This window comes from Cupressus sempervirens, chromosome 5 (genome assembly GCF_028749045.1).
Source record: "Cupressus sempervirens isolate cs-2001-9-10 chromosome 5, ASM2874904v1, whole genome shotgun sequence".
NCBI lineage: Eukaryota > Viridiplantae > Streptophyta > Pinopsida > Cupressales > Cupressaceae > Cupressus > Cupressus sempervirens.
The window spans coordinates 599,201,773-599,273,861 of NC_143122.1; the positions used below are offsets into that span (position 1 = coordinate 599,201,773).

Genomic DNA, 72,089 nt, shown 5'->3' on the forward strand with positions numbered 1-72,089 from the left:
ATTTGTTGAACAAGCTAATTAGGTGAGTATTTCCATTTTCCCAATTTTGACATTATCATGTCTTTAATTTTCTTTTTCTCATTTGCATTCCTAGTTTCATATCCAAGAGATTTAAAGTTTGATATTCTAGGTCTTGCATATATTTCCTTTAATTTTTTTTCAAATGTAGATGGAGGCTTTTTGAAAGTAATTTGCTCAGCTTCCTCTTTACCTAACTTCATTTTGTTCTTGGATCTTGATGTCCTTCTTGTAAACATAGTTGGAGATGATTTGGCACCTATCTTCTTTATAGGCTCTTCTTCCTCAGATTTTGTTTCCTTATCCACTTCATCCTCTATATTTTCTTCTTCCGCATCATCTCCTATTCCTTTTGTTAACAGGAGAGTAGAACGAATATGCTTTAGTTTTTTTGTCATCTTTCATCCTTTGTTAACTACTTGAGAAAGCTTGATTTCATGTTCTATTCTTTCCTTAGCTTCTTCGTAAGTGCTAAAATATTTATTCTTGTGATCCATAATCTCATTCGACAGTGCCTCAATGATATCCTTGGTGTCATCAATGTTAATCTCATAGTTTAGAGGCTTAACCTGCACTACTCTAGGTCTTACTGCTTGAATGTACACTTTGTCATAGTCTACCATGAAACAAATTTCATCTTTGTAATATTCTATAAGTTTCTTTGGTATTCTATATCTATTATTCATCTTTTCCTTGATTGAATCAAAATAGTTTTCCATGATACTAACAACATTTTTACCCATCTCTTCTATATATTCATTAATTTGATATAACACTGGTACATCCTTTCTTCATATGGTTGAACCTTTGGAAGGGAAGAATTTTTGTACATAGAAGAATAAATAGGTTAAGAGTGAACCAAACTTACACAGGTTATTTTTGGAAGTTCTAATGCTCTCCATGTTCTTGTTGAATTGATTCAACATCAAATCAGAAAGGTTCAATGACATGTTTTTCTTCACAACTTTGAACACCAAATCAACTGTCTCAGATGACATATTATTGAGATAACTGGACTTTTAGATCTTGTGAGCAATGATATGAATGAAAAATTTCAACTCCACATAAGTTATATTGCTGATCTTCATTCCTCTTCCATCAGACTCAGCAAGAGTCTTAGTTTCTAGTTCTACCCAACTTATGGTTTTGGTAGTCTTGGCTTTGTTCAACATTGGGAACCCTGTGATTCTATAAATTATTTTCTTTGTTATTTGAATCAGCTCCTTCAACCATAATTTCCCATTATTTACATAGCTTAGGATTAACCTTATCCATTTTACTTGAAAGTCTTCTAGCATATGTAAAATGCATGTTAAACCCTTGGTCTCCAAATGGCGATGCTTGAGTTTCAACACGCCATTCACACATAACTTCTTTATAGTCTCATCCATCTTTAGGATTCCAATTTCTTGTATTGAGCAACAAAAATATGAATAGATTCCATGAATAAGTAATACCTTTGACAAAATCTATGATTAAGCTCTAGTTAAGTCAAGTGCTTCTGCAATTGCTAGACTCACTTTGAAATCCGATTCCTTCCAATTGACTTCTCAAACCAACATTTTAGATCCTTTCCTAACTTTGCTGCTAGAAGTTTCCATGCTTAGTAGAGTTTATGAAAAACAAAAACATTCAACAACAAACACACAAATCACTTGGAAGCATAAAAATTGCTCTTTGCAAGTAGCTATCAAAAGTTCATGGTGAAAAAATGAATTTTATTTCCTTACTTTCCATGAATTTCACTTTTCAAACACCATAAATGCTTGATGCATTTTCTTATTCAGTTCTAGACTATCTTCCACTTAGTTCAACCTTTATGTTTGGTAGAGTCATTCATAGTTCGATAGTCTCAACATTACTTAGTGTCCATAAAATGCTTCAGTGTATCCCAACCTTGCTCGGTAGGGTCTTGTGATCCCACCTCACTCGGAAAGCTCTAGAATTTACATGACCACTTAGTGATCCCTTTTGCATCATAGATGCTAATATGGATCTCTTCTTCTTGCTAGCTAGAACTATTGAGAAATGTATGCTTTAAAATCTTAGTTCCAATTATTCCTCTAGGAATTCAAGTTGAAATGCTTGAGTCACCCAACTCTTGAGTGACATTTGCTTCATGACTTAGACTTGGAATCTTAGATGATTTTGGAATCCATTGCTACTTCATTTTCTTTCTAATATTGTTAGCTCTAGCTTTCTTTTCATCTTCAATTCTCTTAGTGTTCATATAGTTCTTGGCAAGGTGTCTAAATTTTGTACAAATGAAACATCTTCTAGTGGTGTCTCTTTTACTCATGTGATGTTTTACATAGTTTGTAGTGGCATCTACCCCATGTGTTGTAGTCCCATCCAAATATTTCTTTCACAATCTATTCTATAGATTCAATATCTTGGTTTTACATTTAGAAGATTTGTGTCCTTGTTTCTTGCAATTGTGTCCTTTACCTTAAGACTTAGATTTTTCCTTGCATTCACTTGCTCTATGACCATGCTTATTGCAATTGTAACACTTTCCATTAATTTTTTCTTTACCATTACTCCAACATATTGTTGATGTATGACCTAACTTATCATAGTGATTGCAAGTAGGCCTTTTATTCTTTTGACCTCCATGCTTGGATGATTCAACTTCTTCTATCTATCATATTCTTTCTTTGCCTTTTTTTCTATACTGACTTTTCTCATTCAATTGATTCATGCTTTCTTGAGATTTCAATATTCTTTAATTGGTTTTCTTTTTTAGTTTTTAGATCATTTTGTAGTCTTTCATTCTCTAATCTTAGATTCATGAGTTCGTCATTTGCATAGGTGAGCTGATCAATGAAGTCTACTTGCTGAAGGGATAGGTGCTAAATTTCAATGTTCTTTTCTTCTATCTCTTCTTTGGCTTTTTTATTTTCTTCCATGACATCATATAGTCTCACTGATTGGATTTCTTGTTCTTTTTTAAGTTTGTGACTTCTTCTTGAAGATTGGAATTCCTTTCTAGTAGGTGTTTGATTATTTCATAAGCTTCATCTAAGTTCCTTTTTGGACATATATCTTCAACTCTTTCTTCAGTGTTGAGATTGTCATTCATGTGTACTGCAAGATCTTTTCTTCTTTTCAATGATTGAGAGAGTTTTTCCTTTTCCTTCTTTAGTTGTGCAATGGCTAATTCTAAATCCAACTTTTCATTGTCAATAGCCTTATCTAGCTTTTATACCTCCATTGCCTCTGATCTTTGCTCAAGCTATTAAAATTTTCTTCTTTGAGAACCACAATGTTCTAATACCAATTGTTGAAAATATTAGATAGATAGGCCATACTTAGAGGTGAGGGGTGAATTAATATACATTAAAACATTAACTTATTTCACCAATTAATCCTTCATATAATATTCTAATCTAATTGCATGTATGAAAGAATGAAATCAATAAAATATTCATAAGACTTTGACACAAGATATGGTGACCCAAAAACCCTCCAAATAGAAAGTAAAATTGGAGTGGGGATGATACCTACAAGCTTTAGTACTATGATATAAAGTTGGCCAGTTAAGGCTTGTAATTGATCACTTTTGATGATCTACCCTATTAGGAGCAATAAGGATTGTTAGGTCCACCTTATGAAAGGATTTACAAAACACACAATTAAGTATGCACTTAGTTAAGAAATTTGTCAAAAACTATTAAGTCTACCCTATTAAAGGATTTTACTAATACACCTATTAGGATGAACTAGTGGCTGATCTCTAATCTCCAACTTGATTTTCTAGTTGAGATTCCTTGAATAGTAATGATCACCTTGTTGTGATAAATAAATCTTTGTTGTCCCTTATAATACTTGTAGCCTTTTCAATTCACACTTCTACTTGTCATGCTTGCTTCATCAATATTTGGATAGCATACAAATCATTACATATATACCAATCAAAGAAAAAATTCATCAAAGTTGGCTACATTACCATTTTCACCATAATCCATAAAGTTAGCCCAAGTGATGTAACTTAGGTTCTAAAGACAAAATCGATGATGTTTTGATACTTGACAACCAATGTCAATACTTGCATTGGCATACACTCAATAGACCTATAATCTTGGTTTGTACTAATCACTCCCAAGTACCTTGCCTCAGTCAACACTATGTGACTCAGTGAATACTATAAATCTCAGTATATAAACTGAATCTCTTGATTGATACTCCATGGCTCATTCAACACTAACACTATGAGCTTAGTATAAACTAAATCACTTGTTTGACACTCCTTTGCTTGGTCAACACTATATTCACATCACTGATATTGCAAGATTGATAGATACTTGGAGACCATGGGTGACAATATGCAACTTAGTTAATACTGTGAATCTCGGTTAGCATTGTCATTGATGAACTTGGTAGATATTGCTCAGCATGAATTATATAATGATTCTCAAATTTGGTAGCAATTATAGAACTCGATAGTACTTGGTTACTCAGCAATAACTATATTACTCGATATTAATTGGTTAACACAAAAAACTCAGAAGTATATACAGTAGCAGTTTAACCAATTGACTAAGTGTGAGTCACTAATAAACAAAATTTGATCTTAATGTCAACAATGACAACATGTTAACTAAATTTTATACTTATGTCTTTAGAATTTACTTCATCTAAACAATTTGATTGCCATTGTTTGTTGCTACAACATATTTTTCCTCTGCTATACTCTATGAGATATAATATTACTTCTTGCTTAACCAAGAAACCAATCTTCCTCCAAGAAAGAATGCTTCTCAACTGGTGCTCTTTCTTTCAACCATATTTCCTGCCCAATCATCATTAGTATAAGCATATAAAGTGAAATCATTAAATCTATCATACCATAATCTGAAGCCTAATTTTCCCTTCAGATATCTAAATATCCTCTTAACTACTACATAATGTGCTTCTCTAGGGTTAGTTTATAATCTTGCAACAATTCCAACTGCATTTTCTATATATGGCCTTGTGTGAGTCAGATATTGCAATCCTCCAATTGTAGAACTATACTTCTTCTACTCAATAGTAAGTGTCTAATACTTTATAGATAACTTGTGTCCAATTAGCATAGGTGTTCCAACTAGTTTACATGTTTCCAAACCAAAACTTTTCAACAGATCTTTCAAATACTTAGTCTGAGAAATAAAGGTTCCTTCTTTATCCTGCATAGTCCGCAATCCTAGGAAGTATTTCATTTGCCCTATCATGCTCATTTAAAATTCCTTCTTCATTTCTTCTACAAAATTGTCACTTTCACTATCATCTCCTCCAACTATGATATCATGAACAAATATTACCAAAATCAACAATCTATCACCTATTTCTTTGAAGTATAGATTACTATCTACCATACCTTTTCTAAATTCAAGTTTTGTGAAATGTTTGTCCAACCTTGCATACTAGGTTTTAGGTGCTTGTTTTAAGCCATATAATACTTTCTTTAATCTACATACCACGTCCTTGTCATCTATTAATGGAAAAACTTAAGGCTATTCTATGTATACCTCTTCTTCATGTTCTCCATTTAGAAATGTTAACCTAGCATCCATCGGATACACTTTGAATTTCTTATGTGTTGCTTAGGCTAGGAATAATCTAAATACGATAATTCTTGCCACATGAGCATATATTTCTTCATGGTATACTCCTTGTTGTGAGTAATGCTTACATACCAATCTTTCTTTTTTCCTTACAACTTCACCTTGTTCATTAATCTTGTTCCTGAATACCCATTTTGTTCCTATCACATTCTTGTTTACTAGTCTAGGGACTATTTGATCCAATTCTTCTTTCATAGCTAGCTTCCAATAGTCATCTTTGTATGCCTTATCTACATTCTTTGGTTCTACTTGAGATATGAAACATAGTTCTTCATTGATTATACTTCATTTCATCACACCTTTATCTTTTTGGCTGATGATCTACTATGGTGGATGATTCTTTGTCATATTCTTACCAGAAGTAGGAGTTGTTATCTCAACTCTTAGCTTTGTTCTAGGTTTTGAACTTTTTTGTTTCCTTAGCTCACCTTCATTCTTCAAATCATTGTTAGTCTCAAAGAATACTTCATAATTCTTTGGTTTAGTAACAATATTCTCATCATCAGAATTGTAGTCAACTATTCTTTTTTGTATTCTAAATTTCTCATCAACTCTTGCACTTTCAACAATAGTCTTAGTTCTCATATTATAGCATCTATAAGATCTACTTTTCAATGAACAACCAAGAAACATTCCTTCATCACTCTTAGAATCAAATTTACCAACATTATCATCTCTTTTGATATAACATTTTTTGCAAACAATTCTAAAATACTTAACTATAGGTGAGTGGCCAAACCATAGTTCATAAGGGTTCTTGTTTGTGTCTTTCCTAGCCTGCACTTAGTTCATAGTATAAACTTTTGTATTCATAGAAACTCTCGAAAACTCTAGGAGTTAAAAGTTGTCTTTTGATTCCATTAGTTTCACAAAATATGTTAAACTCATTTGAAGAAAACTCTCCTCCTGTATTCGATCTTAAACATTTAATCTTCATAACTAATTCATTGTCAAATCTATTCTTGAATATCTTGAACTTGTCATATGCCTCAGATTTCTCTTTAAGAAATGCAACCCACATCATTCTAGAAAAGTCATCAAAAATAATCATAAAGTACCTTTCAGCATAGAATCCTTTAGTCTTTGGAGGACCACTAAGATCTATGTGTACAATCTCCAACTTTGCTATAGTAGTAAACTTCTTCCTGGGAAAAGAAGTTCTGTTATGCTTTGCCAATACATGTTCCTTGCAAATTGTGTTAGTATGCTTTACAATCTTAGAAAAATCTCTGACTGCAAACATGTTACTAGCTTTCACAATGTTGTAAAAGTTGATATGAAAAAATCTCTTATGCCATAACCAATTGTCATTTACTTTTGCAAAAAAACATGTCATTTTAGTGGGATTCAACTAGAATACATTACCTCTAGATCTATTCTTGTTTTGATTACCTTTCCATCTTTGTCTCTGATCATGTATGTCTTCCCTATGAATTGCAATTGATAACCTTTATCCACTAGTTGTCCAACACTCAAAAGATTGTGTTTTAAACCATCAAAAATGTATACATCCTTAGTGTTAGTTTTATCATCAAGAGTTGTAGATCCAATACCTTTAGCATGGAAAGTTGCAATGCCTCTGTCAAAACTTTTGAAATCAACAAACTTGTTCATATCACTAGTCATATGATGTGAACAACCACTGTCAATTATCCAATCAGATTTATTTTCAACTTGTGATATCAAATCCATTTTCTCTAGAATTTCCTCTTTAATAGCCACAAATCCTATCTCATCATCACTGGCACTTACTACTTCTTCATCAAATTCATCTTCCTTATTGACATAGAAACAATCGTTATCTCTTATAGGTTTGAACTTTCCTTTATACTTTTTCTCTCTTTTAGGACACTTAGATGCATAATGACCAAACTCATTACAAGTCCAACATTAAAAAATTTCTTACCATCTTTTTCTCTTCTTACAAAAAGACCTACTCCTTTTTCTATCTTTTTGTCCTCATCAAATCTACTACTATTAGCAAAATCTCCTCTAGCACTTATGCTCTGTGACATATTAGGTCAAATGTTTAGGGCACTAAAACTTATCTTTGTCCTAGACAATTTTGTAGACCATCTAAAGTCATTCTCAATTGCTTCAATTATGCCAATTAATGTTTGCTTATTGAAATTTTTGGCACAAGGGATTAACAACTATATCATTTGAGTTGCTTTCTTAAATGGTGGTGTTAAACTCTTCAATATCTTCCAAATCACTTCATCATCTTAGTTGGTTCCTCATTGAGATATGATACCTGTAGTAATTTTTGATATTCTACCTACATATGTTCCTATAGATTCATCTTCCATAATTTTAGCATCTTGAAATGCACAAATATATTTTTCTAGCTTGATTTTCTTAGAATGTTCATCACTTTCAAAGCTATTTTATAAATATTTTCAAATCTTATGAGAAGTATCAAATGTTTTTACCTAGTTGTATTCTTCTTCATACAGTGAAAACAATAATGCTTCTCTAGTTCTCATGTTGCACGCGAAAAGTTCTCTTTGTTCCTTAGTACAAGTTTCTAGCCCATCTTTACCAACAATTGTCTTTTCTAATTTTGTCAAGATCCAATATCTTTGACCCATATACAATAGATGTGTCTCCATCTTTTCTTTCTTGATGTCATAATTTGTTCTATCAAACTTTGAACTATCCCTTTTGAATATGCTAGCCATGGATCTCCCAAAGTTGTTAAACTTTATCTTCAAGGACTTCTTGCTTTGATACCAATTGTTAGATTTATAATAGTCCACCAATTGAGGGGGGGGGAGTGAATCAATTATCCAACTAAAACATTTATCAACCTTAATTAATCTTAACCATGTAACTAAAGTAAACAACAACCATAATAAGATGTGCATACACAATTACATCAGATTAGTTAACTAGGTATATCCTTGATTAGGGGGAAAATCATGGTGGGAATGATGCCCACAAAGATATATTGATATATATTCCTTGTTAGAGGATGGAGCCTGTTAGGAGTCTATAAACACATTTAGTATATAAGAGTCCCTATTAAGAGACTTTGAACCCTTGTTAGAAGATTCCAATCCTATTAGGAATTATAGAAGGCCAAAGGACCCACTATGCAAACTTCTAGGGAAAGACCACTGAACTTCACTATCTAACTAATGTCTCAACTATTCCTTGCAAAGTAATTGTGTGTGCTCTGCTTTATCCTCTTTTCTCTTTCCTATCAATTAGATCAATCATTGCCAAACCTTGTAGACTAGGTCACAAAACTCAAATATGACTCTCAAACCACATATCTCAAAATAAAAATTTGGAAATGAAGTTTTCTCCAACTTTTCTCTTCTATACTTATCTTTGCATATCAACCTAATTACTTGGTGTTCATATATTTTCTCCTCTTTTCACTCTTTTCCTTTTTCTCACTTCTATATCAAAGTAAAATATCCTTCCTTTATACTAAATCTATAAAAAAAATCCCTTTAGTCAGCTATTACACCTTCTCAATTAATTATTATAGGACCTCATTAAGAACAAATTTTACTTAGTTATATCATCAATGTGTTACCTTGTAACATGAATAAATTTATGCATGTATAATATTATGACAAACAAGCTTAGCAACATCAGCTCCAGAATGTCATCTACACATCTTTAACCTCGATTCTCAAAATAACAACTTTGCTAAGAGATATAACAAGTTTACCATAACATGCTTCTATAAACTCTATCTCTAAAAAATCTTCACCAAAACTTGAATAACTTCTTCCATACTTAATAATTTTGCACCCAAGGTTAGCTATATATACTAGATACTTAGTAGTATCTCCCATTAAACTCGCTAGTGAAAGTATCCAACTATCTATCTGTACCAACTTAATCTTTAATGTTGTTCTTCTATAAGATGCCACAAAAAATTGGTATGTTGACATCAATGACAAACATAGTCATGAATATAACATATCATTATGATAATGATCTAATAATATTTCTATAATACTCACCCATAGGAATATCATCAGCATTCATGCTTCCAACAAGCTGAGTTTTCCAATTTCTAGATTCAACCTAAATAAAAAAAGAAGAAAATAAAAATGAACAACATTCTCCAAAGATTTTTACATGTCACAAAAAAATTTTTCCTTATCCCATGACCAAAAGTCTCAGTATTACATCACATTCAAAGAAAAGGGAAGCACAAGAATTTTTAAGAAGAGACAAAAGATTTATTGTTCTCTATTATTTTCTGCTGGATTTTTCCACTAATCAAGTCCAATAACCCTAGGAATTAAAGAAGACACTGTTGGTCCTCAAAATTGTAGCCCAAATTTTGAGTAATTTTGAGAAATTGAACCCTACAAACGCATTTTCATGCTTATGTACCCGATTGTACTTGAGAGCCCCATGAGGTGTTTAATGTTTCTAACACCATCCATTCAGCCTATCCATGTGTTCCATGAAGTTAAATTGATATTTTGAGTCATTTCAGAAAGTCTTGTTTTGAGCAATTGTCAAATCTGCATTTTTTTACCTTAGGGTCAAATAGCGATAGGAGGTTGTGTTTTCCATTGAATATCTCACACCCAGAAACACTTCATGACTCGCCACTTTGGGAGTGTTTAGTGTCTATACCTGAGAACCTATGTTCCATATTTTGAGTCATTTCAAGTTCACTTGATTAGGTTTTGAATCCCTCAAAGTTGGTCAGTTACTGTTTTCATGCTTTTGAAATTATTTCTGAATTCTGGGAAGCCTTGTCTGACCCATCATAACTTTTGATTAGTTGATCAAAATGTTGAAATTCCTTTTGCATTGAATTTTAGATGTCAAATACTTGTCATGTTTCAAGTTTCATCTCTTGACGAATCTATTTGATCAGTTTTCAAATGCGATTCCAAATAATTTTTTTATCTTTTTACTGATGTCATAAAGTGCAGATGGTTTGGTACCCCAATTCAAAATGTTATATCTTGAGATATATGACTATTTAGATCAAATAGATTGTACCATTGTGTTGTCCACTAAAAATTCTTTAAGTGTGCTAGTTTTCAAATCTTGACAAATCCATTTCCACACTTTTCCAGGTCAATTCCATTTGCAAAAATCACTTTCTATCATTGTTTCCAGTCATCAATTCTAAGTAGCTCACTTTAACTGATTGCCATTTGTGTCCAATTATTCATCATGATCCCAAATCATGGATACATATTGTCCTCATGACAGAGAATCAATGCTCCAGTTTTCATCTTCCCACATGTCAGTTTGCCCAGTTTTTGAAGCTGATTCCAAATGCAATTTATAGTTTTTTGACATGTTTATCTACAAGTGATTTTAAGAGGTCAATTTTGATAGCAAATATATTTTGATCTTGAGTTCGTCGTGAGATGAGATTTCACAAGGTGCAAGTATGCAGAACAGAGAGTCAGTGTACTAGTTTTCAGAGCCTTATCGGATGTTTAGATCAGTTTTTAAGGCCAATCAATAGACCTTCTAGCATAAAAATCACAGTTGCAAAAAGAGGTGAAATAAGTTTTAAAAGGTTAAAAAATGATGCAGATTGATTAATTCTTCATCAAATCGGTATCAGATGTTCTATGGATCAGTTGGACAGTTCAAATGTTTGAAAATGAAATTTTTTTTAGTCAAGCCCACTTTGGGGCCCAACTACTCCTGTCAAACTGATATGGTGTTTAGAATATTATGATCTGAGGGCATCATTGCAAGTCAATTGGTACAAAAGGATTTATTGAACGTGTGAACTTAAGTTATAATTTTTTTTTCATTTTTAGACCATGGTAAAGAAACTGGAAGGAGAATCTATTTTAGAGCTTGACAAAGAAACATATTTGAGGACTAGAAACAAGCTCATAATGGAATCAGTGTCTCAGAGTCAGAGTAACTCAATAGAGATTAGAGTGTTCACACAAAAGGATTCAGTTTCATCATCAAGTAATATTGAAGCTATTAGTTGTTTGAACACAGATATTCTAAATTCCAATGCTACATATCTTTTGACAAGAAGATTCCTATACAAGGGGAGGGCATTGGGCTTATAGGAAGGAAAACAAAGAAAGATCTTGGTGGTCAAATTTACAAAGGAGAAATGATAGATTTTGATTATAAAGCTAACTATTATAAGATTAAGTGCGAAGATGGTGATGAATAAGAGTTTGAGTGGAATGAACTGGAGATGAAATTGATTCCTTCTAATCAAAAACCTCTTTCATTCAAAAACATGCTTCATGCCTATAACATGGCTATAAAGCCTAAGGGAAATGACCATCCTATTTCAAACAAAGAAAATGCAGAGACATTCTACCAAATCTAGTTTTAGTTGAGGGAGAAATAAAAAAATTGCAAATGTTTTGGAGGAATTTAAAGAGGGCTTGTATTGGAAAGAATATTCATCTGGACATTTGGTGGGTCATTTTCAAACTAGATTGGAACATCCCTAAAAAATTGGTGTCTTACCCCAAGATGAAAAGAAAGTGGATCAAACATCAAAGATGGAGAAAAATAAATAAATAAAGATGAGCAGGCAGAAGCCAATGATGGTATTGCTGAGGGATAAATGCACTGAATATGAGGCCAAGTTGATGTTGACCCCATGTTGAAACATGCAGTGGCATACTTTGGCTAGAGCTAGAGCATTCTTGAAATGAAATTTTGTAGCCTGTTATACAATGTGCCAAAGAACTTCCACCAAATGATAGTAGGGTCCAAGGCGGCTAATGGAAGGAGATGCCACATTTTTTAGGGGGAGCAAATATACATAAGCCACAGAAAAGAGCAGTCTACGACCATAGCCAAGCACACAAATAAACAAGGAACATCCACGCATAGCAAGGACCAATTATGGAGAAGTCAACGAATAGTGTTTAAAGAAAAAGACGTCCATGCAAAAGAAAACAGAACCCATGCATTCAATAAAGACATCATGCAAAGAAGTAATCCAAGACACCATGTGCAAGAAGCCATAGCAAGAAAAAGGGAGTCCACACGCATGGCCAAACAAAGATAAAAGGCAACGGAAGAGATTAAAAAATCCACCCACATTAAAGAAAAATGCATGAAGGGTGAGGCCGCTCACATATGCAGTGGAACCCAAGTTTGAAAACTTTCCTGAGAAAAAAACAAGGTCTCAAGCATTTGTCCCACATTGGTCATGATTCGGGACATTATGCTATTTAAATAACATAACACTCATGTTTTGAGTTGTCTATGAGACAAGCACTTTTGAAGTGCAAGCCATGCTGTGGGACCCACTCGACTACGCTGTGGTCGCATAGTCAAACCTATTTTGACCCGTATGAGCAGAAAGAAAAATCTAAGTCTCTATGGGCTTATGCTTACGCATAAGATCAGAAGGAAAAATCTAGGCATCTACGGGCTTACGCTTAGTGCATATGAGTAGAGGTAGATATGTTGAGGCATTTCGATCTTTCGATGGTCCAAGCTTCACGCATGGGCGTAAAAAAAATTTCCAAGCTCTCCGATGATATGCAAATTGAAGACCCCGTAGGCCCGGGAAGTGAGTTTTGAACATCTCCAGTGATACGCATGAATGTAAGGACGTAAAGTAAGAGGTTGAGCATGAGAACATAAGGAAAATTTCAAAAGCCTTCATTCTTACGAAAATGCATGAGTGTGAAGACGTAAATGGAGATGAGAAAGGGTCCCGGGGCTATGGGATAGGAGGATATTAATAAAATATTAAAGCATTATAGCTTCGTGAGAATGTAAGGGAAAAAATGAAAGCCTCTGGTGCTACTGAGAAGGAATGAGGAAAATTGATTAATGTTAAAATATTAATTAATTTAAAATATCTCAAATGTTGCAGGGAAAATTAGGAGTCGAAAAGTGGCAAAGGGGCAGAGGAGATATTGAAAACAAAATGAAATTTTAGAAAAGTTATTCAGACACATGATGAAACATTTGAATTATTTTAAATTTTTATATAGTTCAGACTATATGATTTTTAAAATTTTTGAATTTTAATGCCAAGCCACAGTTTAGACTAGATTTTACAAACTGCTACCAAGGGGGTGTTTTTTTGTCCAAACTAGGTAGTACAGTATACCGTTCGAACTGGGATGATCTGAATTTTCCAAATTTGAGGTCAGAATTTGCACAGCAATTCACCGGTTCAGTCTGTAATCAGTTTTGTGTTTTTCGAGGCCTTCTTAGTAAAAGGGGCAGAATTCATCATGAATTGTCAGAATCAGTTGGGGAACATGTATTGGAGTCTTTTGATGCCAATACAAAATCTGGAAAAAGTTTTCATCCTTCTAGAGTTCAATTTTAACTGATTTTATGCTATTCTTATGAGTTCAAATCAAGAATCAAATTAGTTATTCTTCAAATATCTCAGATATTTTGTGATGGTGGAGGCTAAATGATGAAGATTTGATTCACCAGTTGAGGGGAGAGATTAGAGAGTTGTTCTAACCTGTTGAGAAGGTTTTCCAAGTGGCCAAATGTCATGTTTTGATCAGATTCAGAAATTAACTCTTCTCCTATATCTTCTTTTTCTCATCTATTGTAAGAGTTCCAATTTTTATCATTGAGAAACCAATAAGTTGGCAATTTTCTGTAAGCAATACCAGCAGGGTTCCAGTTGTTACTGTGAAACCATTTTCTTTAGCAAATTTTCTCTTGTATGAACAACACTAAGAAGGATAGTATAGATAGTTTAGATCTGTTAGGTGTTTTCATGCTTTCATTTTATGCATATGGTTGTATTGTTTCAAGGAAATTAATACAAAGAATAGCAGAATTTCATGAGTTTCATCTTGAATATTGTCTCCTTTATCAATGAGCTTCAATGTTTTATGGTCTTTGAACAAAGAGCCTAGATCATAGTTGTAGTCCCTTAAGGTTGTATGTTATTTCATTGTTGCTCATAACTCAAGTAGTTATGTAAATGCTTCAGGGAACATGGTTGTAAGTTTACTGATGGGGATATCATGTAAGAATGAGGTTCAGATTGAGCATTGATGTCTATTTACAAGTTGAATAGATAGATCATATATCTAAATATATAAATAAGTATTAGATATCCATATGTATACATTTGATTCGTGGATTTGTCCAATGGATTAGGCACTAGTCAGTTACAGGATTATTAAAATCTTACTACTGCATATCTGAGGTTTTGTTGAAATTCAACATTATTAAATGAAAAGTGTTTTCACCTTTCATGTTGAAGGAGCTATAATTGTTTAACCCTCACTCAGCTTATGAGATTCATAGATTTGCATTTAGCTACTATAGATTTGTGTCATTTCATGAGTTATTAGGAGATATAAGGGGTTTTCATCTGCATTAAATAGATTTAGGGATATGTTTTGCACTGGTATGGTATCAATTGAATCTGAGGTCTACCCGCCTAGGTCTTGCAGAGCCTGAAGAAGAAGAAGGGTTTAGCCTTATAGTTAGCTCTATGTCTGAAATGATATGTTGATAATAGGAGTTAGCTACCCCTAGATGTGTCATATTCTCATGGGGATAATTGAAAACCCTCCATCGTTTTCAAACACCAACAGACACCACCCAGAAAATCATACAAAAATTACATAGAGAATGCAATACACTCTCAGAGGTAGATCTTTTGTGGGAACAATTTAAATGGCTTGATATAGAAAACAAAGGATGAAAACTAAATTTAAGGAACAAAGACAGAGAAAAATTTCTAGTGATTACATAAATTACTCTATTATATCATACAAAAACTTGCTACCTGTTCAACTTTATTCTCGTGGAGGTTTGAGGGAAGCCTTGTGGACCAAGGTACTGACAAATGTGAATGTGATCCTCATACTTATTTAAAAGGCACCTGTCATGAGCTGTCTGAGTAAAAACAATTGTATATATTCTCAATCTCATTGTACTTGTTCTAAAGCCATTACCATCTGCATACACACATGGATAGGAATCATTTTAAAAATGAAAGCATCCCATGTACTCTCATGCAATAATCATTTCAATTGATTTAATGAATCAGTGATTATCCCCTCAAACAAATGCAATCTAGTCCTTTATGCAATGTCAGGCGTAGCTAATCTTCCTTTCAATTACATTATTCTATTGCACTGTTCATGTTCTTCATAGAAAATCCCAAGCTCATAAGAACCAAATTCAACAAATTATTTTAATAATATCACTAGTCATTCAAATAGAGAGACTACAAAATAGAGGAAAACAAAGCAAGGAGAGAAATTTGTTTAAAAAAAGAAAAAGATTATTTTACATATTGTTACAGTAGAAAGACATTACTTTTTTGCACAATCCAAAGCCGACCTGTATAATTTATAAATCAGTGCATTTATAAAGAGAATGACTTTGAGTTTTTAACATAGTCCAAACCTCACTTGTATAATATATGAAAGTTATTTGTTCCATTTTCTACTCGCTCACTAGTATCTGCAATTGCATAAGGTGTTGAAATCGTCTTTTCCTTTCCTCAACTTTGAGCTTTATGCTTTTGATGAAACACTCGTTAATGGCCTCATTTTGAGTTGTGCCAGAGAAGCTTTAGAGAAGCCTTTGAATTACACTCGAATTTATCTGTCATATATTCTGCCGCCTTGTGTAGAAAGAGTGATTTATCTGAATTATGATCTTATTGCAATACAAGATATTAAGAATCCAATCGGAGCCTGAGTATTTCCATGCAAATCTGAGGAGTTATTTTCCACATGCCTTTAGGTCTTATGGCTATTTGACCAGAACATTTGAGAGGACGAGGCTCTGTTATTTCAATACATTAATGGTGATTGGTCTTCTGAAATGGTATCAGAATAATTGCAGGGGAGTGGTGGAGCAGTGGATGATAATACAGAAGGAGAAGAGAATATATCATTTAGGATCTCTACCTCTATTTATTTTGGCATTTGGGGGAATGGTTAAGGGCATGGATATAGATGGAATCAGCACGACCTGGGAGCAGATAATACAATGGACAGGTGTCGATCACAATTTCTAGGACTCTTGAGTGTGTTCCATTAGAGTGCAGAGGGAAAACCCTGGCTTCACCTGGATTCCAGAAGCCACTGCCCTTTGGACACAGTTTTGTCTCCATATGACCTCTATTTTGCATGAAAGAGAAATAAATATAATCATTTTCATTACCCTCAGCTCACCATCACTCGCCGGATGCGCTCGTGAAGGATTTAAGGAGCCCGCCATTTGACTGGGAAGATGAGATACTTCATCATTTTTCTCTTCACTGCAGAATAGTTATTTGTTTAGGATCGTTCAAAAAGTTTTACACAGGTTTTGTGTTATTTGTATTTACTAATCTCTCCCATGGTAGGCAGGATTTCACAGGTTTCTTAGATAATTGTGTACTTGAAGTCTCTATACATCCTTTTCGACATTTTGTAACTTGAAAACCCCTGAAATTTGAACTTTCCAAACACATTCTCGATTTTGAAGAAATAAAAAATATATCAATATCTATATAACAAATTACAACATTGGCAATTTTAAAATCTACATATTGTTATCAAGATTCAATTGTGTAGGTTATTTCTTGTCAAAACTCATTGATCCGTGTTTCACCAGATCCACAAACCCATGTCTCATAAGAATGAATGAAATGCTAAACACGCATTGGATCTAGGTGATTCTTAGAGAGGTGAAGCACCAAAAGGAGGTTAAGCGTGCTCAATTTGAAATTCACCTAGATCCAATGAATATGGGTCAATGAATTTGAGTCAAAAAAATAATAGAGATAGCAATATCATGATTTGACTTGTTGTGGGAAATATCTCCTACTTATCAAATTTTAAATGAAAATAACTTCAAAAAGTTTTTTAAAAAAAATTATGATTTTTAACAACAAAACAAACTTAGAAAAATGTGTTTTTTTTCACTTTTTTTTTTAAAACTAAAAAGTAAATCAAATAGAGTACACATAAATTTTTAGTGAAGTGTTAAAAAATCTAATTCTAGATTTGAGGTTTCAATTAATAATTTACTGAGTATTATTAAATTTCTGAACAAAAAGCAAAGCTTGAAGAATCAAAAAGATATAAATGTTGTACATGCTTGAACATCAAATATCTTGAAATTCAAGTGTGAAACTTTATTTTTCAAAGTAAATATTTTTTCAAACTTAAAACTTCTTGAATGAGTCTCTATGTTAAAAAGGATAAGAGTTACTACATTCATTCTTACTAAAAAAATAAAACCAAAACAAATTTTAACCCTAAATATATAATTTATGATTCATTACCTCGAGATAATCATAGAAAAGGTTGGAAGTAAATGATTACCCTTATCCACATAAATAATCGTCCTTGATAAACTTGAGAATCCGAAATGATCCTCCATTATAATAGTCATCTTCTATAGAAAATCCCCTTCCATAATCTTCAAGCTATTATATATCTTCATAAATTTAAAACTTCCCACTCTCAATTTCTATATAATTTAGTGAATTTGAGTTAAGTTTATATTATGGAAGACAAATGGTCTTGCATAATAATTCACATATATTTATAAATAGCACATGCAATTCACACACATATAATAGAAATCATGATATCCTAATAAGTATTTCACTATTAAAAGTTGATGGTCTTATTAATGCATGAAGAATCATTATCTTGCTAATCTCCTTCCATAATGCTCAGAAATAAAATTCACATTAAAACACTTAAATATATATATTTTGAAACATATTAAAACATCAATTTTAAATTAAAATATAATAATCTAAATATATGAACATCAAAGTATTAATAAATACAAGTAATAATTAGTTAATTAACATAAATTATAAATTATATATAAATAAAAACTTAAAATATAATAAGTTAGATATTTAAAATTTAATTATAAATACTATTAAAGTAAAAATAAATAATAAACCTAAGCACTAAAACACAATGGCAAACCATGAGCCTCATATCTAGGATATCTTGGATCAAGTGTACTCAAGCTTAACACATAATAAAAATAATAAAAATTATAATATTATTATTATCATCAAGGCTTCTACTTATTACCTATCAAAAAATGAATAATAATAAATAATAAACCTCTTAATTTAATTTAATATTTAATGTTAATAGTAAAGAGCATTCAAACTCAAGAAGTATTGGGATGGGCAACCTCCTAGGATGTCCTAATGCTTCACCTCTATGTGAGTCAACTAAATGCAATGAGTGTTTAGTGTTCTATTTATTCTTGTGAGAGATGAGTTCTTATGAATTACTAATTATGAAACATGGGTCAATGAGTTTGACTCAAAAAATGTAGAAAATCCTATTAGCAATATCATAATCTTTGAATTATGATCAAATTTGAAAGAAAAAATAATAGAGGATAAACAATCATTTATTTAAAAATTTTAGCTTATCTAATCAATTATTTAGTTGTGATTTTTTTGATGGCTAAATTAGTCACTTATTTAGTCATTTAGACTTGTGAGTTACAAAAACTTAATAGAATTTGATCATTTTTAGTCACCTAGTGATTTATTTTCCAAATTTCTACTAGTGGTGTTGATGGATCTTATTAGTGTCTACCAAAATGGAAGTGCTAACAGAGTAGAATGAAGGTAGTGTTGACTAAGCTTTAGTATCAATTGAGCCCTTCAATATCTACCAAGTTCTCTAGTGTTCACTAAGTCATTAGTGCTAACTGAGTTCATGCTACTTTTGAGTGATGAATGTGAACCGTGTAGTAATGTCAACCAAGTGCCAAATCTTGCCAAATTTAGAGTGTTTCCAAGTGACATAAGATCACCCAAGTGGTATTCAAAGCCTGAGTTTTAGCAGTGAGTCGATTTGGTGAAGATTATTGAATTTGGTGTTGTAGCCGACTCCAAAAGGTAATGATTTAGATTGGTATATATGTAATACATCTTGTCATATCCAATTGAGAGCAAGTAACAAGTAAGAAGAAGAATGAGTTTTAATTAGAAGAAGGCTATAAGAAATATAAGGGAAAGCATAGTCTTATCTATCACATCAAGGTTGATTAGTTTACATCATAGGAAACTCATTCAGCAAACCTAGTTGCAGATAAGAAATCAGCCACTAATTCATCCTAATAGGTGCATTAGTCAAATCCTCTAACAAGGTGGACTAAATAGTCTTGTGCAAAATCTCCTAACCGAATGCATACTTAATTGGATTCTATAAATCCTTTCATAAGGTGGAGCTAATAGTCCTTATTGCTCCTAATAGGGAAGCTTGTCAGAAGTGATCAATTGTAAGTTTTAACAAGATAACTATATACTGCAATATTAAAGTTTGTGGGTATCATCCCCACCCCAATTTTACTTTCTATTTCAAAGTTTTTTGGGTTACAAAATATTGTGTCAAGTGTTATGAATGTTTTATTGCTTTTAATCTTTCATGCATGCAATTGGATCGGATTATATTATGAAGGTTTAATTGATGAATTAAACTATAAGTTTTATTGGTTCCTGATTCATGCTCCCCCATCTTAGTCACCTATTCTATACTAAATTTCCAATAATTGGTATAAGAGCTTTGGTTCTCACATCGGAAGTTTAGCTACTTGAGAAAAGATCAAAGGTAATGGAAGTGTATAGACTAGAGAAAGCTATTGAGAATGAAAATTTGAATCTAGAATTGGCCATGGATCCATACAAGAAAAAGAAGGAGGAGCTCTCTCAATCCTTGAAAAGAATAAAAGTTCTTGCAACACAACAAAATGAAAATCTCTACACAAAAGAAAGAATTGAAGATATTTTCCAAGATAAGAGTTCAAATGAAGTTGATGCAACAATCAAAGACCTACTTGAAAATTATCTCATTCTTATGAAGAGGTCAGAAAGATAAAAAGAGAGCAAGAAATTCAATCAGTCAAAGTGTGTGAACATATGGAATAAAAAGACAAAGCCAAAGAAAAGGAGAGATTGCTAAAAATAGAAGAAAATGATAATGAAATTCTTCAACAAGCAGATTTGATCGATCAACTCAATGATGCAAATCAAGAGTTTATCAACTTGATGACAGAGAATGAAAGATTGCAAAATGATCTCAGCATAGAAAAGAAAACCAATAAAAGGATGATGAAATCTCAAGAAAGCATGAATCAATTGAATGAGAAAACTCAATTCAGACACAAAGGTAAAGTTGGATTAGGATATATAGATGAAGGTGAATCATCTCAGCAAGGAGGTCAAAAGAATAAAAGACCTACTCATAATCATTGTGGAAAGATAAGGCATACATCAAACAAGTATTGGAGCAATGGAAAATCAAGATTTAGTGGAAAGTTTTAGAGTTGTAATAAACAAGGACATAAAGCAAGTGAATGTAAAGAGAAAACCAAGCTAAAGAAAAGTGTTGCAATTGTAATAAACAAGGGCATAAATCTTCAAAATACAAAACCAAGAAATGGAACCTAGCAAAACAAATTTTCAAAGCTATATTTCATTGGGATTATAACACATGGTGTAGATGTCACTATTTTTATGAGTATGGGAACATTGGAGAAAATTTCATAAGAACTCACATAAGGAAGAGACACTCTACAAAAAGATATTTTGTATGCACAAAAATTGGACACCTAGCCAAGAATTGTATGAACCAAGGTAGACTTGAAGATGAAAAGAGAGAAAAGTCTGATAATATCATAATTCAAATGAGGAAGAAATAGATAAGGAAATCTCCTTAGAATGCAAGTCAAAGTCCTAAAAATGTTGACATCCAAGTCAATAAGTTGGGTGACTCAATAATTTCAAACTAGTTATCCATGGAGACCACTAGAATTATGATTCTAAGGATATATCTCATCTCTATTCTAGTCAACAAGCAAGAAGATCTAAATCATCATTTTGAATGCACTAGGATTACCGAGTTGGATAATAGTTGCAGTGATGTACAAGACCTTACCAAGAAAGGTCAGGTTACAAGCCCTTACTAGGCTAGGTTAGGTTGCATGATCTAACTAAGCTTGGATATAGATGGTTAGGTGGAGACTCTACCAAGTTGAAGACTTCTCCCACTTGAAGACCTTACCAAGTTTGAAGGAATTCGCTGAGTTGGATAGGATTTCATTGAGCTAACTATTGTATGACACATTAATGGTGACTTAAAGACAAAATTTGGTTAAAAAGAAGAAATTAAAGGTTTTGTTTTCACCACAAATTTCAAAGAAAATAGAGTAGAGAAACTTTGAGCCCCTAAGTGATTCAGAGAAGATTTGTCAAAGTTTATCCTTCCATCATTAAGAGAAATGGCATCTTCCTCTAGAAACCAAGTGAAGAAAGGTCCATAAATGTTGATCTGAGGTGTTGAACGAGAAGTCCCAATATTCAAATTATGTCCAGTGATTGTAGAAGAACTTGACCCAGTTGGAGCACAATCTCAAATCCCTCTAAAGGTACTCCTAATTCATGAAATTTGATCATTTTATCATTGTTCAATTTAGGAATTATTGTCCATAAAGTTAAACTAAGCATATAAAGCATTGTGCATGGATGGAAATTTGAAACTTGAGCAAAAGAATTTAGAAGCAAAGGGCTTGATCCATATCTTGCACATGCCAAGGGACTTTTAAGGAAAGTGGATTAGGTTTATCCTCAATCAAGTCCACAACATGCAACTATGGCTTGATCAACCTATTTAGATCACAAAGAAGATGATTCATAGGGTTACAAGGTTACCTAAGACCAAAAATGAGAAAACTATCAAAACCTTAGGTCAGGTTGAAGTAGCAAGGAAGGCTCTTCCTGAGTGGGATGGCAGACGTATGAAGTTGAATGGAGTTACAGATATGGAGATTAAATTTGGTATACATGTTATTTCCCACAAAATTTATAGTTTGAGTAGAATGAAAAACATTCCACATGAAGCTGTTGACTTAGCATTCAAAGTGGTCAAGAACAATCTATCATTCGACCTTGTCGAGTTATAGCTAAACCAGCTATGCAAGAACATGGAGAGCATCTAAGTGTTCAAGACAAATCCATGTAATTTTCGATCACTCTTGACCTCTCTCTTATTTTATGTACAAAAATTATTTCCTTCCAAAGGTATTGTAGTATAGAAGAAGTATATACCTATTGTATATCAGATAAATGAATTTGTAGCTAATATGGGAGATAATTTTGAGGGCATCATGGATGCATATTTTGAAACATTCAAGGAGATAATGGAGAGTAGATTTACGATACCCAAATAGCTAGTTGATGACTATGAACAAGATATATGCTTCCTTATAGACTATGACAAGGTGCATATATAGGCAGTTAGGCCAAGGTTGGTATGGGTTAAACCCCTTGGATATGAAGTGAACATTGATCATACAAGAGATATAATTGAGGCTCCTGTAGATGAGCCAACATACTATAAGGCACCATACTTTTGTACCTATGAAGAAGCTAAGGCCAGGATTTCTTAAAATGAAATGGAGATGACATAGAAGAAGAGGAATCAGAAGAGGAAGCTATAGAACAAGAGGAACCTGAAGAAGAAAGGCCTCCTAAGAAAAAGGGGAAGGTTATAATCACAAGGCCAATAAGGTCCTCTCCTATAGTATTCATAAGAAGACCTGAAAAATCTAGAAGGAAGCTCGAATTCCAAGACAAAGAAGATGAAGAAGAGCAACAAGTTACCTTCAAAATTTTTGCCCCTACCTTGGAAGAAAGACTAGAAAGCCTCTCAAAAGGTGGAGGTATGACTTAATTTAATTCTGTTAAGTATGATAGTAGGCAGATGGAAGAAAAGAAGAAAATAGAGGATGCCTTCATGGTAAAAATGACCAAATGGAAGTATTCTCTGAGTGATCTATCTGCTCAAGTTCCATATGTTATACTGAAGGAAGTTACACCTAAACAAGAGAATCTAGTAAGTGTTGTCTTTGAAATTCGGGAACAAACCTTGAGAAAGCTTATCCCAAATTTGACAAATAAGAAAGTGAAGGAAGAATTGACCAAGCATGAACAAAATTTTACCCTTAAGTTCAATGCATTCTTGATTTTGTCAAATGACATAGAATTAGTTGTACAATCTACTACAACTAAATGGAAAAATATCTATGGATTTCATGAGGTAAATCCTACTAAGGAGGTTGTATAAATAGATGGTAAGGATTATAAGGAAAAGGATGATGAAGAGGATGTTGAAAAAATTGATGAAATAGATAATGTAGAAGAAGATGATGAGGAGGATTAAGCAGTAAGTGGTGATCTTCCTAAAATTCAAAGCATTCAAGACTCAAATCCTGAGAAGATAGTAGAAAAAGTAATGGCCTCCCTCCCACTCTCTTTGAGCAAATATTTTTTTCTATTTAGCTCAAGGAAGGCTACTACCAAGTCAATTGAGGTAAACATTGTTCCACTGAGCACCCAATTGACTATTGGAGCAATTCTGCTAAGTGCAATGATGAGTTTTGTTTCCACCACTTCATCTATTAAGCAACAGGGTCCACTTTTCTCACCATTAGGCTAGATAGAGTCCGAGCAAGGAATAATAAGTTCTCTTGCTATTACTATTATCTCTCCATTGAGAAATATTGTTTCTACTACTATTGTTTCTATTGTGAGTGCAATGAAATTTGAGGTTAAGCCTCAACCGAGCACTGAACATTTGAGTAAATGAAAATAAATTATTCCTTCTATTGTAATAAAGGAAAAATGAAAAGAAATAGAAGTCTCCAATGATGAGATTGATCTAGAGGAAGAGATAGTTATACCAGACTAGGATCTCTACAATCGAACTCCTAATGAGATGGACACCCTTGGAGAGCTATGTAAGAAAATTTCTAGATAGCAGAAGTTGAGAGCTGAAAACAAAAAGATAAATCAAGTGCTTGAAGACATTAAGGGTATATTTGTTGATACACTTAGTATGGAGTTTGATGAGAAGAACCCATATTGTATCAACTTGTTGGCATTGTTCAAAATTTTAATGAATAATTGAGTGGATAAGAAAAACTACTGCAGAGTGAAGAAAGGAAATTTGAGAACAAAGTTTTGGAGAAGGCAGCACATAAAATTGGCATTGATCAAGTGGAATTGTCCACTAGCCTATCTAATTTTGAGAATTATGTAAATAATATAGTTTCTTTATTTGTTAAGTGATGGTACAAGTTTCACCAATGAAGTAAAGGACAAGTTGTCTAAGATAGACACTAAATTGAAGGAAAGTGCACATTATTTGTCACTTGACCCTAGCACCAATTTTGCAAATTATATGAAAATCATATCTTTGATAAATTTGTAGGCATAATTGTTGAGGGAAGAAGCTAGAATCAGAGCCAGAGTGATAGAGATTCAGTGTTTGATAATTCCCCACATGGATGTAATGCAAAAATATATTGTGCATGCCAAAACATTAATCCATGATAATAAGTTTTCAATTGTTGATCACATGAAGGAATTATCTGCTGAAGTGTAAATAGCTTTGAATAGTTCCAAAGTTTTGAGGTGAATTGGGACAAAACCATGTCCATAATTTTGAACATACATAGTGATTTCCTTTCACATTTTGGTATTACCTTGTAAATATGCTTTTTTTTGGAATTTGTGTCAAAGAAGGGGCAAATAAGTTATATCATACAAAAAGAAGATACATACACACACACAGACACACACAAGGGCAAAATGTATATCATAAGGAAATATATCTATCAGGAGGAAGAAGAAAATATGTAAAGCAAAGTTGCAATAACATTTTTTGAAAAATCCAAAACAAAGTCAGTGTTTACCAAGAAATAGTTTCAATAGTCAAAACCAAGTTATAGACCCAATCATATTAATATGGAAATTTTTGACTTATACTTTTGAGTATTCAGTATTTTGGTATGATAAGTGTTTTTTTCACTAATTCCAAAGAGGGAGTGACCTTATGGTCAAATTATTTGCCAATTAATGACTAAACACTTAATCAAATTGATTCATTACATTGCTACCAAGATTTATAGTTGCTACCAAGCCTCATATATAGATAGTAGTGTATGCCAAGCTTTACAATAGCTACCAAACCTCACATACAAATAGAAGAGTCTACCAATTCGTAAATTCTACCAAGCTCATTAGTGTAAACCATGCAGGAAGTAGTGTTAACCGAGCTCTGTAGTGTTCACTGAGCTTATCAGTGTCTACTAAGATGGTAGTGTTAATGAAGTAGAATGAAGATAGTGTTTACTAAGTTGCAGTGTCAACCGAGCCATTCAGTATCTATGGAGTTCTCAAGTATTCATTGAGTCATTAGTTTTAACTATTGGAATACTTTAGAATAACTGAGAGGGGGGGTGTTGAATCAATTATCCAAGGTCTAAATGTATAAATAAAACATTTCACAGCTTAGTGAACCCATAAAACATTTATCATCATGCATGCATCAATAAGATTATGCAATCACTTAAAACTTTTAGGTTACTATCAAATCAACTTGCAGAAATGTAAACATGAAACATAATAGATTCATCAACACATTTGACACAATGATTTACATGGAAACCCAATTTTGGAAAAAACCACCAATAGCATGATCTACTCTTTTTCACTCTTCTAAATTGATGTCCTGTGAAAGGCCAACCCTATTAAAGGTTACATTACACACTATTAAATGTGACCCTATTAAAGGATTTTAATCACCCTATTAGGAGTGAGCCTTGTTAGAGGACTTCAGACCATTCACTTGGAATGTCACCTAGTTAAAGGATTTACAAATGACTGTTAGGTCAACCTTAATCCAAAGGATTTAACAATAGTCTAATACAATTATTAGAGAGTAATAGTAAGGCTTGATCTAATAACAACTTACAAATCCATTTGTAGATTACATATCTTTGTTTTAGTCCTCCATTTTGCTTGGCTTTCACACTCTTCAGCTTTGATAGCTTGTTTACCCTTCAAGAATTCATACCCTTAAGCCTTCTTCTCTTAGGTAACTTGATGAAGGAAAATCCTTGACTCCGTGTCTTCCTTGGGTTCTCGTATATGACAACCTTTGCTTCTAACAAGCCATTCCTATCAATAGGAAATTAAGATATTTTTCGCTCATTCTCCATTGTCAAATTTAGGGTTAGATTAGGTAAGATACAATGAATCTACCCTATATTTTTTATCTCTTCTAGAAAGTTTTCCCTGACTCCTCTTTGAATTCACCTAAAAATGGTTTACCTTGAATTATGTCCACCATCTCATCAATCTTATCTTCCACGTAGTTCACACAATCCAAGAAAACACTGCATTGCTTGACATCCTCTATAAAATCACTTGGCACGAGCTAAAGTTTATTAGTGCTCGGCATCAACTAAAATATACTCAGAATCCATTGTTCTACTCAGCATACACTAGAATAAAATTTTACTTGGCTCCAATTAATTTTCTACTTTTCTTGCATTGAATTTTCTTGACACCTTTTATCCTTGATCAAGCTTTGCAGACAAACTTGGTGTAACTATTTCTTCTAAGCTTTCTTAGTGTAACCAACCTTTTTAACCTTAAGTAGTTTATTAATACATCATGTTATCACTATCTTAATTGATTCTTGTAGTTCTTTACATAATCATAACTCAACCTTTCCTCTAGGTGAGCTTGTTACATCTTTTGATGAAATCTTCTTAATCAATAAAATAAGTGATAGTACTTAAACCATAAGCAGTTGTCTTACCAACAAGTAGTAGGTTTGACATCAGTTACAAAACAATGATTGAAACATATTGATCATACTTGTATGTTTTCAACAATCTCTCTCTTTGATTAGCTTCTTCAATCTATTCTGAACAATATCCCTCTTTGGCATTGATGGCAAACCAAACTAATCAACCAAATGACAAACCAAACTTGTTTAACCAAACTGACTAGGTTAAAACAGTAAGACCAACAAAATACCAAAAATAAAATAATTCCTTGTATTGAAATCTCTCCCTTTGTTAGCAACTTCCATCTTCTGAATAGGTTACAAAACTCTTCCTTATAGCTCCCTCTAAATTACTTCTTGTATCTCCCTCTTACTAGGTAGATGTTAGGATTTCTCTTTCTTTGTTCTCCTAATCAATAACTATCTCACTCTTTCTTGTATTCTCCTTTGATCAGAAATTATCTCACTCTTTGACAACAATGCCAAAGACTTGTCATCTTAACATGTAGATATAAGATTTCGCAGTTTCTTCAATTTCCTCCTTTGTCATCTTTCTTGTGACTAATTTGAAGTGTCAATTCTTCGATTACATTAGGTAGCTCCTAAAGTATGATCCTCTGCATCAATGTGTAACATATGAAAATCAAATTGTTTGATGCAAGGTACTCCTTTTGTTACTTAAATAACCTTTGATAGGGGTATCACCCCTAGTTTACTTCTCAGATACTCATGAGCATCCTTAGGTAATGCTTTTGTGAAGATATTAGCAATTTTCTCTTTTTTGTTAACATAGTTCATCTTCACCTATTTATCTTGAACTAATTCCCTCAAGTAATGATACTTGATTGCAATGTGCTTAGTCTTTGTGTGCATCACAAGATTCTTTGATATATTGATAGCACTTTTATAATCACAATAAAGTGTCACTGGTTTTGTGATCTCTTCATTCATATCTTTGAGTAACTATTTGATCCATACAATGTTTGTACAATTTATAGTAGCAACAACATATTCAGCTTCAGCAGTAGATTATGAGGTCCAATTTTGTTTCCTACTAGTCCATGTAACTAGCCTCTTGCCTAAGAAAAATGCTCCTCCACTGGTGCTCTTTCTATCATCAATGTTTCCAACCCAATCAGCATCAGTATAGGCTCTTAATTCAAATTTTTCATTTTTCTTATAATATACACCAAACTCTTATGTTCCTTTCAGATATCTCATTATTCCTTTTACAACCATCAAATGATTCTCCCTAGAATTAGCAGAGAACCTTGTAACTATCCCTATAGATAATGCAATGTCAGGTGTGCTATGTACTACATATTGAAATTTTCCAAACATAAACCTATATAATGTTTGATTCATTTCAATTAACTCATTATTCTTTGACAACTTTTATCCTATCACCATAAGTGTACTTACTAGTTTGGAATCCTCCAATCCAATTTTTTTTTGTATTTTCTTGACATACTTTGACTGAGTGATGTATATACCATATTTAATCTAATACACTTGCAAACCCACAAATAATTTGATCTCTCCAAACATCGACATCTCAAGTTCTTGCTTCATTTCATTTACAAAAGTCTTACATAAAGCATCTTGTTCTCCAAATATGATATCATCAACAAAAAAAATTAAATAAAAAAATACCTTTTCCTTTTCTTGTCTTCATGTACAAATTGTTCTTATCATTAGTACATTCAAATCCAATATTCACAAGATAATTATGAAGTCTCTCATATCATGCTCTTGGTGCTTGTTTCAAACCATATAGAGCTTTGTGTAATATACATACCATGTTCTTATTGTTAACATCAAAAAAACTTTATGGTTGTTCTATGTAAAATTTTTCCTCTAATATGCCATTTAGAAATGCAAATTTAACATCCGTTTGATAAAATTTAAAACCTTTGTATACAGAATAAAGGTCTTACTCCTTCCAACCTAGCAATAGGAGCAAATGTCTCTCCGTAGTCAATTCCTTCTTCTTGTGCATATCCTTTGCAAACTAATCTTTCCTTGTTCCTTATGACTTCACCATTTTTATCTAGGTTTTTTTTAAATACCTAGTTGGTTCCAATTACATTTTTGTCTTCTAGTCTAGGAGCTAGAGTCCATGTTTTTTTTTTCTCAATTTGTTCAATATCTTTTTCCATGGCTTTACTCCAGTCCACATCTTCTAATGTATCTCTCACTGATTTGGGTTCCTTCATGCTCAGTAAACATTTATCATTTCTCAATTTGTTTCTTGTCATTGGTCTAGCATCATTGTCTCTATTAATTTGTATAGCAATATGATGTCTCTTGACATATTTGAACAATCTTGGTTTAGCTCTAGTTTCTTCAATTTTTCTTTCAGCTTCAGAGTCACAATGTACATCTTTTTTAGGTAGTTCAACATCTCTTTCATGTACACTAATACTAGAATAAAAATGTGCTTTAACTTCATTTATAACTTAGCATCTGAATGTATAGCTTAGTTCCTAAATGCAACTCGGCATTCATAGTATGTGACTCATCAATCACTAAAACTTTCTATTGATTTGTAGCTTGATTTGCAGCATCTTCTTCAATAGGCATACCTTCATAAATATATACAAATTATTTGTATTCTTCTAGTTCTTTCATAGTTTCAGCCTCATATACTTCTATATATTCATCAAAAGTCATAGTTGCACTTTCTACAACTTTGTTAGTGTTAGTATTTAAACACTTATAAGTTTTACTTCTTGTGAAATATCCTAGGAATATACCTTCCTCACTTTTTGAATCTAGTTTACCATTCCTAGAGTCTTTAAGAATGTAACACTTGATTCCAAATAACTTAAAATATTTTATATTAGGTGAGTATCCATACCATAGTTCAAAAGGTGTTGAATGAGTAACTTTCTTGACTTGTGCATAGTTCAAAGTATAGACAGATGTATTTACAACTTCTCTCCAGTATTCCAAAGAAACATTTTTCTCCATCATGAGTGTTCTAGCATAGTCCAATATACACCTATTCCTCCTTTCAGCTATTCCATTTTGTGGAGGGGTTTTAGGTTAGATGTCTATCTTTTGATTCCTCTGTCATTATAGAACATCTCAAATTCATTCAATGTAAATTATCCTACTCTATCAGATCTCAAACACTTCAAAATTTTACCTGTTTCCTTCTCAACTCTTGCTAAGTACCACTTAAACATTTGGAAAGCATCAGATTTTTGTTTTAGAAACATGATTGTCATCATTCTAGAATAGACATCAAACAGTAGCATAATTTTCTTATCTCCTTTTTATCTTTTCACATCAATTGGTCCATACAAGTCAGTATGAAAAATCTCTAGTATTCCTTTAGAGGTATGAGATTTAATCTTAAAACTTGACTTTTTCATTTTTCCTAATTGACATTATTTACACATTATATTATTGGGATTCTTCAACTTAGGAAAACCTCTAATGTTTCTCATGTTACTGATACTAACCAAGTTATCAAAATTAACATGACATAACCTTTTGTGCCATAGCCATACATCATCAAATTTTACAACTAGACAAGTAGCATCCTCTACATGTCAAGATAGAATAAATTACTTCTAGTTTGATCACCCTTTCCAATCAATTTTCCGTGAATGTCATATATCTTAGAAATCTTGTTTTCAAACTCAACCTTACATTCTAAATTATTCAGTTGTGACACACTCAACAAATTATAGTTAAGTCCTTCAACATAGTAAGCATTGTCACATAAAATTTTATTTTTAAGTTTGATAGAACATTTTCCTTTTATCAAACATGGTGCATCATTACCAAATCTTACACTATTTCCATCATAAATTCAAAGTAATGAACTTACTTTTGTCTCCATTCATGTGATGTGAACACTCACTATCAATGATCCATCTGCCATTTTTGTTTGCACAAGTCACTAGTGTAGTTTCCTCATCTTCATCAAATTCATCCTTCATTGCAACATACACCACTTCATCATCATGTTCATTAGAATCATCCTTTTTTTCCTCTTCATCAATATATCATGAAGTTGTGCCTTTCTCTTTGTAGTCCTTGTTGTCTTTATCTCTTCTACTTTTGTACTTGTAACCACCTCTTTAGTTCTTCTTCTTTGGACATCTAGCAGCAATATGACCAACCTCATTGCAATTGAAATGAATGATAGGTAATTTACCTTTGAACTTGCCTTTACCTTTGTGTAATATTATTGTCATTAGTGCTTCAAGCTCTTCTACATCCTCCTCATTTGTGTCACTGTCACTAGACACATACTTTACCTTTTACTTCTTGTCAAGTTCCTTCAATGACACCTTAGCTTTGAAAGAAGATTCAATATTTTTAGGCTTGTAATTATCAAAGTTAGATAGCTCAAAAGCAACGAGTCTGCCTATCAGACCTTAAATGGATAGATTATTCCCTGGTATACATCTCAGTTCTTGAATTGTAAAAACTCTAATAGCATATATAGGCAACAATGTCCTTAAAAATTTTCTTAGTATAGTCTCGTCATCTATATTACAAGAAGCTCCTCTTATTTCATCAACAACTTCTTTTATCCTTGCAACATATTGAACAATATTTTCACCTTCTTCCATTTTCATATCATCAAACTTACCTCTTAGACTTTCAGCTTTGGCTCTTAGAACATTTGCATCTCCTCCATAGATAGTGATTAGAGCATTCAACATTTTATTTGTACTATCAAGACCTTTGATATCATCAAATTTGACATAACTTAGGGTAAAGACAATATCTAGCATTTCCTAGTTGTGTTCTTTCTTCTTTTTCATATCCTCAAAAATTGGGGCTTCAATAGGATTAACATGCTCAGTAGTAATAGTAGATTGTGCATGATCTCCAAGTCCTCCAACATGTAGCTTTATCAAACTTTGCCATACAGAAAAGTTATCTCTATTAAGCTTGGGTACTTATCTTTTTGACATATTGATCTTTGTGCTTCTAGTACCTTCAAACTAGTCCTCTTAAGAAAATGGCTCTGATACCAATTGTTGGAATACTTTAGACAATTCACTTGGAATGTCACCTAGTTAAAGGATTTACAAATGACTATTAGGTCAACCTTAATCCTAAGAATTTACCCTACACTGATACAACTATTAGAGAGCAATAGTAAGGCTTGATCTAATAACAACTTACAACTCCATTTATAGATTACAGATCTATGTTTCACTCCTCCATTCTACTTGGCTTTCACACTCTTCAGCTCTAATAGCTTGTTCACCCTTCAAGAATTCATACCCTTAAGCCTTCTTGCTTAACATGCCAATGCAGTTTCTTCTCTTAGGTCACTTGATGAAGCAAAACCCTTAACTCCTTGTCTTTCTTAAGTTCTCACACATGACAACCTTTGCTTCTAACTAGCCATTCCTATAAATAGAAAATTAAGATCTTTTTCCACTCATTCTCCATTGTCCAATTTAGGTTTATGAAAAATTAGGTAGGATACAATGAATCTACCACATATTCCATATCTTTTCTAGAAACTTCTCCCTAAATACTCTTTGAATTCGCCTAAAAATGGTTTACCTTGAATTTTGTACCACCAGCTCATCAATCTTATCTTCCACTTGGTTTGCACCATCCAAGAAAATAAACTTGTCAGCTCAAATCCATCGAATTTATGGTCTTTTAAATAATGCAACCACTCAACATTATCTTGCTTCTAATGCTCAGCACATACTACATTGCTCAGCATCCTCTGTAAAATAACTAGGCACAAGCTAAAGTTTACTGGTGCTCAACATCAACTAAACTTTACTCAACATCCACTATTTTGCTCAGCATACACTAGAATAAACTTTTACTTGGCTCCAACTGATTTTCTGCTCTGCTTGCACTAACTTTGCTTGGCACCTTCTATCCACTGAGACAAGCTTTGTGTAACTTGTTCTTCTAAACATTCTTAGTGTAACCAACCTTTGTAACCTTAAGTATATTATCAATACATCATGTTATCACTATCTTAACTGATTCTTGTACTTCTTTACATAAGCATAACTCAAACTTTCCTCTGGGTGCTATTCTTACATCTGTTGATCAAATCCTCTTCATCAATCAAATAAGTGATAGTAATTAATCATATAAGTAGTTGTCTTAGCAACAAGTAGCAAGTTTGACATTAGTGACAAAACAATGATTGAAATATATTGATCATACTTGTATGTTCTTAGCAATCTGCCCCTTTGAGTAGCTTCTTCAATCTATTCACCATGCACCAATTTCAATTGAGTGCTGAAATTTTTTGAGTTGATAGTGTTGTCGAGTGTGATAACTGTTAGGATAAACGACGAACAGAAATTAAAAAAACTACATGAAAATATAACCAATAATAGAAAAAATAATAGATCACACATAAATGAACATAAGGCACCAAGATTTAATGTGGCTCACCCAATCCTTGGGCTACATCCAGCAAACAGCAAATTCGATCTTATTACAATCCAATGATTACAACTTGATTACAGTCCATAATCCCTTACAGCTCAATACCACCGTAAGAGGAAATTTTGCATCACAACAACATGAAAAAAATACCCAATCCTAAACCCTTTTATACAAGTATTAAACTGCCTTAGGGTTATAACATGTCGGCCATAAATTAACCATAACTTTAGTAGCAAATCTATGAATGGCGAATCTACGAATAGTACCAAAAGAAAAAATTTGAGGTGATGCCCTGAACCCCACAAAATTATGGAGTATGTACAGTACCTTCCTAATTACTCACCACAATCTAAAAATCTCCCACTTGGAGACTAATCCTGTAGCAATACCACTAACACATTGGGCTCCCACTTGATCAAACTACCTTGGATTCTGTTATTCTCTTATTCATGTTTAGTCTAAAAGACCAACCAAAGCTGAAGAGGAGTTCAGCTTCTCCCTTGTTATAACCTTTGTCAACATATCTGCTGGATTTTCATTTGTATGTATCTTCTCCAGCTTTAACTGTCCATCCTCCAAAACTGATCGAATGAAATGGTACCGCAACTGTATGCGTTTGGTCTTAGAATGCAGAGCTGAATTCTTTGCAAGATGAATGGCACTCTGACTATCTGTGAACAATTAATTATCCTTCTAAGGCTGTCCCAATTTTTTTAAAGAGAATTGAAGCCATATCATCTCCTTGGCTACCTTTTTAGTAGCCACATACTCTGCCTCTATAGTGGATAGAGCATTAAACTTCTGCAACCTAGAAACCTAGTTCATGGCTACCCCACAAATAGTAGAGATATAACTTGTAGTACTCTGTCTGATATCAATATCCCCTGCCAAATCTGAGTCAACATAGCCCTACAAATAAGTAGTAGAGCCCCCAAAGTGTAAACACTTATTGGATGTTCCTCTCAAATATCTGAGAATCCACTTGACAACATTCCAATGCTCAAATCCTGGATGACTCATATACCTGCTAACGACTCCCACTACATGCGTGTTGAGATAATGGGTGTTGCACACATTGCATAATATTGTTATATTTTATTTTTTTATGTAATGTTGTGCCTAGATGGACATGCAACATGTAAAGATTCCCATGAAATATTCTTGATGAGTTGTATTGTAACATTGTGGAAATATTTTATGTAATTATTTAATATTAAAGAAAAGAATTAAATGCCCAATATTAAATGTGGGGTCAGTGGGTTAGGTAGCACATGGTTTATGTAATACCACTTAGTATTTTTGTGGGACTTGCTACTATATAAGCAGCCACAAGGGTAGTTCTTGTAGAGAAAAAGAGAGAGAGTGACAAGGAGAAGACAAAAGGCAAGAGTTGAGCGGGACAAGGCTTGATAGGTTAGCCAAGGGAGCATTTGTGAAGGTTGAAAGCATGGCATGGGATGTGTGGATTCATGCTTGTTCACATAGTTTGCTCGGTTGTGGCTATGGCCATGAAGGCTTCCATGGTTGTATGGCAATGGTATTTTTTACTGAATAATACATAGTGATGGATGCTTTTGGAGGCTGGGTTTTTCTCTCAATGAGGGTTTCCCAAGGTATATCTTGTGTCACAATCTTATAGGTATGTCATCTATTCTCTTGCATGTGGATTTTAATTCCATATTTATTTTAGATCTATTATGAGTTATGTGGAAACAGTTATATTCTTTCTTGCCAAGTTTCCTTACAAGTGGTCTCAGAGCTATGGTTTTATTATTGTAACCCTAGATTGAATCCATGGGAATGCATGAGAGGATAAAAGAAAGGGCAAGATATATGAATGATTTATTGCAGATCCGAGGACTTTGAATTTGCTGTTATGATGGGATGTTAAAATATTTGGGCATGTGAAATTTTTTGGACAAAAGGATTTTTTCGGATGTCTCATTTTAAATGAGAGTTTTGGGGGTTAGCATGTAGAAATGACCTCCTGGGTAAAAACAGACCTCACCATTGGATCCAGGTTGACATTTTCATAAATTTTCATATATAACATGCCCTAGTTTGGCCATGTTTAGAGGAAATGAAAGAGTGTTTTTAGTTTCAGCCCATGATGGCCATCAAATTTAATCCCGTCGGAATTTTCGTCACTGAAAAAATAAAAAATAAAAAATCGTACTGAAAATGGTAAAAAGATTGTCTTAGTAAAACGACCATAACTTTCTCTCAGAATATCAAATTTCAAAGTTCTTATAGGCGTTGGAAAGCTAATTTAGAGCACTACAAGATGGTATAGGTTTGGTTCTATGGTTTTGAAATTTTGTCAAGTTTTAAGAGCCCTAAAGTTGGATGTTCTTTATTTTGAGCATGGATTAGGGCATAACTTGGGCATACAGAGTCAGATTTTGGACTTCAAGTAGTCAACGGAATGCTCTTGGAGAGCTCTACACATTGCTTCAGATTTGGTGCAGGTTTGGCATGATTTATTTGTTGAAATATTGATCTGAACAATTTATAGGTATATTTTAACTATGGTAATATTGTGAGTTTATGGCATTGGAGGTTTAAGTTTTGATGTCATTGTATACTTAGTTCATATTTTAGATTGGTCTCATGATGATATGGTTATCAATGTTTGGATTTTGATATGCATGATGACTTGTTGGGTCTACAAGTTGTGCAGTGTTGTAAGCAGTCTATACTTACAGGTTGCATTTATAGCTTGGTTATGGGTTGTCTTTGCTCATTGATCTTTCATTATTGATGTATGTTCAGATTGGTGGCTTGGATTTGGGTTGTCTATGCCCTAAGTCACATGATTTTATGATTTACTATTTTCTTCATGTAGAAGGGATGAGATGTTATTACCAGGCACAGTCATGGTGGAGGATTGTGGTTGACTATGCTGACAAATTGGACACTTTGAGAGCCAGATGCTTGGTTCATGGATATGATCATGGTGTCATGAATTTTGGCATGACATGATTGGATATACAAGTACATCCTTGATGTTCATTAGCTTGGATTTCTGATTCAGTTATGGTGGTATATCTTCTTGGTTGAGGATCATGGTTATTCGATTTCTTTTGAGGAGCTCATGATGTGCACTTTGAGTTCTTTGATGATTTGGTGCCTTGGTTGATTCTCATGGTTAGAGGATGGATTTTTCTTTTTCATCATTATGTCATGGATAGCTTGGATACACAGTTTAGTGAGAGCTTGTGACAGTGATGGGGTGACAGTGTAGGATTAGTTCTTGGTTTGGTTTATATCTTCTTGGTTTGGAGAGGATGTATTTTATGATGCCATAGGTGACTTGGTACCACGGTTGAGTGGGAGTCTTTTGGCATTGATATATTTATTGAGTGTTTGCAGATGTTGAAGGTTTGTCTTAGATCCTATTGTTGCAGAAGCGTCTTTGACATTTGCATGGTGCACTTGTTATCTTCATGGTGTGTGAAAATGGTTAGATCTTGAGGACTCATGGAGTTCTTGGTTATCTTCATGGTGTGCAGAGATGGTTCTTCCTGGTATGTGGAGATGGTTTTTCTTCATAGTGTATGGAGATGGTTACATCTTGAGGACTCACAGGGTTCTTGGAAAAAGTGTGGTTTATGCTTTTATTTGACATGTTATCCTTGGTATGAGGATGGTTTCATTATTATGTCATGGTATACTCTTGATACACATATAGAGTTGTGACATGTTATGGTGTGTTCATGTGGAGCATGTTATCTCTTTGGTTGAGATGGTTAGATCATGTTGTCATGTTTATGTTCCTAAGGCCATGGTTGAAACTTTGACATTGATCTTGGTTTAGTTTCTTGGTATTGAGTACACTGATCATAAGCTAGATACTTCATGATATTTCTATGTTGCATTTGGAGTTGGTATGGATTGATTGGTTACAAGTGCTCATGGATACTTAGAGACGGTGGTGATGCTGATTTCTCTTGGATTAGAGAAGTATTTGTTGGGATGGTTGTTGGTTTCAGCAGGAAGTCTGAGGGGTAGTCACCTGATATGGACTTGAGAGGAGATTGTTCTTAGATGAGTCTTGGTTGGAGACTTGGGTATCTTGATGAGCATTCTCATTCCCCACTCTTGGTCTACTCGGCAGTTTGCTACTTGAGAGGTATAGCCCATTGTTTCTATCAGTTGCATTATATTTATGCTTGTCTTTCATGGATATGGATCTTGAGCTATGGTACATGAGTTATTTCTGTAGGGTTCATTTGAGAGATGGTTTAGAATTGGTTATCTCCATGTGCATATGTTGTTATGCTGGTTGAGTTTGGGAGATGGTTTTATATTGGGCATATTCCTTGGTTTAGGAATGGTTATTCCTTGATTTAGGAATGGTTTATTGAGTTTGATCTTCTTGTGAGAGGCATCCATCCATGAGTAGTTATATGGTATGGTTTGGGTGTTGTTGAGGCTTCTTGTTGGGGTTTTATGGAGGAGATCATACTTACACAGTTTACATCTAGAGGTGTGTGTAGAGGGACATGATACAGGTTATGATTTGCATGGTTTCTCTGGTCCTGGTTATCTTCCTGGATGTTTGGTTTTGCTTACACTGGATTTGAGATTGGTTGAAGATTGTGATCGCTGGTTTGTGCTCATGTATGTCATGTGAGAGATGACATGGTTATTACTTTATCTCTTTCCTCTATTGGTTGTGGAGAACTTGGGAGAGCATTGGAGACTTGTTATGAGAATTGCTCTTGCAAGTTATCAATTGATGTATTGTGGATGTCCTTGATACTACATGGATTCACTTCTTTGAGATGTGTTGAGTGGATTGGTTATAGATTTGACATTATCTTTTGCAATGGGAGCTTCTTGGTATATATGTGGCAGGTATTGCTCTTGAAGCTTGTGATCACAGGTTATAGATTGGATATGTTAGTGATATGATATTCACTTGTTATACCTTTGAGGTATGGATAGCTGGATGGGTTTGGCACTTGTTGTGGGTGCTATTTCAGCTATGCATATTTTGACAACTACGGATACATGTGATTACCTTTGGATCAAGTTTTTGTGCTTGGAATTTTAGTTGGTACAGGATTTTATGATATTCTAATGCGACAGGTTGGGTGGTTTTTGCTTTGGATGGCTTCTATGTATGTCCAGTGGGAGTGACATAATAGGAGGTGAGATCATTCATGTTTGAGATGCTGGATACTTTGATTTTGTCGTAGGTACCAGGGTGGAGCACTTGGTGTATTTATATCCATGATGGTGGATGTGCTGGGAGGGGTTGTTCCCTTGTTCATTTATGTGGCTACGGATTGACCCCATGCAATGTATACAACAAGTGGGAGATTGTTGAGATAATGGGTGTTGCACACATTGCATAATATTGTTATATTTTATTTTTTTATGTAATGTTGTGCCTAGATGGATGTGCAACATGTAAAGATTCCCATGAAATATTCTTGATGAGCTGTATTGTAACATTGTGAAAATATTTTATGTAATTATTTAATATTGGGGAAAAGAATTAAATGCTCAATATTAAATGTGGGGTCAGTGGGTTAGGTAGCACATGATTTTAGCACATGGTTTGTGTAATACCACTTAGTGGTTTTGTGAGACTTGCTACTATATAAGCAGCCACAAGGGTAGTTGTTGTAGAGAAAAAGAGAGAGAGTGACAAGGAGAAGACAAAAGGCAAGAGTCGAGTGGGACAAGGCTTGACAGATTAGCCAAGGGAGCATTTGTGAAGGTTGAAAGCATGGCATGGGATGTGTGGATTCATGCTTGTTCACATAGTTTTCTCGGTTGTGGCTATGGCCATGAAGTCTTCCATGGTTGTATGGCAATGGTATTTTTTGCTGAATAATACATGGTGATGGATGCTTTTGGAGGCTGGGTTTTTCTCTCAATGAGGGTTTCCTAGGGTATATCTTGTGTCACAATCTTGTGGCTATGTCATCTATTCTCTTGCATGTGAATTTTAATTCTGTATTTATTTTAGATCTATTATGGGTTATGTGGAAACGGTTATATTCTTTCTTGCCAAGTTTCCTTACAATGTGTAATATCTGGCCTAGTGCATACCATAACATATATCAAGCTTCCTATAGCTGAAGCATAGGGTACTTTGGACATCTTATCCTCCTCTTCTTATGTTTTAGGACACATCTCCTTAGTCAACTTCAAATGACCAGGTAAAGGTGTGCTGATAGATTTGGCATTCTCCATAGAGAAACGTTGCAACACCTTCTCAACATAATCAGCCTAAGATAGCATTAATTTTATGTTCTTCCTATCTCTACAAATCTTCATACCAAGGATTTGTTTTAGCTGCCCCCAAATCCTTCATAGAAAATGCATGTGCTAACTAGCATTTCAGCCCCTTAATATGATCCATGTTAGACCCAGCTACAAGCATATCATCAACATATAAACATAAAATAAGGTAGCTATCATCATCCAACCTCTTAAAATAAACACAATAATCTGAATGATAGCTATTATAGCCATGGTCATGCATAAACCTATAAAATTTTAGATACCATTGCCGAGGTGCTTGCTTCAAGCCATATAAACTTTTCTTCAATTTACACACTAAGTTCTCCTTACCTTTGACCTCAAATCGCTGTGGCTAAGCATATATATTTCTTCATCCAAATCACCATTAAGGAAGGCTATTTTAACATCCAGTTGCTCTAAATGCAAATCTTTAGTAGCCACAAGACTTAAAATAGTATGGATAGAAGTCATTTTAACAACAAGAGAAAATATCTCATCAAAATCAATTTCTTTTTTCTGTGCAAATCCTTTTAAAACTAACCTAGCCTTAAATATTTTCTTACCTCCTTCCTCTTCTTTCAATCTATAAACCCACTTATTCTATAAAGCCTTTTTACCTGTAGGCAACTTGCACAAATCCCATGTCTTATTCTTTAGCAAAGAGTCCATTTCATCTTTCATTGTAGACTCCCACTGAATCTTAATATCCACCTGCATAGCTTCATCATAACTTTCAGGTTCACCAGCATCAATAAATAAAGTAGAATATGAAGAGGGAGAAAATATTTGTGGAGGTCTAATTTGCCTCATTGACTGTCTAACATTCATCGATGTGTGTGGTATTTGTTGTTGTGGTTGTTGCACATCATGAGGAATGGTTGGAACATCAGCTTTTGGAGTATCATCTAGCACCACATAATCATCTTCTTTCTTCTCATGTTGCTGCAACAGATCTTTGTACAACACTTTCTCATTGAATATGACATCCCAACTTCTAACAATTTTATGATTTTCAAAATCCCAAAGCCTATAACCAAATTCATTAATGTCATATCCAACAAAGACACATTTCTTTGATTTAGCTTCTAGCTTGGTTCTATTTTCAGAGTCTATATGAGCAAAAGCTTCACAACTGAAGGTCTTGAGAAAAGAATAACTCACTTACTTACCAGTCCATGCCTCGTCTGGAATACCACAGCCCAAAGGAGTAGAGGGACCTCTATTAATCACATATATTGTAGTATTGATAGCCTCTACCCACATGTGTAAGGGCAACCCAGCATGCAACCTCATGCTCCTGGCACGCTCCATTATAGTTATGTTCATGCGTTCAGCCACTCCATTTTCCTGTGGAGTCCTTGGAATAGTTTTTTGTCTATGAATACCATAAGTGGAGCAATAATCTTCAAATTCATGACTGCAATACTCACAACCATTATAAGATCTGAGACATTTTAATTTCTTACCAGTCTCATTTTCAATCAAGCATTTCCATTTCTTAAAAGTTTGAAATACATTATATTTCTATCTAAGGAAATAAACCCACACTTTTCTAGTTGCATCATCAATAAATGTAACATAATAATGAGAGCCACCAAGGGAAGATACCTGAGCTGGTCCCATACATTTGCATGCACAAGCTCTAATTTTTCCTTTTTTTTTCCTTCCTAATCTTTACAAAACTCACTCTCTTTTGTTTTCCATACACACAACTTTCACAGAAATCCATAGTAACACATTTCAGAACTGGTAAAACACTCTTTGAATGAAGTACTTTCATACCTTTCTTACTCATGTGCCCAAGTCTTTTGTGCCACAACGTTGTATTAGAATCTATAGCAACTATTTGTTCTCCCTACTCAACTGCAGCAATTGTTCATGAACATTCATTTTTCTCTAAAAAAATCAAAGTAGAAGGAACAATATGACCTATACAAAGATATAAGGTATCTAATTTCATACCTTTTTCTACTACAGGGGAACCTTTTGAAACCTTCCTATTTTTATCATTAAAAGTAACTACAAAACCCTCATCACTGAGTTGCCCCGCTGTAATTAAATTCCTACTTAGCCTTGGAACATGTCTTACCTCATGTAGTAGCCAATGAATACCATTCTACAACTTAATCTTAATTTTTCCCTTTCCAACAATTTGATAGGGTTCATTATCCCCCAAATAAACAAGTCCAAAATCCCCTTAGACATAATCAATGAAATAACCTCTATGAGATGTAGCATGAAATGAAGCACCAGAATCTATAACCCATGAATCATCAACACTTTCTAAAGATAGAAGCAAAGCATCCTCTTTGGATTTGTTACTTACCACATTTTCCTCCTTCTCTCCATCTGAATTGTCTCTTTTATTTTTCTTTCAATTCCAACAATCTATGTTTTTGTGCCCTAGTTTCCCATAGTACCAGCAATTGTTTGGCCCTTTTGATTGAGACCTCTTCCCCTTTGACTTTCCTCTTGATTTCTCATGATTTCCAGAGTTACTTCCTCTCTCAGTCATTCTACCCCTGCTTTGTGCATTCAAAGCACTTCTTGATGTAGATCCACTTGAGGATTTCCTATGAGTTTCCTCACTCAAAACAACATTGATCAAGTTTTCACATTTTAGGGTACTAGATCCAGGAACAGAATTACTCACCACCATTACCAAGCCATTCCAGCTTTCAAGAAAAGAACACAAAATCAAGAGAGACCTAATTTCTTCATCAAAGTTGATACCCATAGAAGATAACTAACTACTAATAGTATTAAACTCATTTAAATGATCTACAACAGATCCACCTTCTGCCATTTTCATATTAAATAAACGCTTCATGATAAATACCTTGTTTGAAGTAGAGGGCTTTTCATATAGTGTCGCCAAGGTTTTCATCAATTCTTCTGTCATCTTTTCTTTTGTAATATTAAATTCCACCAATGGTGCCAAGCATAACAGAATGCTTTCGAGTGCCTTTCTATTCAAAAGATCCCATTCAACATCTGACATAGATCCCTGATTCTTGGTTTTTCCTTCCAATAGCTTCCATAAATCCTTCTAAAAGTTATGCCCATTAAACCTATCAACCCTCAGCTTACCCTCATCTGCCACTACTCCCACTCAACCATGAGACTCCCAATGAACTATGAAGCTTTCCTACAGAGGATAACTGAAAAACAACTAGGCTCTGATACCACTTGTTAGGATAAAGCACGGACAGAAATGAAAAACTACATGCAAATATAACCAATAATAGAAAAAATAATAAATCACACAGAAATGAACACAAGGAACCAAGATTTAACGTGGTTCACCCAATCCCTAGGCTACATCCACCAAATAGCAAATCTGATGTTATTACAATCCAGTGATTACAACCTGATTACAATCTATAATCCTTTATAGCTCAATACCACTGCAAGAAGCAATTTCGCATCACAACAACATGAAAAAGATACCCAACCCTAAACCATTTTATACAAGTATTAAACTGCTTTAGAGTTATAACATGTCAGCCATAAATTAGCCATAACTTTAGTGGTGAATCTACGAATGGCGAATCTATGCATAGTACCCAAAAAAAATATGGAGTATGTACAGTACTTTCCTGATCGCTCGCCACAATCTAACAATAACATCACCTAAGTGTTCTTTAGAACCCAAGTTTAAGTACTGAGCTGAATTAGTTAAGATTACTAAATTTGGTGTTGTAGCTAACTCTAGAAGGTAATGATTTCAATTCTTTTCATATCAAAATAAGAGAACATAACAAGTAAGTATAAGCATGATTGAAATTAGAAGAAGTCTACAACTAGTATAAGGGAAAGCAGATTCTTTTATATCCCAACAATGTGATTAGTTTACATCAAAGGACTCTTATTCAGAAAACCTAGTTTCAAATTGGAGATCAGCCACTAATTCATCTTAATAGTTGCATTAGTAAAATCCTCTAATAAGGTGGACATAATAGTCTTGTACATAATCTCCTAACTGAGTGCATGATTATTTGTATTCTATAAATCCTTTCACAAGGTCAAGCTAATAGTCCTTATTGCTCCTAACAGGGCAGATCACCAGAAGTGATCAATTTTAAGCTTTAATAGGCTAACTTTATACTATAGTACTTAAACTTGTGGGTATCATCCTGATGTAGAGGAAAGGGTGATGAACCTTTTACACAATATAGGTTATTCAAATTTTGCTTAGAAACCCACACTTTTCCAAAAGGTGTACAATGGCTTTATAAGACTCCACCCAACCAAGACTCTTCACAATGCAAAATAATGATAGATTTGAAGTGTTTCATGTATATAATAATGGATTAAGATGGTTTTAAATTTCCTAGACTTATTTTCTGCTCACAATAGCCAAAAGACTCTAAACTAGCCTAAAGAGGCCAAAAAATTAGCATTTCACCCGTTTTGCTCCCTAACACAAAACTTTTCCAAAGGATGGAACAAATAAATGGTATATTTGGATACATTTTTGGTCTTATCACAACATACTACAAGATTATTATGGACTCCTTTGGACCATGTATGACTTTCCTCACTATGTGACCCTAAAATGCACCAAAATAGGGTGATTTAGTGAAGCAACTACCACATAGAAATATCTCCAAGTTCTCAAACCTTGGATAGTATCATTAAATAACTCAAAACCTCTAAATCCTAGATGAAATCAACCTAACACACTTGTAACATCAAAAGCCCCAATTTAATGGCTTCGAACTCTTGATTTGAGGTTTCTCCAATCTTACTCCTCCAACCTCTTTCAGAATTATTCGGTGATTGATTCACCATTAATATGTCAATATATGACTATCCAAATAATAAAAACACCTTTCCCTTAAGGCCAAACTCTCGTTGTTGTACTTTTACCAACATTTTCAATGGGAAAATACCCAACTATAGCCCTTTGATCACACTCAAAAAATTTGCTACATGAATCAAGTTAGATTCATATGATACAAGGTTAGTATACATAATTCCATGGATTCTAGGCCTTTTAGTCCATGGGATGGGTGTTAGTTACCAAGAAAGCTTCAAAACAATGAACATAAAACTCAAAAATTCAAACTACTTTGCTGATCATGAAAGTATAGTCATGGAAAATGACTCTCAAACCCTCTAAAACGTGTAACAATGTCCTCCAATAACTACTAAAACTTCCAAATATATTATATGATGGATCTCAAACCAAAACAAAGAATATCAATGCTTAAAACAATGAAAATGCTGATCCAAAACTATTTTTCATTAAATCTCTATGTTCTCTATATGCTCTAGGCTTCCTTGCTGTACAATGGAGTTTTAGATATAGAAAATAATCCATATTAACTTCCTCAACCTCTTCCAATCAGTTTGAGGGAGTAGTTAAGTGTTTAAACTACCAAAAATCCATTTCCCTCCTAAATGACTACTAACTATTATGCATATAGAATTTAAACTTTTAAGTATGAAAATGAATTAAAACTCATTAAATCTTCTCACTAAGGTGCTTCCAACACTTAGGAGACTTTTTTAAACTTATTTAAAATAAACTAACCTCCTAAACCCACCTAGAAGCATTGGTACACTAATGGTCCAACTTAAATTTATTTAATCCTTTCAAGAATATTATTTCATTCAAAGCCATTTCATGGTATTTAAACCATTATAGGAGCCAATAAATGATTTGCATAATTTAGGATTCCTTTTACCTCCTTCGACCTCTAATTATCATTAAGTTTCGTCCATTCCTTCATAGTCTTCATAGTTTGCTTCTTGTTCCCATGTACTTTCTTGTTATTCCCAAGTGCCCCTACACCACATCCCCACCCTAGTTTTACTTTCTACATGGAAGGCTTCTAGGTTACCAAATATTGTGTCAAGTGTTATGAATGTTTTATTTCTCTTTATGCATGCAATTAGATCAAATTATATTGTGAATGTTTAATTGATGATTACAGTATAAGTTTTGTTGGTTCCTGATTCACCCACCCCCAACTCAGTCACCTAGTCTATACTGTATTTCCAACATAAATCATGATTTCTCTTATACATTCAAAATACTATCAATCAATCATTACTAATATTTGATACTTGGTCATCATTGAATTGGTCAGTCACTATAGAACTTCTAGCTTAGCATCAACTTTTTTTCTTGGTCAATATTGATGCTTGGGTAATAACAATTTTTCTCAACACTTTCTATGGCTCAATTAACACTAGCATCACTCGGCATGAACTCCAAACTTACTTGATATTTTACCATCTTTCTTGGTCAAGCTTAACATAAGTGGTCTATGTTTACTTGCATTGTCAAGGCTTGAACATCAACATGATTTAAACAATCACTTTGTCTTATCAAATTCTAAGTAGTCAAATGTTTATTTTAGTTTCCTTTTCATAATTCAACCTTTCCCCTAGGTTCTTTGTTATGAGAAATTTCTAAAATCTTCTTGATCAATCAAATAGATATGACATTTAGATCAGATAGAAATATTTATCATCAACAAATTTGATATCAATGATAATACAACAATTGTTCCAATTGTAGTTTACAACAATCTCCCTCTTTGACATTGATGGAAATATCTCAAATATGTTTCTTTATAGGAATACAATCCCCCTATTTGTTACCATGCAATCCAAAATATTTCACTTTCATGAGTGATCAATATCGTTAGTTTCATTCATGCAATCTTAGAAACTCCCTCTAAGTTATGAGTTTGGTTCTATTCAAATATCTCCCTCTTACATTATGTATCTCTCAAATCTATTTTTGATCTCTCCCTCTTTATTAATTCTCTCCCTCTATGAAAACAATTCCAAAGACACTAGCTCTCTTGGCTTTAGTTTATTCATACATTTTGATTATGTAGATAAGTACATGTCAAGGTTGAATTCTGTCATTTGTGTATAATTGATATTTTTTTCTATTCTTCTTTTTCTTCTTTGATTGACTACCTTAGGAACCTCCTAAAGTATAATTGTCTACATCAATGTGTAAGATATTCCAATTAGCACATTTGATGCAATGCATCATTTCTTCTTAACTTTCTTTGCTTAGGGGAATCACCACTAGTATACCTCTAAGATATTCATGAGTATCTTTAAGTAAGGATTTAGTGAATATGTCATAAATTTGTTCTTTGTGTAAGGAAACTTGGCAAGAAAGGATATAACCATTTCCACATAACCCATAATAGATCTGAAATAAACACGGAATTAAAATCCACATGCAAGAGAATAGACAACATACCCACAAAATTGGGACACAAGATATACCCTGGGAAACCCTCATTGAGGGAAAAACCCAACCTCCAAAAGCATCCATCACCATGTATTATTCAGCAAAAATACCATTGCCATACAACCATGGAAGCCTTCATGGCCATAGCCACAACCGAGTAAACTATGAGAACAAGCATGAATCCACACATCCCATGCCATGCTTTCAACTTTCACAAATGCTCCCTTGGCTAACCTCTCAAGCCTTGTCCCGCTCGACTCTTGCCTTTTGTCTTCTCCTTGTCACTCTCTCTCTCTCTCTAAAACAACTACCCTTGTGGCTGCTTATATAGTAGCAAGTCCCACAAAACCACAAAGTGGTATTACATAAACCATGTCCTAAAACCATGTGCTACCTAACCCACTGACCCCACATTTAATATTCGACATTTAAATATTTTCCCCAATATTAAATAATTACATGAAATATTTTCACAATGTTACAATACAACTCATCAAGAATATTCTATGGGAATCTTTACATGTTGCACGTTCATCTAGGTACAACATTACATAATAAAAATAAAATAATAAAATAAAAATATTATGCAATGTGTGCAACACCCATTATCTCAACAATCTCCCACTTGTTGTATACATTGCATAGGGTCAATCCGTAGCCACATAAATGAACAAGGGAACAATCCCTCCTAGCACATCCACCATCATGGATCAAAATACACCAAGTGCTCCATCCTGGTACCTGCAAAAAAATCAAAGTATCCAGCATCTCAAACATGAATGATCTCACCTCCTATTATGCCACTCCCACTAGACATACATAGAAGCCATCCAAAGAGAAAGCCACCCAACCTGTCGCATTAGAAGATCATAAAATCCTGTACCAACTGAAATTCCAAGCATAAAAAACCTGATCCAAAGGTAATCACATGTATCCGTAGTTGTCAAAATATCCATAGCTGAAATAGCACCCACAACAAAGTGCCAAACCCATCCAACTATCCATACCTCAAAGGTATAACAAGTGAATCTCATATCACTGACATATCCAATCTACAACCTGCAATCACAAGCCTCAAAAGCAATACTTGCCACATATATACTAAGAAGCTCCCATTGCAAAAGATAATGTTAAATCTATAACCAATCCACTCAACACATCTCAAAGAAGTGAATCCATGTAGTATCAAGGACATCCACAATACATAAACTAATATCCTGCTAGAAAAAATTCTGATAACAAGTCTCCAATGCTCTCCCAAGTTCACCACAACCAATAGAGGAAAGAGATAAAGAAATAACCATGTCATATGACATGCATGAGAACAAACTAGTGATCACAATCTCCAACCTATCTCAAATCCAATGTAGGAAAAACTGAACATCCAGGAAGATAACCAAGACCAAAGAAACCATGCAAATCATAACCTGTATCATGTCCTTCTACACACACCTCTAGATGTAAACTGTACAAGTATGATCTCCTCCATAAAACCCCAACAAGAAGCCTCAACAACACCCAAACCAAACCATATAACTAATTATGGATGTAAGCCTCTCACAAGAATATCAAACTCAATAAACCCATTCCTAAATCAAGGAATAACCATTCCTAATCCAAGGAAAATGCCCAATATAAAACCATCTCCCAAATTCAACCAGCATAAAAACATATGCACATGGAGATAACCAATGCTAAACCATCTCTCAAATGAACCCTCCAAAACTAACTCATGTACCATAGCTCAAGATCCATATCCATGAAAGACAAGCATAAATATAATGCAACTGAGAGAAAACAATGGGCTATACCTCTCAAGTAGCAAACCGCCGAGTAGACCAAGAGTGGGGAATGAGAATGCTCATCAAGATACCCAAGTCTCCAACCAAGACTCATCTAAGAAAAATCTCCTCTCAAGTCCATATCAGGTGATTGCCCCTCGGACTTCCTGCTAAAACCATCAACCGTCCCAACAAATACTTCTCTAATCTAAGAGAAATCAGCGTCACCAGCGTCTCTAAAGTATCCATGAGAACCTGTAACCAATCAATCCATGCCAACTCCAAATGAAACATAGAAATATCATGAAGTATCCAGCTTATGATCAATGTCAAAGTTCCAACCATGGCCTCAGGAACATAAACATGACAACATGATCTTACCATCTCAACCAAAGAGATAGCATGCTCCATATGAACACACCATAACATGTCACAACTCTAAACGTGTATCAAGAGTATATCATGACATAATAATGAAATCATCCTCATACCAAGGATAACATGCCAAATAAAAGCATAAACCACACCTTTACCAAGAACCCTGTGAGTCCTCAAGATGCAACCATCTCCATACACCATGAAGAAAACCATCTCCAAATACCAAGAAGAACCATCTGCACATACCATGAAGATAACCAAGAACTCCATGAGTCCTCAAGATCTAACCATCTTCACACACCATGAAGATAACAAGTGTACCATGCAAATTTCAAAGATGCTTCTACAGCAACAGGATCTAAGACAAACCTCCAACATCTGCAAACACTCAATAAATATATCAATGCTAAGAAAACTCCCACTCAACCGTGGTACCAAGTCACCTATGGCATCATAAAATCCATCCTCTCCAAACCAAGAAGATATAAACCAAACCAGGAACTAATCCTGCACTATCACCCCATCACTGTCACAAGCTCCCACTAAACCATGTATCCAAGCTATCCATGACATCATGATGAAAACCCATCCTCTAACCATGAGAATCAACCAAGGCATCAAACTATCAAAGAACTCAAAAAATGCACATCATGAGCTCCTCAAAAGAAACTAAATAACTATGATCTTCAACCAAGAAGATATACCACCATAACTGAATCAGAAATCTACGATAATGAACATCAAGGATGTACCTGTATAACCAATCATGTCATGCCAAAATCCATGACACCATGATCACATCTATGAACTGAGCATCTATCTCTCAAAGTGTCCAACCTGTCAGCATAAAATAGTCAACCACAATCCTCCACCATGAATGTTCCTGGTAACAAGATCTCATCCCTTCTACATGAAGAAAATAGTAAATCATGTGACTTAGGGCATAGACAACCCAAATCCAAGCCACCAATTTGAATATGCATCAATAATGAAAGATCAATGGGCAAAGACAACCCATAACCAAGCCATAAATGCAACCTGTAAGTATAGACCGCTTAAAACACTGCACAACTTGTAGACCCAACAAGTCATCATGCATATCCAAATCAAATATTGATAACTATATCATCATGAGACCATTCTGAAATATGAACTGAGTATATAATGACATCAAATCTCCAATGCCATAAACTCACAATGTTACCATAGTCAAAAATATATCTATAAACTGTTCAAATCAATATATCAACAAATAAATCATGCCAAACCTACACCAAATCTAAACCAATGTGTCGAGCTCTCCAAGAGCTTTTCGTTGACTACTCGAAGTCCAAAATCCGACTTCGTATGCCCAAGTTATGCCCTAATCCGTGCTCAAAATAAATAACATCTGACTTTAGGGCTCTTAAAACCTGACAAAATTTCAAATTCATAGAACCAAACCTACACCATGTTGTAGTGCTCTAAATTAGCTTTCCAACGCCTATAAGAACTCTGAAATCTGATATTCTGAGAAAAAGTTATGGCCATTTTACTAAGACAATCTTTTTACCATTTTCAGTACGATTTTTCATTTTTAATTTTTTTCAGTGACGAAAATTTCGACAGGATTAAATTTGACGGCCATCATGGGCTGAAACCAAAAAACTTTTTTATTTCCTCTTAACATGGCCAAACTAGGGCATATTATATATCAAATTTTATGGAAATGTCAACCCGGATCCAATGGTGAGGTCTATTTTTACCCAAGAGGTCATTTCTGCAAGCTACCCCCCAAAACCCTCATTTAAATGAAACATCCAAAAAAATCTTTTTGTCCAACAATTTCACATGCCCAAATCTTTTAACATCCCATCGTAACAGTAAATCCAAAGTCCTCAGATCTGCAATAAATCATTCATATATCTTGCCCTTTTCTTTTATCCTCTCATGCATTCCCATGGATTCAATCTAGGGTTACAATAATAAAATCATAGCTCTGATACCACTTGTAAGGAAACTTGGCAAGAAAGGATATAACCATTTCCACATAACCCATAATAGATCTGAAATAAACACGAAATTAAAATCCACATGCAAGAGAATAGACAACATACCCACAAAATTGTGACACAAGATATACCCTGGGAAACCCTCATTTAGGGAAAAACCCAGCCTCCAAAAGCATCCATCACCATGTATTATTCAACAAAAATACCATTTCCATACAACCATGGAAGCCTTCATGGCCATAGCCACAACCGAGCAAACTATGTGAACAAGCATGAATCCACACATCCCATGCCATGCTTTCAACCTTCACAAATGCTCCCTTGGCTAACATGTCAAGCCTTGTCCTGCTCGACTCTTGCCTTTTGTCTTCTCCTTGTCACTCTCTCTCTCTCTCTCTACAACAACTACCCTTGTGGCTGCTTATATAGTCGCAAGTCCCACAAAACCACCAAGTGGTATTACATAAACCATGTACTAAAACCATATGCTACCTAACCCACTGACCCCACATTTAATATTGGGCATTTAATTCTTTTTCCCAATATTAAATAATTACATGAAATATTTTCACAATGTTACAATACAACTCATCAAGAATATTCCATGGGAATCTTTACATGTTGCACGTCCATCTAGGTACAACATTACATAATAAAAATAAAATAATAAAATAACAATATTATGCAATGTGTGCAACACCCATTATCTCAACACTTTGGTTTATAGTTATTCTAACTTCACATAGTTTTCTTCAACAAGTTCTCTCAAGTAGTGATACTTGATAAATATATGCTTGGTTTTAGTGTGCATCACTAGATTCATTAATATGTTGATAAAACTTGTATTATCAGAATAGATAACAACTATATTTTTAATTCCATCTATCATTCCTTTCCATAATTACTTGTTCCACATGATGTTTAAATAGTTCACTATAGTTGTCACATACTCAGCCTCAACTATTGATTGGGAAATATAGTTTTGTTTCTTGCTTGTCCATGACACCAATCTATTTCCTAGAAAGAATGCACTTCCAATAATTTTTTTTGTCATCAATATTTCTTGCCCAATAAAAGTTAGTGAATACCTTTAGTTCAAATCTATCACTCCTTTTGTAATACAATCTATAATCCATTGTACCTTTAAGATATTTCAATATCCTTTTCACTCCCATCATATGATTCTCCTTAGGATTTTTTGAAAATATAGCAACTATCTCAACAATTAATGCAATATCAAGTATGATATGAACAACATATTGAAATTTACTAATTGTTGATCTATATAGTGTTTGGTTAACATCATCTTATTCATCATTTTTAGATAACTTATGTCTTGTAGAAATGGGTGTGCTCATTGGTATTGATTCTTCTATTCCAAAAAATTTTAGTATCTAGTTTATATATTTGGATTGAGTAATAAAAATACCAAACTTCATTTAATATGCTTACAAACCAACAAAAATTTTGATTTCACAAAATATTGACATTTCAAACATCTTCTTCATTTTGTCAGAAAATGATTTGGATAATGCTTTTTTCCTCCAAATATAATGTCATCAACAAAGATTTGAGATAGTAGTACTTCATTTTTCTTACCAGTCTTCAAGTATAAATTTCTATTATCATTTTTCCTTTCAAAACCAATATTCACTAAGTAATTATAAAGTTTTTCATATCATGCTCTTGGTGCTTGTTTCAATCCATTTAGACTTTTTTTTAGTTTACATACCATGTTCTTTTCTAGGTCCACAAATACTTTAGGTTGTTCTATGTATACTTCTTCCTCTAGTGTACCATTTAGAAATCCAAATTTGACATCTATTTGATCTACCTTAAAGTTTTTGTATGATGAATATGCAAGAAGAGTTCTAACTCCTTCCAGTCTTGCAACGAGAGAAATTTTTTCTCCATAGTCAACTCCTTCTTCTTGGGCATGTCCTTTGCATACCAATCTAGCTTTAAATTCATTGTAACTTCACCTTTCTCAATCAATTTATTCTTGAAAGCCCACTTTGTTCCAATAACATTTTTTTTCCTTTGTTCTAGGTGTTATGGTTCAAGTGTTACTTTTTTCAATTTGTTCAACTTATTCATTCATTGCCTTGATCCAATCTTCACTTTCTGAAGCATCCTTTACTGATTTGGGCTCAAATTCACAAAGTAAACATGTGCCATCTATAAGTCTCTTTCTTGTCATAACACTAAATTATGCATCTCCAATAATTTTTTAACATTTATGATGTCTTATTACATACTTGGCTAGCACAGGTGGTCTCATTCTTTGTTTTTCAATAGGTTCATCTTGAAAAATGATCTCAAGCTCATTATCGTTTTTTGGTTCAATTTCATGTTCTGATTTTGAATGTTTGACATTCTTTCTCTGATTTTTTGGCATAGTTTGTCTATAACTCAACATCTTCTACTTGTTTCTTGGCACCAACTATCTACTATTAGTTAACCTATCATTGCATCTCAACATTCCATGTCTACTGGGAAACTATAGCTTTATTTTCTTATTTAGTAGGAGTGCTTGGAGAATCATCATCCACATATATTAATGTACTATAATATCCTAGTCTCTCTTACATTCAATATAATTTCATTCTACAAATTCATCAACTTTCACATTTTCACTTTACACAAATTTATTAGTGTTAGAGTTCAAACACTTAAATAAGCTTTACTCTTGGTGGAATATCCTAGGAATACACCTTCATCACTCTTTTCATCAAGGTTTCCATTCCTATTATCTTTGAATATGTAGAATTTTCTTCCAAGGATTTTGAAATGTTTCACATTAGGAGCACAACCATACCATAGTTCAAACAGTGTAACATTTGTATAAGTTTCTTGACTTGCACTTTTTAAAAAGTATAGAGAGCAATACTAACAACTTCTCTCAAATATTTTGTGATTCTTTCTTCTCCGTCATCAAAGTTCTAGCATAGTCAATTATTGATTTGTTTCTCTATTCAACTATCCCATTCTAATGAGGGTTCCTTATTACTAACATCTATCTTTTAATTTCTCTGTCATTGCAGAATGTGTTGAACTCATTGGAAATAAATTCATCACCTCTTTCAGATCTCAAACATTTCATAATCTTCCCTATTTTTTTTTTCAACTCTGGCTAAATACCACTTAAATAACTGAAAAGCATCATATTTAGTTTTGAAAAATATTGCAGTCATCATTCTAGAGTAGCCATCAACAAATAGATTGAAGTAATTATCTCCACAATAGCTTTGAACATCAATAGGTCCACAAAGGTTAGTATGAACCAATTTTTAAATATCAATAGATTTGTTCGTTTTTCTCTTGAAACTAGGCTTTGTCATTTTTCCCAATTGATATTGTTTACACATAGCATTATAAAGCTTATTTAGCTTTGGCAACCCTCTTATTTTCTTAATTTTACTAATGTTCACCAAATTGTAAAAGTTTACATGACATAACCAAACATCTTCTTACTGTGCAAACAAACATCTTTTGGTTCCATAACCAAACATCTTCTTGTTGTGCAAACAAATATGTGTTATTAGGTAAATCTAGATAGAATAACTTACCTCTTATTTGATCACCACTTCTAATCAACTTACCATCAACATCATATATCTTGGAATTTATGTGATGGAACTCAACTCTATACCCTAATTTTTTGAACTTTGAAAAACTCAATATATTATAGTTATGTCCTTCCCCCTAGTAAAATTTTCACACTTAATTTTGTCATTCAATTGAATTCTACCTTTATCTTTCTCAACACATGGAAAAACATTACCAAACTTAACACAACTGCCCTTGTATGGTCCACTTTCCTCAAATTTATTTCTATCACTAGTCATATGATTAGAGCATCAACTATCAATTATCCATCTATCACTTTTGTTCACATGTGAAATTAAATCATTTTTCTCATCTTCATCAAAATCTTCTTTCATAAAAATATCGACAATTCCATCATCCTTACTTTTAGATTTAGTGTTAGCTTCTTCTTCAACAATATAACAAGATTTCTTACCTTTTTCATCCTTATTTTTCTTATAGTCTTAGTCATATTTATTTCCTTTTTACTTTATTTCATTTCTTTCATCCTTGTCCACTCTGTCAGGACATCTTGTAGCTATATGACCAACCGTGTTGCATGAAAATAATAAAATAGGTAATTTACCTTTGTATTTACCTTTGCCTCTTCTAAATCTTTCTTCAATAAGTCCTTCAAGTTAATGAAGCTCATCATCAGAAGTGTCACTACCACTCTTCATATGTTTGTCTTTTCTTTTTCTAAGAACTAGTTGTGACTTAAAAGCATATTCAACTATAGCAAGTGTGTAGTTATCAAAATTAAACATCTCAAAAATAATAAGTGTTGGAAACTACAATTGGAACAATTGTTGCTTTGTCATTGATGTCAAATCTAATAATGAGACATGTTGTTATCTGATCTAACTGTTATATCTATTTTGATTCATGAAAAGAATTTGACTAATTACTCATAACAAAAGAACCTAAAGGAAAGCTTTAGCTATGAAGATGAATTTATAATGGAGATTTGATTAGTTAGACTTTGGAAAATTAAAGTGATCTTTATATCATGTTGATGTTCAAGTCTTTACAATAAAAATCAAGATATATCATTGATGTAAAGCTTAACTGAGCAATACAGTATGAGATTAAGGAATTACAATTGATGTTAGTGTTAAAAGATCCATAATAAGTGCCGAGTGAAGTCACTGTTGACCAAGCATTAGTATCCACTGAGTGATAGTTAGTGTCAAGATTTATAGTGACTAAGTGATTAAGTGATGATTGAGTGCTAGAATTTTGTAATTAGTAAGCAATAATATCTTGAATGTGTAAGAAGAATCATGATTTCTAGGTGACTCGGTTGATTTCTTGGGATATGGAAACCATGTTGAAGGTAAGATTGATCAGTTTGATCATTTAATTCAAGGAGAGGATTAGGTATGATATCTAAGATTGAATTTGATGGACACAAAGTTTCTAGAAAAGAAAGAAAATAAACACATACAATGAGCCTGATGAACTAGATCATAAACCCTAAGATCTATGGTGATCATGAAAATAGCAAAGCCAGAATTACATATTTAAGGAGCCATAGAATCAATGATAAAGTGTGTGAGAGTGAAGCAAGAGAAAGGAATTGCTTGCACAGATGTTGCTGAAGTTGATAAGTGAATTTGAGCAAAAGGCTTAACTATGTTGAAAGCAGAAGATTGACTACTTGAAGGGTTGCCAAGTGAATTAAGAGATATAATTGACTAGAGGAACTTATCATGGAATCATCATATGAACTAAATAGTGATCTAAGCCAAAAAAAAGTGAGTTGTAATCAAACAAATCAAAACCCTATTATTTTCTTTCTAATCATTGTAAATAGTTTGTATTGAAATTTTTTAATCAAAGGTTGACCTAATAGTCATTAGAGGACTTAATAGTTTGTGTAAATCCTTTAACAGGATGAAATTATAAATGGAATTATCAAAGTACTCTTATAAGGCCACTCCTAATATGGTGATTAACTTCTCTAACCTAGTCATATTTAATAATGTGTATTGTAACCTTTAATAGAGTTGGCTCTGAACAAAGCTCACTTCGAAAGAGTGAAAAAGTGGAGACATGTTGTTGGTGGTTTATCCCAAATTGGGTTTCCACATAAAATCCTAGTGTCAAACTTGTGTTGAAATTTTTATGGTGTTTTCAATATACATGTTTTACATTCAACAAAGTATGTTATAATAGGACAATGAACTAGTAGTAATTTTGTTTATCACTGTTCAGTAGAGACCATGCTAAAGAAGGATACGTAGAACACTGAAAGTTATTGTTTGATTGTTCAAATGGTACTTATGGACCTTGAGTAAAGGATTCATCCCCTATCCCCTCCCCCTTCCATTTATTCTAAACCTACTAACAATCGATATCAGAGTATGAGTTCTTACAAAGAAATTTTTTGAAGATACATAAAGCTAAAGATCATGACTCACAAAAGGGAGGTGCCAAAGATGAACATGGAGAACATTTGTACATTGAAAAATTTGATGAGGCTACATATATCTAGTATTAGTGATGCTTCTATAAACTTTTTTTTATAATGACTATGTGAAAATAATGACTACTCCTCTTACACATGAATAACTAAAACAAAAGAAAGAGCACAGTAAATCAATGTTGGAGATTGCCTCGGCCCTAACCTATGTCAAGTTTGATGATATAAAAGAATGTGACAATGCAAAGAAGATGTGGGACAAAGTGAAGACCATATATGGAGGATATGAAAATGTCTTGAAAGCTAAATAAGAGAGCCTAAGAGGTATATTTGATTAAATGAGAATGATGGAAGGAAAGATAATATTGCACAAGAATCAAGGAATTTGTCAATTCTATTTGAGGTGCAAATGAAGAAATCAAAGATGAAATAGTGATAAGAAAGGTATTGAGGACTCTACTCCCTATATATGTCATTAGAGTTTTTGCAATACAAGAACTGACATGCACTCTAGGTAACACTTTGACTTTAGAAGGTGTAATTGGTAGACTTACTACATTTGAGATGTCCAACTTTGATAACTACACAGCTCCTACTATTGAATCTACTTTCAAGTCACAATTGGTCATTAGCAAAAGAAAAGGTAAACATGTGAAAAGTGACAGTGATAGTTTTAATCATGCGCTTGATGAGCTTGAAGCAGTTATTGTAAAAATATTTGGAAGAGGCAGAGGTAAATACAAAGATAAATTACTTATTATTTGTTTTTCATGCAACAAGGTTGGTCATATTATTGCTAGATTTCCTGATAGGGAAGACAAGGATGAAAGAAAAGAAAGAAAGTACAAATGAAGAGATGATCAAGATTGCAAGAAGAGAAAGGATGACAAAGGTAAGAAGTCTTGTTATATTGCTAAAGAAGAAACTGACACTAAATTTAAAATCAATGATGATGAAGTTGTCTATGTTTCTATGAAAGAAGACTCTGGTGAAGATGAGAAAACTACATTAATTTCTTATGTCAACAAGAGTTATAGATGGATAATTGATAGTGATTTCTCTAACATATAACTGGTGATAAAAGAAAATTTGAGGATATTGGACCATCCACAGGTAGATGTGTTAAGTTTTTGAATGATATTATAGGTGTTGTGAAAGCCAAAGGACTAATTCAATTGATTGGCAAGATCAAGTGTGACAATGTTTACTAGGTTGAAGGACTTAACTAAAAAAATTTAAGTGTTTCATAACTAAACAAATTAGGATATAGAGTTGAATTCCATCACAAGAAGAATGAGATATATGATGTTCATAGGAAGGTGATTTGAAGTGGTGACCAAACAAGAGGTAACTTAATCTATCTATATTTGTCTAATGAGACATGTTTGTTTGCACAACAAGATGTTTATTTATGACACAAAAGGTTATGTCATGTAAACTTTGACAATTTGGTGAACATTAGTAAAATGAAGAAAGTAAGAGGGTTGTCAAAACTAAAGAAGCATGGGAATTCTATGTGTAAACAATGTCAATTGGGAAAAATATCAAAGTCTAGTTTCAAGAGGAAAACATACACATCTAGTGATATTATGGAATTGGTTCATACTTATAAATGTGGACCTATTGATGTTCAAAGCTATTGTGTACATAAATATTTCATTCTATTTGTTAATGACTATTCTAGGATGATGACTGTGATATTTCTTAAAGATAAATCTGATGCCTTTCACTTATTTAAGTGGTATTTAGCCAAAGTTGAAAAAGAAACAAGGAAGAGTTTGAAGTGTTTGAGATTTGACAGAGGTTGTGAATTTATTTCTAATGAGTTCAATACAATGTGCAATGACTGAGGAATTAAAAGATAGATGTTAGCACCAAGGACCCCTCCTTAGAATGGGATAGTTGAAAGAAGAAATAGATCAATAATGGATTGTGCAAGAATGTTGATGATATAGAAGAATGTATAGAGAAGCTATCAATACTATTGTCTATACCCTAAATAGAGTACAAGTCAACAAAGTTAACAAGTTTGTAGAAAGAAATGATCTCAGATGTAAGGAAGAACCTAAAGATTATAGTTCATTCATCTATGTGGATGATGATGCTCCAAATGCTCTTATTGAACATGCAAATAAAATTGGAGTTCCCTAGTAGATAGGCAATGTCGACCATTAGATAAACAATGCCAAACATGTAGAACCAGGACTTGAACCTGAAAAAGAAAGACAAAATGAGCCTAAGATTATTTTTCAAGATGGTCCTATTCAAGAAGAGAGAAGGAAACCACTTGTGCTAACCAATTTTGTAAGAAGACATAACAAACCTAAACAAATCATTGGTGATGTTGAATCAAGTGTTATGAGAAGAAAAAGATTCAAAGATGATTAATTCTTACTTTGTGAATTTGAGTCCGAATCAGTAAAGGATGCTCTAGATAATGAAGATTGGATCTAGGAAATGAATGAAGAAATTGAATAGATTGAGAATGACAATACTTGGACCTTAGTACCAAGACCAAAGGATAACAAAATGGGCTTTGAGGAATAAGTTGCATGAAAACCATGAACTTACAAGAAACATAGAAAGATTTATATATAAAGGAAATGCTCAAGAAGAAGGAGTTGATCATGGATACAAAATATTACTAGTGGCAAGATTAGGAGTTAGAACTCTTGTTGCATTTTTAGCCTACAAAAATTTCAAGGCATATCAAATGGATGTCAAATCAACATTTATAAATGGTATGCTTGAGCAAGAAGTGTACATTGAACAACCTAAAGGATATATGGACTTAGCTAAGAATAGTATGGTATGTAAACTGAACAAAGTACTCTATAGATTGAAAAAATCCCCAAGAGCATGGTATGAAAGACTACATAATTATTTAGTGAAGATTAGTTTTGAAAGGACAAATTATAATAATAACCTATATTTGAAGATTGGTAAGAACAATGAAGTACTGCTATATGAAATTATTATTAATAACATTATATTTGGATTAAAATAAGCACTTTCCAAATCATTTTGTGATGAAATGAAGAAGGAATTTGAAATTTCAATGTTTGGTGAAATTAAATTCTTTGTTGCATTGCAAGTATATCAAATAAAGTTTGGTATTTTTATTAATCAGTCCAAATATATCAAGGACATACTAAGAAATTTGGAATTAAAGAATCAAAACTAGTGAGCCCACCTATTCCTACAAGAGATAAGTTATCAAAAAATGATGCATCTATCAATATATGAACTAAACACTATACAAATCAATGATTGGAAAAAAGGAATATGTTATTCATAGTAGACTAGATATTGCATTAGTAGTTGGGATAGTTTCTAGATTTTAAAATTTTTTTGAAGAGAATTATATGATAGAAGTGAAAAGGATATTAAGATATCTGAAAGGTACAAAAGATTATGGAGTGTATTTCCAAATCAACAACTGAAGTTGAATTTGTGGTTGCTGTAGTGAATTGGTCAAACATTATGTGGATCAAACAATTGCTGAAAGGAATGAAAGAACAAATTATAGATCCAATGGTTATCTATTTTGATAACACAAGTGCTATCAACATATCAAAGAATCTAGTGATGGAAACTAAGACCAAGCACATTGCTATGAAGTATCACTACTTGAGAGAACTAGTTCAAGACAAAGAAGTGAAGTTAAAATATGTGCACACCAAAGAAAAAATTGCTGGTATATTTACTAAACCCTTACATAAAGATGCTCATGAATATTTTAGAGGTAAGTTAGGGGTAATTCCCCTAAGCAAAGAAACTTAATTTTTCTTTTTGGTGCACTACATAAAATATGCTAATTAGAATACTTTACAAATAGATGCAAAACAATTCTAGTTTAGGAGATATAGGTAAGGTAGTGAAGTTCAGTAAGAAGCAGATCAACATAACATATAAGACAAAATCTAGCTAGACATGCAAATATCTACATAATTCAGATGCATGAAGAAATTGAGTGTCTATGGTATTGTTGTCAAAGATGGAGAGTATTACCAAAGTGTTACATCAGAAAAGGGAGAGAATTACAAAAGAATGAGAAAATCATGAAAGAGAGATATACTATAGAGGGATTTTTCTAAAATTGCATAAGATGAGAATCAACATGAAACTAAGGATATTGGTCACTCATGATAGTGACATCTTTTGGATTGCATGGTAACAAAAAGGGAGATTGTATTCCTAGAATGATATGTATTGTAAGATATTTTAAGGTGTTTCCATCAATGCCAAAGAGTGAGATTGTTGGACAATACTATTAAAACAATTGTTGTTTTGTAATTGATATCAAACATACTAATGAGACATGTTTCTATCTGATCTAAATTTCATATCAATTTTGATTGATGAAGAGGATCTGAGTAATTTCTCATAACAAAAGCACCTAGAAGAAAGGTTGAGCTATGAAGAGGAAGTTGCAATGGACATTTGATTAGTTAGACTTTGACAAACCAAAGTGATTTTTTATATCATCTTGATGTTCAAGTATTTATAGTATAAATTAAGATATACCATTGATATATATCTTAATCAAGTAATAGAGTAGAGGTTGAAGGAATGCCAAGTGATGTTAGTGTCAACCAAGCCATAGTAAGTGCTGAGAAAATTCAGTGTTGACCAAGCAACAGTATCGACTAAGTGATAGTTGGTGTTGTGATTTACAATGACAGAAAGGAAATAAAGACCGAGGGTAAGAATTTTGTAATTGTTGAGAAATAGTATTTTGAATGCATAAGAAGAATAATGATTTCCAATCAACTCCATTGATTTCTTGGGATATGGAAATCGTGTTGAAGATAATATTGATGATTTGGATCATTTAATTCAAGGAGAATATTAGGTATGATATCTAAGATCAAATTTCCTGGATAACAATTTTCTAGAAAAGAAAAAAGATGGATAGATATAATGAATATGATGAACTATATCGTAAACCCTAAAATGTATGTTGATCATGAAAAATGGAAATGCCAGAATTACCTATTCAAAAAGGTGTAGATTCGATGAGAAAGTGTGTGAGAGTGGAGAAAGAGAAAGGAAATGCATGTCTAGATGTCATTGAAGTTGATAAGTGAATTAATGTAGAAGGATTAAGAGTGTTGAAAGGAGAAGATTGACAGGTTAAAGGGTTGTCAAGTGAGTTGAAAGACAAAATTGACAGGGGGCACTTATCAAGGAATCAACACATGAATGAGACAGTTATTTGAACCTACAAAAGTGAATTGTAATCATACAAATCAAAACCCTACTATTTTCTTTCTAATCATTATAAATAGTTTGTATTTAAATCCCTTTAATCAAAGGTTGAACTAACAATCATTGAAGGATTGAAAAATCTATGTAAGTCCATTAGCAAGGGGACATTCTAAATGTAATGATCGAAGTCCTCTTACAAGGCCACTTCTAACAGGGTGATTGAGTCCTCTAACTAGGTCATATTTAATAGTGCATATTATAACCTTTAATAGGGTTGGATCCTAACAGAGCTCACTTTGAAAGAGTTAAAAAGTGGTGACATGTTGTTGGTGGTTTTTCCCAAATTGGGTTTACACATAAAATCCTAGTGTCAAACTTGGGTTTTATGTTTTTTGGTGTTTTGTATTTACATGTTTTACATTCAACAAAGTTTTTCATAATAGGATAGTGAACTACTAGAAATTTTGTTTATCAGTATTTAGTAGATTCTAAGCTATAGTAGGATAAGAAGAATAGTGAATGTTACTTTTTGATTATTACCTTCCAAAGTCAAATTGTTACCTAAAGTAAATCTCAACTTTTGTATACCAAAAACTCTAATGGCATATATAGGAAGTAGTGTTCTCAATACCTTTCTTATCACTATTTCATCTTTAATCTCTCCATTTTCTCCTTGAATAGCATTGACAACTTTGTTAATTCTTGTAGAGTATTGTACTATGTTCTCACCTTGCATCATTCTCATTTCATCAAAGTTTCCCCTTAGGATCTATAATTTGGCTCTCAAGACATTATCATCTCATCTATATATGATCTTCAATTTATCCCACATCTATTTTTCACCATCACAATCTTTTATATCATCAAACTTGACATAGCTTACAGTTGAAGCAATCTCCAACATTGCTTGATTGTGTTGTTTGTTTTCCTTCAATTGTTGAGTAGTTAGAGGAACAATTTTTATCTTCACTTATTTATTGTCCACAAATTTCATCATTGCATCACTGAAAATGGATATATGTAGCCTCATCAATATTTTCCATGTAGGAAAGTTTTCCTTGTTCAGCTTTGGTACCTCCCTATTTTGAGTCATGATCCTTAGCTTTAGCTACCTTCAAACTTCTATTTATAAGAATTAGGAATCTGATACCAATTGTTAGAATGTTAAGAATAACTAAGAGATGGGGTTGAATTAGTTACTCATGATCCATAAGTACCAATTAAACAATCAAACACTTAAGCATATTCTGATCAACATTATCCTTATGTAACTCTATCTCTACAAATAAATAATGTTAACTAGTAGTTCACTTTCCTAAGATAAAACAAACTTTGTTGAATGTGAATATTTAAAATATGAAACACCATATGACATTCAACACAAGTTTCACACCAGGATTTAACTTGGACACCAAATTTTGGGAAAATTACCAGCAACATGTCACCACTTTTTCAATATTTTGAAGTGAGCCCTGTTAGGAGCCAACCTTGTTAAAGGTTAAAATACACATTGTTAAATGAACCTAGTTAGAGGATTAATTAGCCTATTAGGAGTGGCTTTGTTAGAGGATTTTAGAGAATTTAGTTAGAATGACACATTGCTAAAGGATTTATACATAGTAGTAAGTCCTTCAATGACAATTAGGTCAACCTTTGATTAAAAGGATTTTAATACAAACTATTTACAATGATTAGAAATAAAATAGTATGGTTTGATTTTCATGATTACAACTCACTTTGTTGCTTCAGATTTCTCTTCAGTTCATGTGTTGATTCTCTGATAAGCCTTCCTTATCACCTTTATCCTTGATTTTCTTTACAACCCTTCAATCATTCACCCTTCTCTTCACAAAAAACTTAAACCTTCTTCTTATAATTTTTTATCAGCCTTAGAAACTTTGTTCCATCTTACTAAAAACATGCATAGATTCTTTGCTTAGTTCTCTTTTTTGCATATCTCATTCATGCTAATACTAAAGTTCATCTCTATACCTCCTTAAATAGATAATTATGTTCCTCTATCATTTTCCATGACCACATTAGATCTTAGGGTTACAATAAGATCCAATAGATTTATTGTATCTATTAAAATAAATCTCTTTTCTAGAAATTTCTCATCAAAATATATTCAATAGGTATTTTACCGGATCCTCTCCTTGAAATAAATGATCCAACTCATCAATCTTATCTTCAAAATTCTTTCCATATCCCAATAAATCAACTAAGTTGACCTTAAATCATGATTTCTCATATGCATAAAAAATACTATCACTCAGCTATTACTAAGTTTAACACTTGGTCATTACTAAATTTATTGGTCATTGTAGAACTTCTAGCTTGGCATCAACATATTTTCTAGGTCAATAATGATGGTCAGTCAAATTCTCTCAGCACTTACTATGGCTTAGTTAGCCCTAGCATCATTCGACATGAACTCCAAAGTTCTATAATATTTTATGTAGGAAGCTACACCTATTGTGTCAATTTTATCTTGCAAATGAAGCATCATCCAACACATCATCTCAAAGAGAAGACTAGAATACATCTAGTCAAGTAGGCCCACTGATAGCAATTTGTACTTAGTGGAGGTAGAATCTAAAGTGGATGACATGTTGAGACTATTGGATAATGATGTCTCCCTAGTTATTGTAGTGGTTGGCATTGGAGGGATGGGGAAAACCAAAAAATTTAGCATGTTTTCAACACCACAAAAGGAAGGTATGGTAAATCTATATATTGGCTTTCGGTCTCCCAGTTTTCTTTTATTATTATTTCCAAACTATAGTTAGATAGAGATTTACATGTCTAGTAGATTATCAAGATCTGAAAAGAATGCAACAAGATCTAGCATTGGAAGCCCCCCCCCCCTTGAATCCCCCAAGTGGACTAGATATAAAATGAGAATTAGTTTGGAATGTTGACTCAATTATGGAAAAATTTGATAATTCAAAATTCTTGGCTAGAAGGAAGATAGCCTGGTACCCCACCACCCCACCAAATTCTTGGTTCAAAATAAATTTTGATTATTCGGCCATGATGGTAAACATCATGGAGGGAAGCATCCTTCATAACAGTATGGGAAATATGGTGGTTTCCTATATTGAAGACTATGGAAGAGGCTCTATCAATGAAGCTAAAGAATTGGCACTCCTATGGGGGTTGAGAATTGTGAGAGCTTGGGGAATGAATAAGCTTTCCATTGAGGGGGACTCTGTGCTAATCATTAAGGCTTCCAAGGGTAAGGGTTGGTGCAGTTGGTCAAATAAAGTCATAATCGATGAAATCTAAAGGTTGATGGAAGATTACCATGAGATCCACATGGCTCACATATATCAGGAAGGGAATGGCATGGTGGATGAGATTAGTTGAATTGGAGGATGTCAAATTGTTGCCATCATCAATGCAAGTTGCAAGGGAAAGGGAGCGTACCTTCAATAATGCCATATGAATAATCAAAATAGGTGGCAAGCCATCATTTTTTTGCATGGATGTGAGGACAAGGCACTCCATAAAGGGATTTTTCAGAAATATTATATCATGATATCAATTAATATTTTTATTTGCATGAGTATTGATTTCTACTAAAAAAGAATGTAGAGGGTGGATTTACCAAGATATAGAGAATGGTTTACTAATGATCAAAATGACAAGTTGATGAATTCTTGCACAAACTACATCTAAAGATGACCATTTACTAATAGAAAGAGATCGCTCACACCTGCCACAAAGGGCAAATTTTTATTTTTTGGGAAACCTTGTGGAATTACGATGGTTATGCACTGCCTTTTTATTTTAATCATTGGGGATTTTCATTTTATATTAGGTAACTACCAAACCTACAACAAGGCTATATCATCAGAAGAATTGGTGGTTGAACTTAGAGAACGCATGGGCGCTAGTGATCGCATTGAACTGGTGGGTGTGGAGGAATGTATTCATAGTAGAAAGGAAAAAATAGTTTACTTGTAGGAGGGTGAGCTCTTATCATATATGGAGGCTATGGTGAAGCATGATGAAAATGTCTCTATGCAGTTCTTCCAGACTTGGAAGGACAAAAAGCTGACTGTCAATGGAATTGGTTTTGAAATCTTGGAGGAAACCATTGTGAGGGTTGGATAATTTACTATGGAAGGAAAGAACTTGAGGAGGTAGGCAAAGGTTAATGAGAAACCCAATTTACAAAAAAAAAAAAACAAATTCAAGGAGGAATCATTGCAAATGTGTGGAGTTTTTTCATAGGAAGCCCTTCCTAAGCCTTAGGATGCCATCTACTATGCAATTCTGTAGTATACCACCTTGGAGGACTGCTTTGAGGTAATCTATTATTAGCACTTCCCTATTATGAATCACTTCAGGAATCTAGACCACATTTCCTTCCCGTTTTGGCTATTGCATTCATTGGAAGATAGTTTTTATAAGGCCAAAAGAACCATGAGGAGGATAAAAATTTCTACCTTATCTATCAAGGGCTTATGGAGAAATTGTATATCCAACATCTAGCCCAAAACCTACCACTCTTGGTTAACCCTCTGGCCTCTATCTCACCCCAAGTCTCCTTGGACCCTGGCCCTAGCCCTAGCCACAAGAAATTTAAGAAACCCTTAGCCCTGAGGTTAAAATTATCTTCATAAAGTCAAATTTAGATACTAGGAAGGGAATGCAGAGTGCTAGGAGAACCAATAAACGTCTCCAGGTGGAAAAATTTAAGTCCCCCCAAGCATGATTCCACCTCTGATTCTTCTAAAAGTGATGCCATACTTGTGAGAAAGAAGAGACTGCCTCAGGACACCAAGCATGCCTCCAGCACTCTTAGCCCTTCCCATATCCCTGACACTCTCAAGGCTACCCCAACTAGAAGTGGTGGGGGGGAAGATATCACATACCCAAGGAAAGAAACCACCAAAGATGTTGGGAAGAAAGGCAAGCACAACCATAATAAGGTGAGATTGGAAAGGCTTGGGCAGTCTATGAGGGACCTAGTAGACAGTCAAACTGTTATCTTCCAGTTCAAACTTTGGTTGATTTTTCCACCAAGGTCATGCACTCTGTGGCCACAACCCTCTACTTTTTGTAGGTGAATAAAGAGGAGGACCTGGGAAAACCTATGGAGATAACCTGATCCATCTATGAGTTTCTGGTGGAGGACTAGCTAAAGAACATCCTAGACAAACTGGTTGAGGTGGAGAGGGAGGATGTAGATAAGGACACGCTTGAGGAAAAGGAGGAAAAACATGGGCAGGAAGAGGGAAGCTAGCGTTAGATCTGGTGTTTATTTTTGTTGTGTTTTTTCTCATACTTATGAACTTGGTACCCCACGGGATTTTAGTTTCCATGCTTATGTCAATTAATGGGACCAATAGCAACAACTTTTTAAGGTTTTGTTGGTCTATTTTATAGTCTTTGCGACATATTACTTTAAGGACTAGTAGTACTGTTAATTATGCTATGGATGTATCTTTTTTTTTTGAAGTTTAAAGTTGGCATAGGTTAGATGACTAGGAGGTAACCTGTAGCTGATTCTTTAGCCTTTTTGTACTTTGGGGTCAGCCCCCCATATTTTTGGCTGCTATCTAATACTTAAAAAACATAAGTTTTCTATCTTTAGTTGGACTATCAAGGCTTTAACATTAACATGATTTAAATAATCACTTTTTCTTATCAAAGTCTAACTAATCAAATATCCATTGTAGCTTCCTTTTCATAACTCAACATTTCCAACTAGGTGCTTTTGCTATGAGAAATTTCTCAAATCCTCTTCATCAATCAAATAGATATTACATTTAAATTAGATAGAAACATGTCTCATCAATAGATTTGACCTCAATGACAATACAACAATTATTCCAATTGTAGTTTCCAATAGTAGGATGTTGGTTAAAGGTAACTCTAAAATTATGGTTTATGTTATCAATTCACAATCAATTGTGGGTTGGTCTCTAACTAGTGTTCTTAATGATGTCTAGCATATCATTGCTAGGTTGGAAGATACTATGAATCTTCACACCTATAGAAAAGGTAATATGGTTCTAAATTGGTTGGATAGTCTTGGCATAATGATGGCAGTTATGATGTGTTGGAGATGGATGACCACCCTTTGTACAAGAATTCAAACTCTCATTGAGAGAAAAAGTACTTGATAAACTTATGATGATGGTTTAAAAAGTTGGGTTTCCTAGTTGGTGTAGTAGTTTCACTATTTTTTTGGCATGGTCTGGTTGCAATTTGAATTTTAAATGGATGAATTCTTATCATCATTTTTTCTTATTGTTTCCTCCTAATTAATTTATGTGGGATACAATGAAGATTTGGAAATTTTCTATCTATTAGACTAATAGTAATTGTTATTTTAATTATGATAATAAAGTTCTTACCCTCACTGTAATGCTCAATTTAAAAAAAAATCATTGGGATTTATTTTAAATGGAAATACTCTTTACTCATGGATTAGTACTTTGGCCACATGAATATTACTTTCACCATTTCAAGAATTTATATGATGATATCATTTATTGTTGTAATATCCCTATTAAATATCCCTCATTTGTACGCATCATTTAATGAAGTTATGTAGCTATAATGTTTATTGCATCATTCTTTTCTATAAGCATTTTTCTCTATCATCAAGCTATAGGAGTTGTAAGAAATTGTGTATGACCTATAAATGGGTGTGGATATGGTTTAGATTGAGACCAAGAAACTTTGAGGATGAATGGAAGAGAGAATTTTATCCTAGGTCGTCATAAGAAAATGAAGGTTTATGCCTTTATAGAAGGAAAAGAAAGATATGTTTAAACCTTGGCTATGACACTGGTGAACACTTCGGATGATAGAAAAGTCACTATAGATGGGGTCACTTTTAAAATCAATGAAGAGGTTATTTCTCATGTAATTTGGCTTTCTCTAGAGGGTAGGAAGTGGAAGAAGCCAACTAAGGTCACTAATGAGACCACTCTTAATAAGTTTTTCAAAGCAAAGAAAACCTTGATCTATCTATGCGGTCATTTTGATAGAGAGAAGCCCCTTGAGCCATGGAACAATGTTTGTTTCTTTATTATGAAGTACCTTACACTAGAATGTTAGTTTTGTGTAAGATAATATTATCATTTCCCATCATTGACTCATTTTAGATATTACGATTTGATTTTAATTCCATTTTTTAACATTTCATGATTTAGATGAATTGGCTATAGGGGCTAGAGACCATATAGAAATTGGTAAAAATTATGTAATTTTGAACTAGGGCCTTTTTTTTTGCATTTACAAGTTCCATTGTGCTCTTTGTTTCGCCTTCAATATTTTCCTTTTCCTTTCCCACATGCATAACACCAACCTAATTTTTGTCCCTGGTGTTAATTACCCTATTGCCCAAATTTATTTAGGGCTCTTTACCTAACAGTGGATAGAAGCATAAGAAAACCCCTTGCATTTCTATCTCTAAAAGAAAGAACAAGATGAAACTTTTGATATATTTGGGTGATTATTATATGGAGATGAGAGATGACATAACCACTCCCACAAACTTTCCTCCAACCCCTAGAGGAAGCCAATAATTTATAGATATAACCTATTCAAAAGAGGTGAATAAGACTCTGAGTCTAATAGAAGAGAAAAAATAGAGAGTAGTGCTAGAAAAAAATAGAAAGCTATGATAGATAACTATATTGAGGAGGAGGATGAGGTCTTAGAGTTGGAGAGTGGCATAACATCCTCAAATACTAAAGATTCTTCCATGAGTGGGGAGATAATTTATTTTTCTACAAGTTTTAAAATGGAAATGGTAGATCACACCACCAATAAGGGTGCCAATGGTTTAGTGGATTCGTTTGCCATGAAAACCACTTCCCCCCTCTTCTTGATGGTCAAGACCACCTCAAACAAACCTTTTCATAATCTTATCTCCCATGATAAGAAAATCCTCAAGGACCCCCTAGCCCTCCCTTGATGTAAGAAAGTGCCTCTTGTGTAGGGAAATATCAGGTATCGAGTTTGTGAGTTGTTGGAGGAAGAAATAACAGTCTTAAAAAGGAGGTTGAGAAAATAAAAGGGATGATCTCAGCCCTAGACATCCATTTCATGAGTTTGGTGTATTTCTCAATCAAATCTCATCCACTTTTTGATGACCACCTGGAAAATGATAGACATGGTTGAAGGAGATGAGACTAGCTCCTTGCATCTCTACAAATTCCTTATTGATGACTAGTAGCAAGTGTTGGTGTATGAACCTCTCTCCCAAAGTGATATGGGAATATGATGGATTTTGCTTTGATCCTTTTTTTGTATTTTGGTATGTTTATCTTCCTAATTTGTATGACTAAAATATATAAATTGTAAGACTTTCATGGTGGTTCCTAGTAGTAGGATTTTGAGAACCTACAACAATTTGTTAATTTTGGCTACTATTAGGTATAATTATTTTCTCTTGGCTAGTAGGTTATTTATCCAATTTGATTTCTTTTAGTTCAACTTTTTTTTTTTATGTTCAAGAAGGGTATTGGCTAAAGATCCCTTGTGTTGGTCGTCTTCTTATTGTTGGTTGGCTATAAGAGGTGTTGTCTCTTGTTGTTCTTATAGGTTAGTCACCCTAGTTTAATATCTTTTAATATAAAAAATAACTAATAATAAAAATAAAAGGTGCTTGATATATAACACTTCTATGCAAATTAAGGCAATTCAAAAACTTACTACACTAACTTTGGATAAAGTAATGGAAGAAATTCCTTAGATCTTTATAATTCTTTTTGAAACTTAACATTAAAAAATCCCACACCACAATATAATTATTCATGTGTAGAAATCATGTTTAGGAGAAAACCCTCCCCGCATCCCTATTCATGGGTTTATTTTACTTCACATTTTAAAATTTTTTCCTTATGTATTTGAAAACCAACCAAGACTTGCATATTATTCATAGATAACCTCCTCTCACTATGTTTATGAGGGAAAAACCCCACCAAATACATATCCCATTAGTATGACACCGAAAAAGTAAGATCTTGCATTTTTACTTCTTATCAACCTTCACAACTAAGCCATCTACATATTGAACATGATTCTAGGTGAAACTACATTAGGTAGTTTTGATCAAAACTACTATTTTAGTTTCGATCAAAAGTAAGGCCATCCCATTTAACCACACAATTTAAGCTCTCTTAGTTTCAATAGAAACTAGACAATTTTGTTTCTATCGAAACTAATTTTTGTAGTTTCAATAGAAACTTAGTTTCAGTTTCTATCAAAACTAGGTAATTACAGGTCTTTCCCAAGTGTAAAAAGATTTATTGTGTTTTCATGGCTTCTAGGCTAAATTAAGAAGTTCAGATGGAGCACTAAAGCCATGTCATTTTGTATGATAGAAGTACTTTGGACAAGCCTTCTAATGACTATGAATTTTCTACATTTTAAATTTTTTAGGTATATGTTTTTGCACATGAATTGAATGGAGGTTTGTTATAAAAAATAAACCTATATATTGGATGCTCATGGAAAAATAGAAACTAAGAGAAAAAAAATAAATTAAAAAATAGCTATGGTCTCCAGATTCAAGTCCTCTTTCAAACAATTTTTGTTTTGAAATCGGGTAAATATATAATAAGCTACATGTGTCAAAAGCCATGTATGTCTAAATTTGTGTTAGGTCAACTTT

General features: G+C 33.5%; 1 pseudogene; it reads left to right on the forward strand.

Moving 5' to 3' along the window:
* The first annotated feature begins 13,049 nt into the window (after positions 1–13,049).
* LOC149557341 (putative galacturonosyltransferase-like 4 pseudogene) lies at positions 13,050–16,703 on the forward strand (annotated as a pseudogene).
* Positions 16,704–72,089: the final 55,386 nt, after the last annotated feature.